The 61,412-nt window shown below is 33.8% G+C and overlaps 6 protein-coding genes, 1 long non-coding RNA gene and 1 other non-coding gene across 9 annotated transcripts; 4 read left to right on the forward strand and 4 right to left on the reverse strand.

Moving 5' to 3' along the window:
• Positions 1-770: 770 nt before the first annotated feature.
• LOC144851727 (N-acetylgalactosaminyltransferase 7-like) lies at positions 771-9,481 on the forward strand. Of its 2 annotated transcripts, none has more exons than XM_078709321.1 (13): positions 771-863; positions 1,911-2,236; positions 2,903-3,210; positions 5,029-5,312; positions 5,654-5,820; positions 6,072-6,285; positions 6,412-6,588; positions 6,797-6,914; positions 7,140-7,262; positions 7,468-7,692; positions 7,857-7,967; positions 8,389-8,514; positions 8,866-9,481. In XM_078709321.1, the coding sequence occupies exons 3-13, from the start codon at positions 3,088-3,090 to the stop codon at positions 9,001-9,003; spliced, it is 1,806 nt and encodes a 601-aa protein (XP_078565447.1). In that variant the 5' UTR covers positions 771-863; positions 1,911-2,236; positions 2,903-3,087; the 3' UTR covers positions 9,004-9,481. The 2 variants fall into 2 exon arrangements, with proteins under 2 accessions (XP_078565447.1, XP_078565448.1); XM_078709322.1 differs by lacking the exon at positions 771-863 and adding an exon at positions 1,792-1,811 and having other exon boundaries at positions 2,168-2,236.
• Positions 9,482-9,574: 93 nt separating this feature from the next.
• On the forward strand, positions 9,575-9,787 carry LOC144853045 (small nucleolar RNA U3). Its single transcript, XR_013614363.1, has one exon. It is a non-coding gene; the product is annotated as a small nucleolar RNA U3 (small nucleolar RNA).
• A 380-nt stretch (positions 9,788-10,167) lies between these two features.
• LOC144851917 (uncharacterized) lies at positions 10,168-13,985 on the reverse strand. Its single transcript, XM_078709578.1, has 4 exons — positions 13,755-13,985; positions 12,593-12,735; positions 11,535-12,211; positions 10,168-10,869 (listed from the first exon to the last, which is right to left on the reverse strand). Exons 3-4 carry the CDS (start codon positions 11,589-11,591, stop codon positions 10,465-10,467), a joined length of 462 nt encoding a protein of 153 aa, XP_078565704.1. The 5' UTR covers positions 11,592-12,211; positions 12,593-12,735; positions 13,755-13,985; the 3' UTR covers positions 10,168-10,464.
• Positions 13,986-14,576: 591 nt separating this feature from the next.
• Positions 14,577-15,625, reverse strand: LOC144852803 (uncharacterized). The gene is made up of 2 exons (XR_013614337.1): positions 15,384-15,625; positions 14,577-15,122 (listed from the first exon to the last, which is right to left on the reverse strand). It is a non-coding gene; the product is annotated as an uncharacterized LOC144852803 (long non-coding RNA).
• Positions 15,626-17,123: 1,498 nt separating this feature from the next.
• Positions 17,124-18,260, reverse strand: LOC144852804 (ubiquinol-cytochrome-c reductase complex assembly factor 3-like). The gene is made up of 2 exons (XM_078710784.1): positions 18,059-18,260; positions 17,124-17,754 (listed from the first exon to the last, which is right to left on the reverse strand). Exons 1-2 carry the CDS (start codon positions 18,167-18,169, stop codon positions 17,605-17,607), a joined length of 261 nt encoding a protein of 86 aa, XP_078566910.1. The 5' UTR covers positions 18,170-18,260; the 3' UTR covers positions 17,124-17,604.
• Positions 18,261-19,985: 1,725 nt separating this feature from the next.
• LOC144852802 (calcineurin subunit B type 1) lies at positions 19,986-28,284 on the forward strand. Its single transcript, XM_078710783.1, has 6 exons — positions 19,986-20,088; positions 20,725-20,764; positions 21,607-21,783; positions 23,151-23,210; positions 24,876-25,060; positions 25,760-28,284. Exons 1-6 carry the CDS (start codon positions 20,086-20,088, stop codon positions 25,805-25,807), a joined length of 513 nt encoding a protein of 170 aa, XP_078566909.1. The 5' UTR covers positions 19,986-20,085; the 3' UTR covers positions 25,808-28,284.
• Positions 28,285-31,913: 3,629 nt separating this feature from the next.
• On the reverse strand, positions 31,914-44,748 carry LOC144851529 (uncharacterized). The gene is made up of 7 exons (XM_078709042.1): positions 44,562-44,748; positions 35,584-35,799; positions 34,774-34,917; positions 34,301-34,549; positions 33,671-33,842; positions 32,598-33,265; positions 31,914-32,259 (listed from the first exon to the last, which is right to left on the reverse strand). The coding sequence occupies exons 2-7, from the start codon at positions 35,786-35,788 to the stop codon at positions 32,087-32,089; spliced, it is 1,611 nt and encodes a 536-aa protein (XP_078565168.1). The 5' UTR covers positions 35,789-35,799; positions 44,562-44,748; the 3' UTR covers positions 31,914-32,086.
• On the forward strand, positions 40,603-43,814 carry LOC144852317 (52 kDa repressor of the inhibitor of the protein kinase-like). The gene is made up of 6 exons (XM_078710096.1): positions 40,603-41,143; positions 41,338-41,504; positions 41,642-42,088; positions 42,262-42,534; positions 42,881-43,097; positions 43,339-43,814. Exons 1-6 carry the CDS (start codon positions 40,603-40,605, stop codon positions 43,812-43,814), a joined length of 2,121 nt encoding a protein of 706 aa, XP_078566222.1.
• Positions 44,749-61,412: the final 16,664 nt, after the last annotated feature.

The raw sequence follows: 61,412 nt of genomic DNA on the forward strand, positions 1-61,412 counted from the left end.
CTATTCTCCACCCCCGCCCGCGATATTTCTTTTCGTACATAAGTTACATGTTCGATTTCCATGAGAGAATTCTTTTTACTTTTTAGAGAGAGAGAGTTATTTAGAGGGTTGCGTTTCGTTATATTATATGGAAAAGAAAGGTGATATTTTAGGGGAGATATTTGCTACTAAAATAATGGCTTATGGTTGAATTTTAAGTAGAATCATCGTTTACTGATAACAATGTCTTGACATTGGCTATGGACTGGACGATACTCTAAATTTCTTCTGCGCTAAAAAAATGTCGAAGTCTCCTTGGGTATGTATCTCTAATATAGGACTATTGTCAATTCAATTTCTACTGAAGATAAGACTATCGATTTTTTGACAGTTTGTCAATTTTTAGATCTAAAGTTCTTAAATCTATTTAATTTTGCAATTTGTTGTATGTTTCATATTGTATTTTTCTATGTTTTATGTATATATATTTACTAAGTATTTTTAATGGCGATTTTTCGCTGTTGATGTGGTTAAAATAAAATATAAAAAAATTTAAAAAATCTATTTCTAACATAGGCATATTTTGTTCTCATAATTTATTCTTTGTTCTTTTTTATTTAAAAAAAGCTATTATATTGTAATTATTTCCATGCAGATTTATCTGGAATGTGAGCTCACCGCAATACCACAACAAAGACTGGTGCAATGCCTCAACGGTGACGATGGCTCGTGGTTCAGTTTACACAACTAAAACAATCAAGTTTAATGTTACTTGTATCGTCTCCTCGTGCGATATCTAACGATCTTGTATTACAACTCGTCATTAGTAAGGCCAGTAATGAAAGAAGTTGCAGTGACACCGTCGTCATCAAGCAGCTAACAAGGTAAGAACCAATAAGATAGAACTCGTGTCCCGATTTGTAGGCCTACTGGATTTACTTTCTTTTCTTTTAGACTTATTAAGACGGTTGTTTAGATATACACGAGATGAATTGTTTTAGACAAAATAATGAGATAGCTTGTATCATTGTGTGTTTGAAGAACAACTAAGATGACTAAACATGCATGTCATATTCAACCAGAAATATGCGTATATTTTCATTTCTACGTTTAGCTCGCAATAAATATGACTTTTCCGCAATGCGTGATGGTAACGTTTTGTCTTTCGTCAAAACAAACTATGTGATGTACGAAACTGTCCCCTCTTCCTACAGAAAATGTATACTGAACATGCCGCATAACCTTGATGCAAATCTGTGAGAGTGCTCTTTTCACACATTAAAATGTTAACTTTATTAGCTGGGCATTCTAAGTCAGGTTTTTCTACGGCGGTGTCTTTGGCTGTCCTGTGACGCATCTTGCGTTATTCGATCCGATGTGATGACGCGTTGGCAAGTTTGGTATGTAAGTGTTTGGATGGTAGTTATGGTAACATAAACTAGGAATTTATGTTGTCCGATTAATGTTCAATCATAGCACTCGGATGACCTTCTATTAATTATATTTGAGAGAAAGTCGACGAAGAGTGGCGGATACAAGAGCTATCAGAACGGCGTACCCCATATTTATTGGGAGTCATGGGATAACGACGAGGGCAATGAGAAGGTGTGGGTTTGGGAATATAATAATAACGATACCTCTTTACCGTATTGTTAATGTACACGTGTGCGCTGTGCGAACTGTCACTTCGTCGAAAACCTTTTGGGCACAAACTGTTTTAGTATTGAGTATTATAGTATGTTAATATTATTCTTATGATAATTTATCGTTCAGCACCTGTTTTGCAACAATTCTTCAGACAAACTATAACAAAGCCTAACGGTTCATTACACGTATCTAATAACCCGTACCATTCTTTCTATAGAGTCTTTAAGCAATGTGTTCTTTTCATCTCAATTATTTTTATAACCTTTTTTATCAATTGGTTTTAGGGTTGAAGGTGGTAATAGGCGATTATAGCATACAAAAGCTACGTGCCGTAAGCTGTTACCTTTTGTTACCGTACACGGTTGACAGACGGTTCAAGCCGTCTTAAGATGGGATTCAAGCACGCTATCGCTGATGAAGTTGTCACTTTAGGCCTAACCCTTATCCAGATCTAGCACCAAGCAAATAATCATTGTTTACTTATTAATAACGAGAAGGTAGTCATTCGATTTGTTGATTGAAATTCAGGTATTTATTTCAGGCGGAATTCAATTTCGATCGAACTCAGCTCACGTCTGTATATCTGCCGCGTCGATAATTAAGTTTGAAGGTAGGTGTTCGTACATTTAGAGGACCTAATATCATTATCTTATAAAAGCCGATTTATATAATAATAACTGAAAAGTGTAATGTGTGATATAACGATTTTCATTGGGGTTTCATTGTCAGATCACGCGCACGCGTCTTCCTTACCAACAACATCTGACAAAATATCTTCACGCAAATAGAGTGGCACAGTTGCATATACTTGCCTGCTACTCATGGAGTCGTGGTTCAATCCAGACTCTGTGAGACAGAAATACTATCGTGATAGCCTTTGCTGTACCAGGAATTTTGTTAACAATTAAACACCACATATGAAATGATAAAACCTGGATTGAATTTTCATCCTATAAAGCTATTTAATTTCCTGTTGAGAAAAAAAAGAGTAGGCCTATAGTAGTTTTTTTTTATCAGATTAAAGCTAGGCCTACTAATTTCCTTTTCAATTTGATCTACATTATAACGGTGACTGAAAACAGTTACTATCTGTAGGCCTACATTGTTTGTTGCTTTCTGTGTGTGCAGAGTTTATCACGTCCAGACGATTAAATATTACCCTGAACAAATAGCCAACTATCACCAATAGGCAATATACTTAACATACATTTGGAGTAGTATTATTGTTATTTATCTGAACTTTCGCAGTATTTAAATGTATCTTCTGTCTTTTCAGGCTGGAAGTAAAGTTCATCGTAGTAAATCACAGGGGAGTCGTTCGGCCAAACAAGAGTCAAGTACATGGATCATGATCATCTATACCTACAGTTATAGATCACCTTCGATAATTGCATTTTGATGACCATTTGTATCTTTTTTGGATAGTATCAACGTGATGGCATCAGAAGCGACGGAGAAACAATGAGGTTTCGATTTCTACGACGCGGACGAACGGCTTTCTGCTTCGTTACCATCTTCGTATTTTTGACGATACTTAACCGGTCCATCCCACGGAGGGGGAAGATTCGACACGCGTATCAACAGGTATGTAGGCCTACTTAAAACAATAGATTATTCACCATATCTGTGAGTATGTGAACCACCCTACGTATTTAACCATTTAATGGTTTTTAAACGAGTGTGTAGATTATCGGTGAACTGCAACAGGTTCGGAACCAGTATGGTGAATTTCTAAATGGTTCCCACCAGGACGCAACGCAAAAACGTACGTGCATCAAAAGTATTTATTGACCAATCACAATCGACAGGCCGGATCATTTATCGATTGTGATTGGTCAAATTACGTGCGTTGCGAGTACGTCATAACTATTTTTGTACATTGTTTATAGTATTAATAGTTAAAGTTGTGTAAAATATATTGAAGGAAATGGGTGCTGTTTCAAATTGATCATTCTGGTAACTTTTCATCGAGAAAGTTTGAGGAATATCATCAATTCGGTTGACTTAAGTTTAAGTCAAAAAGACTATGCATTATTAAATAAAATAAACATAAGGGCGTGTATGATTACTGCAATGACCATAGATGATATGACATCTACCTATGACAAACTGTGATCTCTATGGTAAAGCGTATCCTATCACAACCTTCTCATCCCCTCTTCAAAGAATATAATTTTCTTCCATCATTAATCCGATTTCAATCCCACCGTGTGCGAACAACCCGTTACTCCAAATAATTTATCCCTAAGTCAATTACAGTTTCAACAACACCGTTACTAGATAATTTGGTTCTGTTTAAGTAATTTATTGTGTATAACCTTTATGTGTAATTTGTATGGTGTGTATAATGTTCTCATATATTTATTCGTTCTTTAAATAGTGTACAAAAAACGAATTTCCGATATGTTTATTGGACCAAATGAATGCTGTGAGAGCAGCGCATTATTATTATTACAAACTATTATACAGTATTTATACATTATATATTAAACATTTATTAGAATTCCTCTTTAATTATTTTTTTTTCAAAATCAACAGGCCAAAACGTTCTGCTGTATTACAATACGGTGTACTGTAGGCCTATAACATTCTTGGTTCCCATGGCAACATATACAACATTAATTTACTGCACAGTCAAATTCTCATGGGAAATACGGTTCTACATCATAATATTTTAAGATAAATAGCAGCTGGGATTTGACGAAGGTCCTGTTCCCTCGGGAGTTTTACGTCACCAAATGTATGTTGCTTTATCATATGTAAATAGCATTTCGATTTCAAATTACTTCTTTTGTGATGAAAAGAAACTCGTTTCATTTTAATACCTTTATTTTATTCATTCATATATATGAAGTTTATATTTATATTGATTTAGCTTTTCGCTTTTTTATTTGTATCTCCATTGAGATCCAGCTACTGATACCCACAGCATTGTCATTTTTTTCAGTAATTTGCCTTTGGATTTATATATATATATATATATATATATATATATGTATATATAGTTGTGAATTCAATTCTTATAACCATAACACTGCCTACAGTTACCTACAGGTTTTAAGCTTGCTTCTCATTGGACGCAATGCAATGACGTAAGCGCGTAACCGCAAGGAATTTGACCAATCATGACGCGATGGATTTAATATCGGAATTCTGATTGCTCAACTCACTTACGTTGCGCGCCCAATGGAAACCAAGCTTAAAGCCTATAGCTTTATAAGTTATAAAGACTATTCAATTGCGTATTAAAACCCCTGTGAATATTATTTTTCATGATAAGCATTCCTATAGCCTACCACTCATGCTTTAAAAAACAAAATAATTTAACTACGGGGCGCCGTTTAGGACATCGTTAATTTCCTCGTATGGAAAGACTTAAACCCTCTATCCATTGCCTTGAAGGACTACAATACATACATTGGAATGGCTGTGTGGTTACTGCAATGGATCAGCGACACTGAGTACCATGTGTTAGGCGGAGCAGTGATCCGACCGATGTGGGGTAATTACGAACCAAGTCAATTCGGGCCTACTACGCAAGGACAAGGGGAAAATGGACGAGCAGTAAAACATGAACCATGGGAAAAGAATGAAATCGAAAAGAGTGTGATGAAGTACAGTATCAACCAATACAGTAGTGATAAAATTAGTTATAATAGAACGATCCCGGATTTACGAAAACAGGAGTAAGTGTGTACTTTTATTCCTTTTCTCTTCTATTCTATTTTTTTTATATTTTTATTGTCATCGTTATCATTATCGTCATCTTTATTGTCATCGTTATTGTCATCGTTATCGTCATCGTTATCGTCATCGTTATCGTCATCGTTATCGTCGTCGTTATCGTCGTCGTTATCGTCGTCGTTATCGTCGTCGTTATTGTCATCGTTATTGTCATCGTTATCGTCATCGTTATTAGTATCGACTCTTGCTTATCTTCTGTATTCGTCTATTTCTCTTTCTTCCACATCATTAGCATAGAATTTCGCATTATGGTATATTCTATTTCTTATTTACTAATTTTTAGGTGTAAACATTGGCACTACCCGTCTCAGTTGCCCAACGCAAGCGTTATCATTGCATTTCACAATGAAGGCTGGTCGACGTTATTACGGACAATCCACAGTGTCATCAACCGCACTCCTCCAGTGTTTCTCCGAGAAATAATTCTTATCGACGATGCGAGTACAATGGGTAAGCTACTTGATTTTAATGTAATGTAATTGTAATCAACTCCAAACCTGTTTTATGACGTTTTCTTTGTTTCCGCATCCTGAAGCACTGTTGTTTTGAACTATACAAAAAATATCAACTCGATTCTTCGAATTTAAGCAAATTTCATTCCAGATGAACTGAAGAAGCTCATAATTTAACATGATAACATCATGGTAAATTAACAGGTTTCAAATTAATTTGGTAAATAATATAGGCCTACTTTGTTACAGAGCACTTACATTCCTCGTTATTTACTGAAATCACTAAACCACAGTACCATCGTCTGGTTAAACTATTGAGAAACACCAAACGTAGAGGAATCATCGCTTCCCGCGTTCTAGGCGCTCAGATGGCAACTGGGCAGACGATAATCTTTCTTGATTCTCATTGCGAGGTCGGGCTGAACTGGCTCCCGCCGCTTATGACTATCATTAAGACAAACAGGTTTGTACATTTTGGTCCTAAAACGTCATATTTCAGCAAAACGCGTTTCTGAACAACCGTTTACTGTCTGTTCTTACTTCCAAGACTGGGATTAAGTTTACTCTATGTAATGTTTTTAATCCAAAGGACAACAGTCGCCGTACCAATACTTGACATCATTGACAGCCTCAATTTTACGATTTACCCACAATCCCAAGGAGCGCTGGCAAGAGGAATGTTCGACTGGAGTTTGGACTATAAACGAGTTGGTGGGCTACCAATGCGTGACATGGTTTCCAGACGTTATGCCACAGAACCATACAGGTATGTAAGACTGACTGGTGTATTGTACTGATTATTTCGAAAAACTTCTATTCTATATTTTTGTTTAAAACTGGTTTGCCTAATCGTACTATTTTGAATACAGATCGCACCAGAATATTACCGTTTCAGATTGATAACTAAGCTAATTTGAACGTTATTGAAATAGCTGAATTAATTATTAATCATGTTTTTTTTTCTGAATGCCTAGGTCACCGGTACTTGCTGGCGGTGTGTTTGCCATCGATAAGAAATACTTTTTTGAACTCGGCGCCTTCGATGATGGCTTGGAAATGTGGGGTGGAGAGAATTACGAACTATCATTTAAGGTATGCTGAAGTATCTGTGTTGTCCATGGTCTGCCTGGTCAACTCAAAACAAATCGAAAATGGAAAGATAAGGTTTTCAAACCTTGATTTTGGCAACAAGCTTGTCGTTGGTATGAAATATCGGCTACAACCAGCTCGGATTTTGAGGTGGAGAAGGAAACAATAGAATAGAGAATAACAACCATAACTTATTAATTTTACATTATGTATATTTTAATTACCCAGGTATGGATGTGTGGTGGTTCATTGGTATGGGTTCCATGTTCAAGAGTTGCGCATGCGTATCGAGTCGACGGACGCCCTCCGTACAGCTTTCCAAAAGGTACACTTCAGTTGATACAAGATAAGGTAGGCTTGATTTGATTATTAAGGTTTTTAAATTCTGTATATGGTTTTGACCGCCTGATACGTTGTCTGTGAACAGTTTATGTTTTTATTACGAACTATAACCTTTTTTTTTTTTTTTTTTTTTATTTGATCATATAATACATTACAAAGGAAAAACATAATCAAATAAAAAATTGAAATTAAAATTAAACCTGTTTTTGTTCAGAATTTTGCAAGAGTAGCTGAGGTATGGATGGATGGTTACAAACAGTACTTTTATTCAAGAAAATCGTATCTGTACAGTCCGAGTATAAAACTCGGAGATTTAACAAAACAATTACAGTTTCGCGCTTCGCATAAGTGTAACTCGTTTAGATGGTTTTTAGAAAACATTGCGAGTGATCTCGTAAAGCACTTCCCGTTGCCACCTCTACTTCTGCAAAGCGGAGAGGTAAGTAAATGCACATTTCTCATCATAAACTTTAAGATTCACGTACTGCTCTAGCTATTACATGGTAAGTCTTTATTGAGTGGGTTTGCTTAGTTGACGAAATATTTCACCAAAGCCCCTGTTAATATAAGATTGTCTGATGAATGAGTGATTTTGTCTGTTAGATTCGAACCTTTGATACAAATCATATATGTATGGACACGAGAGGAATTCAACCTGGTACAACTGGTGGGCAAGTGGGCGTGTACAAATGCCACGGGCAAGGAGGCAATCAAGTAAGTCCACCATCATCATCAGATGTTGTTCTTCTGTGTTTTTACTCATAGTTATGGAGAGATTTCCCGAATGATTGAAATCAAAACGGTACTGGGGGTCTACTAGCGTTTCTGCTCCCAAAAGTCATCCATTCATAGAAGCACTGATGAAGAAAGTCTATCCGTGGTGACTAATAGACATGACTATATACTTCGGCTTTAGTTAGAGATAGAGTATACGATGTTTGATTATATTAGTGTGAATAGTTTGGTAAATATTTGGATGTAATGATCTTGTACATTTCCGAATGGATGACTTTTGGGAGCAGGAACGGTAGTAGACCAAACCCAGTACCGTTTTGATTTCGATCATTCGGGAAATCTCCTCAGTTAAACAATGCTCTGGTATTTCAACAGATTACTTTCTTTTGACATTTCACAGTTGTTTCATCTTTCTACCAAAGGAGATATACGTGTGAACGGGGACTGTTTATGTGCAAATAGAGTATTTATAAAACTTTGCTCGTGTGAAAGTGATGACGTCATTCGTGATTGGGATATTGACCAGGTATGTATATCCATAGTCTGGGTTCCAGACGGAGTTTTGACTTTATATTAGTAAAAAGATAAATATTTTGACACATATGGCGTTTCATACGTATACTACTTGAGCTTGTAAACTCCTGTATTTTCAGACAAAAATCGAAACCTTGACTGGTGGACTAACATAAAAAAAATACAGACTTGGGGCAAGTCTAGTATATCCTATGAAATATGTATATATGTAAAATATTTTGTAGACATAAATGAACATTATTATTATTTGGACTTGCAGTCAGAACCTTGACTTAGTAATGTGCGCGCATACGGCTGTATTGTAGGCCTATATAAAGCATTTCTCCTTTTCTTTTATTTCCAGACAAATCATGTTATATCATACAGAAGATATGAGTTGTGTTTAGCAAGACACAATACAGATGTTATTATAGATAAATGTATCGCTGGCAAACAGCAGCAAATGTGGACTTTTGTAGAATATGCCAAAAAGAAAAGTTGACACCACCGATTGAATTTGTCTGTTAATACGGCTAAATGAGAGAGCGGTATAAAAATCTGTGACACGATACGGGGCGCCATCCGACACAAAAACCATGGTTTATAGAACAGAATAGTTAGTGTTGGACGTGTGAAGAACTTTTTATGACTCGAACATCGATAATATCACATAACAATTCAAGATTTTATAAATGGATGAAAATGTATTATTTCTATATTTTAAATAGGTCTAAGTTAAAATAACATATCAAAGATGAACAATCGTAATTTGTGTAACTGTACCTAAAACAATAGGTTTGTTACTGACTTTCACGAAATGTCCTATTGTTAGAGTACCTGTAAGTCACTCTAATTCCGTGAATAATTAAATTGAGTCTGATTTTTAAATTCTGGGTACAGAAATTAATATTAGTTTAATCATTTTTGAAATAAAAAATATACCTTTTATTTAAACTATGTAAGATTGTTTTTCAGCACACATACATGTATACAGTGTTAAGAAATCCATAATGACACTACTTTGGTGTAAAATGTATTGTAACATAAGAGTGATCAAAAGCGCAATTCCAACTAAGATCATACTTTTAGGGATCATTTCTATAGTTTGTTTCACGGAGAAACGAATAAAGTTGATGAAATCGCAAACCCACGAGGACGAGTGTAAGTATTCTCTTCTGAGCGCGAAGCGGGGCTTGAGAATTCCATCTGGAATGACCTTGCTCATTGATGAACGTTCCTCCAAGACTTCGGTCTTGGAAGGAGGGAGAGAATGCAATCTGAGTGGTTGCGATAATACTATTTGATAAATTGTCAAGACTAGTGTGGAGTCCTGATATCGATTGAGAAGAGACTGGCTTACAAAAGGTATGCTACAGACCGACTTACAAAAGGTATGCTACAGACCGACTTACAAAAGGTATGCTACAGACAATTTATTTCGTTCTCTCTGTAACTACAGTCTAAGTTCTACACCGAAATTAGTAAAAAAAAATTATATTTTGCCACATACGGCGTTCCATACGTATAATAAATGAGCTCGTATTTTCAGCCAAACATCGAAATGCCTACTGATGGACTAACATAAAAAAAGACAATACACGTTTACTCTTTAACCTGTAGTTTTTACATAGTGACTGAAAACATATACTTCAAACAAACTATAGGCAGACGTTTTTGTAGGTAGTAACAATGTATAGTTACTGCATTGGAATAATTTTGAAACAATCCTACTGTTTAACAGAAACGAAATCAATTATTCACTCTACAAACGAACCATTAAAAAGTCTTAGTTTTATTGCGGACCATGTAAAATGGAAATGCTAATTTTGAGTTGACACTTCAGGTAGTTCAGTTAAACCTAAAATGTCCTTCCATAGCAAACTCTATACAGCTGCGCGTCAAACGTTTTATGCATATTTTAAACTACGTATAGATGATAACCAGTATTGGTTTTCGGTTTAGTTTAGTCATGGATAGCTGTGCAGTCCATATACACTGGTAAACATGGATATTCACCGAACAATATCGACCACGACAGGTAGAAGTTTGTTCCAAATCGACTCGGCTCAAACGTTCCTTCGTCTAAAACACATTCCAAGACCAATTCAGGAAAAAGAACAACAACAACAATCCTGCAGGCGTGCAGCAGTAATATTACCAACCATAATACAAGTGTTGTGTTTTCAGCAAACGTACGCACATCTTGCCAATGTTTCGCCGCGGTTTTTAAGTTCAGTGATTTAATATCTTGAATCTTCTGTCGTAACCGGTCCGTTTCTTCTTCTAATTCTCGTTTCTTATCTTTGTATTCTGGTTCATTAGTTACTCTTTCGTAGATTTCTTGCTTCGTTTTTTCTTTCTTCTTTAACTTAAATCAACAATTTAAAAAAATGTAATATAGGCCTAATTGTTATATCAATTACCCCATCCCCTACTTGATTAGTTACTATACTAACATACTACATAGTCTTGGATTTTTTATGTGTTATAAAAGAACTTAATTGATTAAAAACGCACTTTGGCCTATATTTATGTCACTTTGTCGATAGACTATTATTATGTATTTGTTAATTTCCTGTCCAAACCATAATACAAATACCTATACTGTATGCTTACAGGAGCCAGGAGAGTAAAAGGTCAATTCAAGTTCTTATTAGAGACGTCACAAAGATTCCAATGTGACGTAATAGGTCAATGTTATGACGTGTTTTAACCATGGTTGTGCTAAAACGTTACCCAGAGCAAAATGTGATTTCCGGTTTGGAAAGAATAAGAAAGAAAGATTGCCCTATGATGATAATTCGCCGTAATAAATAAATATTAAAATTAGATTTTGCAACAAATTGCTTTTAATATCTATCGGACTAAAAACTCCCTAGGTGCAACTTCAAGGCAACAACGAGACAGACACTAGACACAGTAAAGACTAGATGTGATCTAAAAATATCAACCAATGTTTTATCAACTAAACTTTAATCATGCTTTAATCTAAACCTTTAATTACATGCAATGTAAATGTAATATCGAATTTACCTTTAGAATATCATGTACGAAGTCCGGTGAGCCTAGGTCAAGTCTATGCCAAGACATTATGTAGAAATTCACGGGTCGCACAGGCGTTCAGCTAAGCAGAAAACTTATGAACATTACACGCTTATGTGAGCGGTTGTTAAGCCAGAAATATGTGATATTTGATGCTAGTTTAGGCCCTGCCTGTGGGAGGTTTATTAGCATAAGGTGATCGTTAAAGAGGTCGAATATATTGATGACAATGTCGTCGAAACCAAATTCGTTATTTATTACTTCCACGGCGGGTAGACATAAAGTGAAATCTAAAGCATAATATGATTCTGTCCATTTTATTTTTCATATTCCAGTCCAGCTGAATGCATGAATATTTTGCTTAATTGATATCTTCAGAACAGTCGTAACATACATTTAGGCGGCGCGACTCATAGTTAAAAACATTTATGATGGTACTTTTACAGTTTTCATGTTTAAAAAGTCAATCAAAGCATCATTTATTCATTTGTATTATGTCGCCATGACAACATTGCCTGTATAATCCAGCAAACGAAAATAAAACCTATGGATATTTGTGTCACTATGTTACAATACCAATGAATCTTCTTCTCGTACTGTAGACTCTGTCGGCGCTTTTCTCGTTTTGTATAAATCTCCCGGCAATCATTAAACATCATATTCAACATCTGAAAAGAAATTAAATATTTTTACTAATATATAGATATTTTGTTCCTGGAATCATTTTGTAAATTTGACTTTGCTTTTTGCGAGATATTTTTAATTACATTTATAGGCTAAATATTTATGATAGGCCCAAGTTATGTGTGCATTAGATGAGGCAGACACAGAACCAGACTAAATCAGTGTCAAAAGATTTTATTTATCATTTTCATAGTTGAATAGTATTTTAATCGACAATGGTCTGTAAGATATACAACATAGCTATATGTATGAATGATCTGCATTGCATGTTAGCCTACCTTAAGCCTGTTGGCCTACCTTAAGCCTAGCCTACATTAAGCCTGTTGGCCTACCTTAAGTAAGCTACCTTAAGTCTGTTAGCCTACCTTAAGCCTGTCTTTCAATGCTACAATGGAATCTTTATTTTCACCTTCTGCCATGATTTTCTCAACGCATTCGTTTTGATTTGACTTTCGCAATTCCTTTTTACGGATGCCTTCCTGAGCCATTGTTCTAGTATAAGTAAGGCCTATTGAAAAATATTGATTTTAAAATAATTATAATATTATTATTACAATATTATTAGGCCTATATCGCATTTTAAATTAATTTAGTTGTTATCCCGTTATACATAGACAAATAGTACTTTCCTATTTACTTTCCACAATATCAATTGCGTAATCCGGTTTTATTTTCTATATCAAGGGGGAGGGTAAATATTAATAAAAATGGATTTGTTAATCGTCTGCCTAATTTATACCACTCACTGTGTAAAGTTGATGGTTCTGTTCTTTTTTTATTCGCTTGCTTGTTTCCGTCATAAGGTTTTGTCTAATGTCAGTAATATCTAAATGTTGTCTTGTTATTTGTTGATTTTTTGTACAGTATATTATATTTTATGTCTTTCAACCCTGTTAATGGTGACGTATGGTCACTTCAGGGTGATGATGAAATAGAATTAAAAAAAATATCTTTAAATTTGTATCCTTCAATCATGATGTTTTATCCGTAGACATACATTTTTGGTACAGCATATCTGTGTCTATGAGCCGTTTTTAGAGCATTACTGTAGTTATTTGTGACTCCTACAAAATGTCGTTTATGTGGTACAGTATAGGTCTGTGTTGAGGATGCGGTTAAGAAGTGCATGGGCCTATCGTACATGCAGTATCTGGTTTAGTTCTTGATAGTACTCCTACTCCATCTACGAAACATTATTATTATAGACGGCCCTAATGACCCCCTTCAATCTACGGCCTGCAGCCCCTTAAGTTTTGGAATTTCCCCTCAAATCGTAACTTCAATAAGGTGTTGAAGACTTGTTCTTCCTGGTGAACATGACGCAACCGCGGGTCTCCGGTATACACCACTGATGGAATCCAAGTTGGAAAGCGCTTTATAAATATCTAGGCCTACTAATATTCTAAACATCGGCCTGTGCCCATCCTTCAAAATGAATTATAACGCACATAAAACACTGATAAAACAGTAAACCTAAAATGTACAAAACACTAATTAACAAATACATTTCCACTAAGCCAAACTTACCCCTTTAGATGCAATCTTTTGGATTTAGCCTACAATGTGAATATAACATTCGCTTGATTTCGTATATTGAAAGAAGTGTGTTTACACGGGATTAAACTATTTAAAACAATTCAATAGAGTCTGCATGTGGTTCCTTATTGATATATGCATGTTACTATCGCTTCACCGCTTACAAATCAAAGACATATTTTATTATAAGTACTTCGAATTGTGCCGTTATATCATTCTGTTGAGACATGGAGGAAATGCGCAATTGAATGCAAACGAAAGCGAATTTATCGATAATGCGATGATTGTGTATTGTAGCACCTGCCGTTTCTCACACTAAAAGGCGCGCAAATCTGCAGCGTCAATAGCAAAGGTTGATTCGATGTCGAAATATTCAATCGTATATACGTTATACTTATAGTCCTATGGCCTATATTAGTATGTACATGCAGTATAAAGAAATTGGTCGTATATAGACCTAATGGGATCATATTTTAGTTTCTAGATTCGGTAAAGTTAGCGCGCCTACAACGTGAACAAGAAGTACTGTATGTGCTAAGAGGGGGCGTGTCAAAGAAGAACTTTTAAGGTGGGATCTTGTTTCGGAAAAAAAACTGTATGGTCTTTAAGAATCGTTTGAGGCTCGAACCCTTGTCGATATTATGGATATGTATTATGCGGTTCCCCTGTCTTGACCGCTCGGCCACTCACTCACTCACTCACTCACTCACTCAGGCTTATGCATGAGGGGTTATATTGGGAGATGGTCCGGTCCCATAGTGCACACTGATGTACGAGCAAAAACAAGTGAGTCACACGATGTTTAACGACGACTATCGTTTTAGGATAAGAATATAATTCATTTAAATATCATTATTCATTCAAAATAACCCACAATGGTGGTACGGTATGTATTTGTATTTGTTTCCATTTAAGCATACAACAATTAAAACAATATGCAATCATTCTAAAGGCGGTCGTGATGTTGTTAGTATCTTTATCACAAATTAACATATATGAACGTTCTATATTGTGCTTATTAAATTAGGGCTTAATGTAGGTCTACATTATAATTCATCATCTTGAATTAGTCACTGTCCTCCGTAGTTACGATAGCTAATATCACACGCTAGATGTATCGACGGTATTTATATTGCCAACTGCAGTATCAATTTTTATCCACCTGCATTATAAATTAATTTTTAAAAATCATGAATACAGGTACTATAACATTCAGTGATCTCGTCTCGCTTGTCGTATTATAATACAACAACACTTTGTTCCTATACTGCGCAGTCATCGATCGTTTTCATGTCTTTATCTTTTTCTGAGCTGGTTCCTGATTCTTTTCTTCCTCCTCGTCATCTTCCTCCATATCATCTGTAGTGAAATAAAATTATTTAAAAAAAATACATTAATAATAATACTGTATAATTAATAACAATATTATCATATAATGCCTATTATATTATGTTATGGCCTGGTTGGCCTACGCTAAGCCCTTTTCGCCCAAAATCTAATAATCGTAACAATTTTCACACACAGCCATCACGCCAGTCTAGGCTATATGGAGCTAGGCTTCATTTTGAGATTGCAAAGGCACTCTACGGGTGAGTGGTTAGCCATTTATCAACAACATACCGTCGGCATTAGCAGTCGATTGCGAAGTGAATGTTCCTTTCTCTTTTTCGACAAGTTCCGTCAAATATGCATTTGTTTTCTGTTGAATATCCTTTAAAGTCACACTTAATTCCTTTAAATTAACAGGTGCTCCAACAGTTTGAGAAGTAAAGCGTTTAATTTCACCCCGTTTATCCGCAACAACAACTTCTACCATGGGCGCAGCCATGTTGTTATGATAGGTCAAAGTTTAAATAAGTGTATTCGATTGGTCAGTTAGAGATAAGTTTGTGTTTAATTTCACTGTACTGGTTTGTGAGTATAGATTATTATTTTGGTATATATATTATATAGATAAAGTTTGGAACGGATATAAAAACGCCTTTTTCCTCAACAACAGGCCCACAACAATATATTTAATACAATAATAGCGCCCCAGCACCGCCCCATGACATTATAACAATATTGACCAATCGAATATATTATGTATTTACATTGGGAGCTCGAGTAGTGACGTGAATTAATGATTGGTGAGTGTTTTTCATTTTTACGGGTTGAAATGTGAATGATTTTTATAGACAATTATACGTATATTTAGTTTAGATTTATCAAACATATAAGTATCTTGTTTTCACTACCTGAGAAATATAAAACACTAATAATATGGTTAGGCTAGGCCCATATTTGTCCGACCTTGCCACACTCCCACAACAAGCAAGAAGGAATAGTTTGTTCAGCTAACTTGTATTTCACCTAAGTCGATTCGTCCTAGAAAATAACAATAATATGCCTGCCTCCCCGTGTTGTATAATACTGTAATATCTATACTACATTAAAAACTGCCTATATAATATATTATTTATTTAATACAGTACTATATACTTTTTTTTAAAGATGTTCCAAGATACTAGTCTATAACTGTTCTTTGAAATTATTTACATGATGTTGACACCAAAATTGTTATGAAAATGGCAGAACAATCAGTTGTAGAAAATGAACAAAGTACAATATACCATTGGTTCTCGTCATGGAGTAAACTCCACAAGGAAGACTTTCTTAAAGACTTGATCAACAAAGCTGTGCCACCAGACGTAACCACTTTGTTCGACGCGATGGAATCTTTTAAAGTTGAAGACAAACCTCCGAGTATATTTATGTGTCAAATGCGACTTTTTACAAATTGGTTTGAAGAATGGAACCAATTGGAACGTGATCGGTTTTTACGTCGACTTGGCGAAATTGATAAGAATTTTATAGCTGAATTTGAAGTGGCCGTCCAGAAAAGACTTGAAGAAAGCATGAAATAATATAGTTTTATTTTTCTTAAATATTTATGTAATTTCAAAACTTATAACATTTTCACAAAGGACAAATTTATGGAGATCAAATTCAAATTTGAAAGATCAAATTCAAATTTGAAAGAAAAAAATCTTAAGCTCTGCCTGCACTATCAAAATTTATATAAAAAAATGTGATGTGCCCATGGACATAATGTTATAACATATTTGGGCATATCACTACCATATTTGAAACTAGAGCTTTAGAATTGTAATAATTTAAATATGTATGTTCTGTTTGGTATTATAAACTCATTTTTGATTTGTTAAAGGCATGGAAAATGTAACTTGGGAATATATAAATGAAACATTTTTTTAGTTTACATGAAGTACTACACAAACCAAAGTGAATGTTTCTAGAAACTCGCCATTCAGAAAAATAATGACAAAAACTCAAAAGCATATATTCAAGCTGGTATCAGTCAGTAGTAAAAAATACTCATTGTTTATCATAAGGTTATTTAATAAAGCAAGCAAAAATCACATTGTGTTTATCAAACAGAGTTTGTCTTATATCCATGATATTAGCATACCACAGTAGTATAGTGCCTCATTATAAACTAAAACTACTATTGCTAAATACAACTAATTGTTCATTTATTAGCATCTAATTGATGCCATGATAGAATAGTTCTGCTGTCAATTTATATTGTTCTTGCACTGATATCTTCTCCTTGGTCAATCTTGCCTAATATAATATGCATAATAAAAGTCTATTTAGCATAAAAATGCATGGACTTCTACACAGTTAATTAGAATGACTTTTGTACTCAACAGCTTAGCTACGACACATGGTTGAGTGACGTGTCATGAAAAACACTAAAACAGCTCCCTATCGTCATTAGAATAACACAGTCCTTCAGACAATGACACAATTGCTGTGCATAAAAATTCTGAGTATTTTGTCAATCTTTTTTTATGTGGGAGGAAATAACCCCAATACCCTCTCTGTAAACCGGTTGGTCTGTTTCGGCTGCTAGTTTGATTACATCCAGAAACTCCTGCGATCGCTTTCTCGATGCCGCCATATACTGTGGATTTTTTTCTGGCAACACCTAAATAAATAATAATAAATAAAAAATGATTAATATAGACATAGTCATAATAATACTATTATTAATAATATACAATATTATGTCTTCAAATTTAATAAATAATATTGAAATTGTGTCACTTTCCTATTGAACTTTCTACCAATCAATTATGAACAACACCTCATTTCAATTGGCTCTGCGGCTGCTGTGGTCAGTGGTCTAATGTGCATGGAGTTGGACCCAGACCGGCCGGAAGGAGTTTTGGGTGCGCTTCTATCTAGTAAAGTAAAGCTAGGCCTAGGCCTAGATGGGTTTTTAGGCCTACCTCTAGCATCTGTTCTCTAGTAGGGGTTATTGCTTGCATTAGTCCCCACGCAAGAAAACCACTTCCACCAATCGTAACTCCAACAGTCAATACTTTGTATAATTTCGACATCTTGTGAATGTTCCTCTTTTTTTTAGAAAGGTTTGTTTTATATTACGTAAGATAAACACGAAGTACACAAAGCGTGCTGGTGGCACCACATAATAATTATAGAGAGTACGTCCTTTAAAAAACTTAGTGAGCGCCCTCTAGACTTATATTTTTCCTTTCTCTGGGCTGCTGCATGCAATTCCTCCTCCATCAATTAATTAAAAACGTATTGTCCCCCAAAAACATGAAAAATGAAGATTAATAAAATCAGACTTTAAATAGGCCATTTTGAAGTTTTAATAAAGTTATTCACTTCTGTAAAAAAAAGCAAAAAAATATTATTTCACTTATAAAAAGACAAAAGAAACGTTTAATTTTAACCAAAACCCATTGTCTGACGGAAATTGCATAATTTTGTCAGGTAAATACTGTACATTTTTTTTCGATCCAGATTTTGGTCAAAGTGAATAATTATTATGTGACATTAATAGCATATTCAAATCTAATTTGAAATATAATTATATATATGTTATGCGCGATTTGAACGATTTGCGCAATTTGAAATTGCGCAAAAAATTCCTTGCGCAATTTGAAATTGCGCAAAGAATTCTTGCGCAATTTCAAATTGCGCAAAGATTTTCTTGCGCAATATTAAATTGCGCAATCAACTTGCGCAATTTCAAATTGCGCAAGAAAATCCTTGCGCAATTTAAAATTGCGCTGCACAATTTGTAAAATTGTCAAATTGCGCAACAGAATTCTACCAGAATGCGTGCTAACGTCGACGATTGGTTAACAATAATAATTTATTGGAAACTAATAACTCAAAATGAAACATAATAAATGCGAAGATAACATGTGTATAATACACAACATAAATGGCATACACAATTAAATAATATTATCACTCATTGTAACTCTTGAAATAAATCAAAATAAATGTAAAAATAACAAAAATTAAGGCAGTAATACACAACATAGTCTACCGCCACCACCATTTAGACTTGCTATCAAAACATAGCCAGTAGTAGGCTAGAGTAGTATAGCCGCCCGCCCCGGCGGAACACCACCGCTTCGTTTTCCTTTGTCGGGTCTTCGTTGGTATGCTAACAATAACAACATTTTCACTATTAAAATAAGGAAATGCGATATTATCTTTAATTTTTAATCATTCTTAGAAATTACTATAAAAATATAGGTGTGCATGATTTCACAATCTGTCGAAAAACCTTGCGCAATTTGCAGATTACTTGCGCAATTTAATACGTTGCTTGCGCAATTTGAAACAGATGTTTCAATTCAAATTGCGCAAGGAATTCTTTGCGCAATTTTAAATTGCGCAAATCGTTCAAATCGCGCATAACATATATATATATTTAGCAGCCATTTCACATTAATTGAAATGACTCGGATGCTAGATATTTGATTGATATGCTAATACGAAGATCAATACAGTATATATTGCGATTTCACGATCATATTTTATTATTTTCTATATAAATCTGATCTCTGGGCCGGGTGGGTGTGTCTAGGCGTTAGGATTTATAATTTTGGATTGAAGCCAGAGAATAATAATCACAGTAGATAGAGGGCGTGAACATATAAACCGCAATCTAAATATCAACAGGGTTACCTGTAGTTTATTTGTGATTCTTAGTTTTAAGTAGTACAATAAAATGTATTACGAGCAGCTGTATTTATTAGAATATATTTTCAGTTATTTTATTATTAGACAAATTTTGAAAATATAATAAGGGTTTAATCACAATAAATAAGTTTTACATTTATTCATCCCTACTATTTAATGGACTAATCGTATATGATTAAATTGCCCGGATTGTGTATCTATCATATCAGTGGAGTAGTATTTTTCTGAGTTTTTTCGGATCTTGTGTAGATTTTTAAACCGTAATTTTAACCTATTTGAAATCACAATAATGGTAAGATTAATGATTATATGAATCTTTTGTATTTCAGAATACAAACGTTGTTGTGTTTTCCGTTTACTTGCTTGACTTAATAGCTAATTAAGCTAATATCCAAATTTGACTTTTTGCTCCTGGTGGTAGCCTAGCCTACTAGGTAGAGTAGCAATAGTACCGTAGTAGGCCTAGTAGTAGTACCGTAGTAGTCTCTCTCTAGTAGGCTAGGCCTCGTTCCTACACAGAGAGACAGTGGCTACATTCGGGAACATTCATAGCTGGAGAGGAATGCGTTTGTTTCTAATCTTGCCAATCTTTATCAAGAGGCTTGATAAAGATGTTCATATTAATTAAGAAAAATTGAAATATGAATAAATATATATAATTAATATAGTCTAGGCCCTAGTACAGTAGTAGGCCCTAGCCTAGCCAGTAGGCCTAGCCTATGCCTAACTAATAATATATTATTATATAGGCCTAGCCCTAGCTAGCTAGGCTGCCCTCTATATATATACAGTAGGTAGGTTAGTTAGTAACTAACTTAAATTGAATAGCGAAAGCTGATTTATTTTGGTCTTTTTTGTCATATGTGTTAATGAATGAATGTTTGTTATTTTATTGTTATTATTATATTATGAATGTTTTTATTTGCAGGGAAATGAGGGGTCATTGCCGATGGAGATGTGCTCCAATTGTAAGTTTATTGACTATATTAAACTGCACGATTATTACTTCCCGGCTATGGTTTTGAAATAAAAGCAAATTATCGTTTTTTTATCCACTTGCCAATGAAAGATAATGAATGTACTGTATGTTCAAATACATGGAACACCTTTTATTTTATTAGGTATAATTTATTGCAATGTTTACAAATAATTTACAATATTGTCTGTTAAATTAAAATTATTCAAATTATCTGGTTTTATAGTTAAATTACTAAATGTTGAAAACTCATTATGTATAGTAAATATTACTTTTAAAAGCTGTCTTGCTGGGACACACCATGTGAGAATTCCATAATCCAATATCAGATTATAGTATTTGAAATACCATATTCAGATTTACATAATAACAAAAATTGTATTATAAAACAGTCTATTCTTCCAAAACCGGAAACCCTTGGACTGCTCAAACATATGACCAATTTCCAGAAATTCTGGTATTGTATTGAAAATTAATTTAGGATCTTGTGAACCTCAACTGAAAGTGTGGTTTTGGCAGAGTTTCCACTACTAAACATGAGTCAACTACAGTACATGAGTTGAATTGTAGTTACCATATTGTTTAAAGCGAAGGCAAACATTTGTAAACTAACAGTATTGTACAGTAGGCTTGCGGTACATCATGTGCTTTCTAAAAGAAATTAAAGTATGTTTAAAAATTCTCCTTATCCTAATAATATACCACATTTATTTATATAGCGCCCTTTTCATAAAAAAAAAATACATAGATATATATATAAAAAAGTATGGATACATTTTTAAATCCTACAACCGTTTTCTTGAATTTTAATTTATGTGATTTTTATTCCAACAGTTGATGCCGATGAAATCAAGAGATTAGGAAAACGCTTTAAGAAGTTGGATCTTGATAACTCTGGTTCTCTTAGCATCGATGAGTTCATGTCTTTACCAGAGTTACAGCAAAATCCTCTAGTACAAAGGGTCATAGACATATTTGACGAAGATGGCAATGGAGAAGTTGATTTTAAAGGTGAATTCTCATAGATTAAATTTATTTTTTAATTTAATTTGTGTTAATAAAGTGTATATTAATACGTTTAAAAGCGTATGATGGCCAAAATTAATTAACTGTTAGTGTCCAAGTGCTGTACTTCACACATCAGTGCCTCCCAAACAATGTACAATTTAAGCCATCAAATTGTAGATATACCAGTTACAGTATATGGTAAATTTAAGTCAATCTAATTGTATTCAAACTATTTATACAGCAAGAACCCTTTGAAAGAAAGTAGTTGTATTGTTTCTTTCCAAAACATGAACAACAAAGATACACAGTAACTAAAATTTTCAAAGAAAATTTTTTAGATTTAATTAAGTTACTGATACAGTATTCACTTCCATTTAAAACAAAAATGATTTTGATCTCTTTGAAATAATTACTATTTTCTGTATTGTGTAAGAATTGTGGGAATTTTTATAGCCAGTAAAAATATTATTATGTCTTACTATCAACCATATTTAAAAGATACAATGTACTGTAAGATTAACAAAAAGCTAAATCAAAATGATAAAGTAAAACACACATAGATAAGACATAGATAAATTGTAGAACTTTCGAGAAACACTAGCCATTCCTCAGTAAAAAATATGTTGTTTAAATATTTGGTTTAATGTACGGTTATAGTATATTACACATTATTCCTCAGATATTAAAGTAGTTTTTTTAGTAGTTTATTTGAGTATTGTAGTATGTTTATATCATCAACACTGATAGTGGATGGATGAGCCAACAATGTCAATTGACTGACAGCTTGATCTAACATAATGCATTGCATGCTATTTCATACTTAAATCATATTACAATTGATTCTGCATTTATTCCGCTAGTTGGAGCAACAATTTGATATTGTTGTACTGTATGTGCTGCTTCTAGGTTCTAGCTGCATTAGTGTCCGTCTCTTTTGTCTATTTCTGAACTCAATTATTCATCGGTTATAAATTGAAATTGTTATCAAATCAATATTTATTTTTTATTTGACTTAGTAATATGTAAAATAGAAATGAGCCAATATCTGTAAAAATTAAAATTATTTTGTTATGGTTTATAGGTTGATGTACAAGTTATATAAATAGGTGATTAAATTGATTTTAAAATTCAGTGTAGACTTGTCAGTGTCAAATGTTCCATCAAAATGTTTATAATTGTGTTATGCAAGTATTATATATTAAGCAAATAAGAATCCATTTTGAAACTGCATTAGCTGTGATGTTTACACATATATTACAGGATATTATCTGTAAGTAAAATAGAACCCAGACATGTAGGCGGTAGACAGAAGTCTCACCCAACCATTAGGGTCAAAGGTCATAACTGCAGTTATATTTCTTTTTTTTCAGAATTCATACAAGGTGTATCCCAATTCAGTGTAAAAGGCGACAAAGAATCAAAATTGAAATGTAAGTAGAAATGGAGTGTGAAAAGGAAAGAAAAAAGGAATAGACAGAAATAGGGAAGGGTGAATAAAATTAAAAGGGCGTGTAGATGAAAATAAGAGGGTGTGTGGATGAAAATAGAGTGGGTTATAAAAAAATTAAATATAGAGGAAAATGGAAGAAGCGCCGAGTGGTATAGGAAAATAAGGGAAAGGAAAGTAAGGTCTAGAGGAAACTGGACAATTGAAAATGTGGATAGGGTGGAGAATGTTGGTTAAATCTTTTGCCAACAACTTATTTTAAAAAATGTCTACCATCCTTGCAGTGCTTACAGTAGTGTTGCTCTACCTTGAGCTATTGTATTTCATTCACTGAATACATTGAATATATTGAAATTTCTTTAATTATGACACATATTCTAGGCCTCTGGGATCACTAAAATGTAATGGAATATTTTGAATTGAACGGTACGCTTGACTGAATAAAAACTAATGAGATATTTTAATATGTTTGCAATTGAACAAAAAGAAAAAAACATTTTGAACTTCCTCGTTGAAATTCATCATTTCCCCAGAACATAAAAACATACTAAAATCAAACTTTGAATAGGCGGGTTTGTAGTTTTTTTAAAGGTTATTCACCTCTGCAGAACAAAAATAGTTGTTTCACTTATAATAAAACGGCAAATAAAAGGTTAAAACCCCAAGTAAGATGTGACATTGTATTGGCATTTTCAACAAAAATGGTTAAAAAGCAATTTTTTTGGGCAATCAGTTAAAACTATTATATACATCAGGGCGGCGGTACTGTGTAAAAATAATTAATTTTTATACCGCCCTACATACATTGCAGTACAGGTAATTACAACTGCAAACTGTGTTTTAAAGTGTTGTTAGCAGAGAAATAGTTTGTGCAGTAAACTTTACAATCACAAGGAAGTTGAATGAAGGAAGACTATTTATCACATTTAACCAAATGTTTTGTATTAGAAGTGGTACCAAGACTGCTCACATCATTCTCTCTTGTGAATACTGCCATTAAAACGTTTTATACATTTATATGTACAGTATGTATGCTGTATTCAATTTCATTCACTTTTTTATCCTTTATTTTCATTGAAATGCAAAGCTAATAGATTGAAATACTGATACCGCAACTTATCTTTATCAAAACAATTTTGTTCTGTCCAGAACAACAAAACAATCCATTTATAGATGTAATAAAAGGGATTTTGTGTCAGTATCTGTCTGGCATGGTGTGATTTAGGAGTAAGCTGGCATATAAATCTAAGGTTCTGTCTCTGTGTGTGCTTTTCCTGTTCTAGTCCTGCATGATTTACTGTAGGACTAAGTCGACATTATAATAAATCTAATGTTGTTGATGTATTGTAGATAGGACAGAGTGAGCATAGAAATTATCTATTTTGGCTACAAAAATGTTGTATATTTTATTTTTATTTTATTCAGTTGACAACCAACAGCGATGAAACCGCCACTAACAGGTTGAATCTAAACAATAATAAATAATTCAAATAAGCAACAATAACATAAACAAAGATTGGAACATTATAGAGATTTTACAATTTTATCCTTAAATACATTTAAACTATCACAAAATAAATCAATATCCAAACCCTCGAAGCAGAATTTAGATCGAATGCTGTTTGATTGTCTCCTTTGTTTTATGTAGTTGCTTTTAGAATTTATGATATGGATAAAGACGGGTACATTTCAAATGGGGAGCTCTTCGCTGTTCTTAAGATGATGGTGGGAAACAACTTGAAAGAGACCCAGCTTCAACAGATCGTAGATAAAACAATAATCAATGCTGATAAGGACAACGATGGAAAGATTTCATACGAAGAATTTTGCGGAGTAAGTCACAAAGAAAACAATATTTAGTTATTTCTTTTAATTTGTCTCTATATTCAATATGACCTTTCTTTATGACCCTTTTCTACATACAAGGTACAGTACGGTAATCTCTTCTTCCTCGGTCACATTTGCCTAGACAGAAGAAGAGATTACCTTCCTAAATGTACTTAACCTAACCCTCTACATAATCTCTCTCAACTATTAAAAAAACACGCTATTGATAGACCTCGAACCCAGGGTTCCAGTGTCATAGAGTAAACCCTTTACCACTCGACCAAACATTTCGGTTGGGATAGTCACGTCAATTGACTATGATGGCATGGTTAGGCAAATGTGACCGACGAAGAATAACTTACCGTACAGTACATTATTATATTGGTAATTTTTATGAGGTCACATACATTTATATAGTGAGGTTGCATATATTTATGAGGTCAAATAAATTTAAAATGAGGTTGCATATATTTATGAGGTCAAATACATTTATAATGAGGTCACATGCATTTTTAATAAGGTCAAATACATTTTTAATGAGGTCACACATAATAGGGTTGCATACATTTATAATGAGGTTACATACATTTGTAATGAGGTCACATGCATTTATAATGAGGTCACATGCATTTATAATGAGGTCAAATACATTTTTAATGAGGTCACATACATTTATAATCTAATATTTTAATTTTTTTATCTCAGATTGTTGGTACTATGGACATACACAAGAAAATGGTAGTGGACGTATGACAAGTTTAAACTGAACCAGCAAACTTGTATTAGTCAACAAACCAGAATCGGTCGTCAATGGCAACATTCGCACTGCTGACAACACTGCATGTTGACACTATTTTGTAACTAAGTGTTTCTTGTGTCGCCATGACTACGACATAAAGCTAGTATGTGTGATTTGAATGTTTTAATTTGCATCACTGTTGCTATTAGTACCATACAACTGTACTGCTTTTTTTTTATATTTCTGTTGTGTTGCAAACTCTTTTGATTAAAGTAGTTGTTGTATTTTCTATATAACATACAACATAGTTATTTAAAAATAAGATATTATCAGGAAATGTTTCCTTTATATCGTGATTCAATAATAGTATAAAACAATTACTTCTAAATAGTGTAGCTTCCGTACAAGTGTACGAACTTCAGTATATAATACGAAAAATTCAATGTTTAATACTGTACTTATTGAATATTAAACTTAAACTATATAGTAAAGATTGTGTACGATGTATTGCTTAGCAAATTAGGTTTTATAGTTTTATGTTTAAAATAAACTATATTAAACATTGAGTGTATAAGTACCTTTTCTCTACCTCTATTGGCCTCTAAATTTTGTTTAAAGTTTTTTTTTTGGTTGTTGTTTGACCACCAAAAATGAATTTAAAATTGTTGATATTCTGACATTTTATATACCAGCCCATTCAACAAGTCTGGGCTAGCCAGTCGTCCTTTTTGCCTAGTGGGCTAGTGCCCTTTTTGCCACTCATTTTACAAAGATTGTTGTTTTGGGCCAGTCAAATGGGATGTAGCTAGTAAATCTAGCCCTGTTGTCCACTCAGTTTTCTTTTTATTTTTCCTTACTTATTTTGTATCTGTACTGACAGCCAGTAATGTAACCACAGCATTGTTTTTCAGTACTTTGCCTTTGGATTTATATTAATATTATATACAATAACAAATAGAAAGTTTGTATATGAAAAATGCAATATTCTTCATGAAATGAAAGTGGTAAAAAAAAGGAATGAAACATTCTATAGGAAATGGTACATAAAAAATACCCTGCTTTTGAAGAAAGAAATACAAAACTAAGAAAACTTATAGAATGTGAATTTTTTAATGCAAACCGTAGTAAATAGAAATTACAATAGAAAATCATTACAATAATAGTGTTTATTAGACTTTCACAAAGATGGACTGTCACTCCATAAAATCTAAAATTGATTGCTCATGGAAAAAATAAAAACATTTGATTTTCAAACATTTTGTCAACATTCTGAATTGGCTTATTCATAATTTCTATGTTTTCAACTTGTGTGTTTCTGTTTAATTATAAACAAACAGCATTGTCGCTCCTTAAATAACCGCAATGGAGCTTTAGTTTGGTTGTTAACATGTTTGCCTTTCAATCCCAAGGTCTAGGGTTCAATCCTGATCTATTGCCTCAACACTGTAAATAATTCCACTCCCTAAGCCTCACATGAGACTTGGTATAGTTCATCCATCCTGTAATTGGTAAGAGGACGTGCTGTGGGATGCGATGACTATGTGGTCTTTGACAAGTAGCCAGTTAAACAGAGAAGCTAAACAGCCGATAACAACCAGTTAAATGGTGTTGTTTGATGAAACAGAAACACGCCAAAACAACAATTTGTTATATTGTAACTTCTATGTATAATTATACTACATAATCATCTATAATCAATATGAATCAATATCTGTATAATAATCAATTTGTTATCCTTTTTTTCACTAAAGAAGTGACAGTACATCTTTGAATAAATTTGGTGTGTGAGAAATAAAGATTATTAACTCTAGATAAGGATTGTTTCTTGGTTGTATATTTAACTTAATATTTCGATCATGTATCTGTGAAAAATATATTATAAATGGTATAAATGTTGTAAAAAGTGTTCATTTTATTTGTTTATGTTAAACAATGATAAATAATGAGTCAATTATACTTTCTATATTTTAGTATTTGAGAAATATTAGATATTATTACTATACTTATTTTAATATACAATTTAACTGATGGAAACTTAGCATCACCCAGCGATATTAATGATAAAATAAATGTTAAGTTCAGTTTAATGTCAAGTCATTCATATATTGAATTAACAATGTATTGTTTTAAAAAAAACCATGAAAAAAAAAGATTAATAATCCACATTTTTCTATTTTATAGAGATAAAATATGTAATTGTTACTATTTACATGACGGTAATAATTTACTTTACCCCAACATACCGTTTATTTTTAAAACCTAAACTAAATTTGTTATCAATTGATGTGTATTCCTATGGCGCATGCGTAAATCACAGAAAATCTCGCTATTTTATTCTCCTCAAACGTGAATGGTCGCAGGTTCAAATCCAGATAATTGATTTTTTAAATATTATATACATTTTGTTGTTTATTTATTTGTATGAATATATAGGCTGCATTAGCATGGGTTGTTTGATACCAATAAAGTGAACAACTATACAAATGTCAAATTAGTAGTGTAGTATATTGAGGTAACATGCGCAGAACACATTATGTGCGTCTGAGCATGCAAATATATACGATATAGTAACCATTTATGTCGAAAAATAAAAGGGTCGAAAAATGGCAATTTTTTGATAAAATCCCTGTAGTATAGTAAGGGATTTTTTCGAAAAATGGCCAAAATATCAAGTTTTTAAAATTCAATTTTTATGCGATAATATTGCTGTATATGATCATACAATATCTTATAGTGCCATAGAAATCAATTAAGTCGAAAAATAAAAGGGTCGAAAATTGGCCATTTTTTGAAAAAATCCCTGTACTATAGTAAGGGATTTTTTCGAAAAATTGCCAAAATATCAAGTTTTTAAAATTCAATTTTTATGCGATAATATTGCTGTATATGATTATACAATATCTTATAGTTCGATAGAAACCATTTATGTCAAAAAATAAAAGGGTCGAAAAATGGCAATTTTTTGATAAAATCCCTGTAGTATAGTAAGGGATTTTTTCGAAAAATGGTCAAAATATCAAGTTTTTAAAATTCAATTTTTATGCGATAATATTGCTGTATATGATCATACAATATCTTATATTGCCATAGAAACCATTCATGTCGAAAAATAAAAGGGTCGAAAATTGGCCATTTTTTGAAAAAATCCCTGTACTATAGTAAGGGATTTTGTCGAAAAATGGCCAAAATATCAAGTTTTTAAAATTCAATTTTTATGCGATAATATTGCTGTATATGATCATACAATATCTTATAGTGCTATAGAAACCATTTATGTCGAAAAATAAAAGGGTCGAAAATTGGCCATTTTTTGAAAAAATCCCTGTACTATAGTAAGGGATTTTTTTCGAAAAATGGCCAAAATATCAAGTTTTTGAAATTCAATTTTTATGCGGTAATATTGCTGTATATGATTATACAATATAGTATAGTGCCATAGAAACCATTTATGTCGAAAAATAAAAGGGTCGAAAATTGGCCATTTTTTGAAAAAATCCCTGTACTATAGAGTAAGGGATTTTTTCGAAAAATGGCCAAAATATCAAGTTTTTGAAATTCAATTTTTATGCGGTAATATTGCTGTATATGATCATACAACATCTTATAGTGCCATAGAAACCATTTAAGTCGAAAAATAAAAGGGTCGAAAATTGGCCATTTTTTGAAAAAATCCCTGTACTATAGTAAGGGATTTTTTCGAAAAATGGCCAAAATATCAAGTTTTTAACATTCAATTTTTATGCGATAATACTGCTGTATATGATCATACAATATCTTATAGTGCCATAGAAACATTTATGTCCAAAAATAAAAGGGTCGAAAATTGGCCATTTTTAGAAAAAATCCCTGTACTATAGTAAGGGATTTTTTCGAAAAATGGCCAAAATATCAAGTTTTTGAAATTCAATTTTTATGCGGTAATATTGCTGTATATGATTATACAATATAGTATAGTGCCATAGAAACCATTTATGTCGAAAAATAAAAGGGTCGAAAATTGGCCATTTTTTGAAAAAATCCCTGTACTATAGTAAGGGATTTTTTCGAAAAATGGCCAAAATATCAAGTTTTTGAAATTCAATTTTTATGCGGTAATATTGCTGTATATGATCATACAACATCTTATAGTGCCATAGAAACCATTTAAGTCGAAAAATAAAAGGGTCGAAAATTGGCCATTTTTTGAAAAAATCCCTGTACTATAGTAAGGGATTTTTATGCGATAATATTGCTGTATATGATCATACAATATCTTATAGTGCCATAGAAACATTTATGTCCAAAAATAAAAGGGTCGAAAATTGGCCATTTTTAGAAAAAATCCCTGTACTATAGTAAGGGATTTTTTCGAAAAATGGCCAAAATATCAAGTTTTTAAAATTCAATTATTACGCGTTTATATTGCTGTATATGATCATATACTGCTTTATGATCATCTTATAGTACCATAGAACCCAGTTATGTCGACAAATAAAAAGTTCGAAAATTGGCCATTTTTCGAAAAAATCCCTGTACTATAGTAAGGGATTTTTTCGAAAAATGGCCAAAATATCAAGTTTTTACAATTCAATTATTATGCGTTTATATTGCCGTATATGATCATATATTGCTTTATGATCATCTTATAGTACCATAGAACCCAGTTATGTCGAAAAATAAAAGGGTCGAAAATTTGCCATTTTTTGAAAAAATCCCTGTACTATAGTAAGGGATTTTTTCGAAAAATGGCCAAAATATCAAGTTTTTGAAATTCAATTTTTATGCGGTAATATTGCTGTATATGATTATACAATATAGTATAGTGCCATAGAAACCATTTATGTCGAAAAATAAAAGGGTCGAAAATTGGCCATTTTTTGAAAAAATCCCTGTACAGTAAGGGATTTTTTCGAAAAATGGCCAAAATATCAAGTTTTTGAAATTCAATTTTTATGCGGTAATATTGCTGTATATGATCATACAACATCTTATAGTGCCATAGAAACCATTTAAGTCGAAAAATAAAAGGGTCGAAAATTGGCCATTTTTTGAAAAAATCCCTGTACTATAGTAAGGGATTTTTTCGAAAAATGGCCAAAATATCAAGTTTTTAAAATTCAATTTTTATGCGATAATATTGCTGTATATGATCATACAATATCTTATAGTGCCATAGAAACATTTATGTCGAAAAATAAAAGGGTCGAAAATTGGCCATTTTTTGAAAAATTGCCAAAATATCAAGTTTTTAAAATTCAATTTGTTTGCGTCTATATTGCTGTATATGATCATATATTGCTTTATGATCATCTTATAGTACCATAGAACTCAGTTATGTCGAAAAATAAAAAGGTAGAAAATTGGCCATTTTTCGAAAAATTGCCAAAATATCAAGTTTTTAAAATTCAATTATTTTGCGTTTAAATTGCTGTATATGATAATATATTGCTTTATGATCATCTTATAGTACCATAGAACCCAGTTATGTCGAAAAATAAAAAGGTCGAAAAATGGCCAAAATATCAAGTTTTTAAAATTCAATTAATACGCGTTTATATTGCTGTATATGATCATATATTGCTTTATGATCATCTTATAGTACCATAGAACTTAGTTATGTCAAAAAATAAAAAGGTCGAAAATTGGCAATTTTTCGAAAAAATCCCTGTACTATAGTAAGGGATTTTTTCGAAAAATGGCCAAAATATCAAGTTTTTAAAATTCAATTATTACGCGTTTATATTGCTGTATATGATCATATATTGCTTTATGATCATCTTATAGTACCATAGAACTCAGTTATGTCGAAAAATAAAAAGGTCGAAAAATGACCAAAATATCAAGTTTCCTTTTTTGGTATGTGCAGAATCACTCTATGTGTTCTGTTTTTTGATATGTTCAAAATAACCACATTTGAAAAACAAAAATTTCTAAAAAAGGACAAAATATGACTTCCTAAAAAATGTAATTATTATGCAATAATATTGTATATATATTGCATTATGGTGTTCCAGTCATAGTGAGTACAAATTATGTAAAACAAAAAGTTTTCAATTACTAGATAGAGGCGATAATCATCTCATGCGTTTATAATATGTCATGTTTATAGTTATGTGGCTCACCAAAATCCAATACAGTAAAACTGTTCTCATTTTTATTTATTTAACACAACTCTAGTTACTGTAACGTCATTATGTTAAAAAAGGTTAACTTCACTCTTTCATTCTCTTCCCTGGTACAACAAAAACATTGCTTAATATAAAAACCAATAACTTCTTCATAAATTCTCTTCCATAATACAAAATATGTTTAGTTTATATCTTGTTTGTGATCACATTTGTTAAGTCATCTTCATACAAAAGGTAATGTTTCATAACATTTGTAATGTCCATTTTATCTACAAATTCTTTAATATGTTGGAGACCTTTGGGTCGAAGAATTTCCCGGATTGCAAGGCGACACAGATGCTGCAGACGGCCAGGAACTTCTGCACAATAAAACAAATGTAAAACAAGTTTAGGAACACAACAAAAAAATATGGTGCGTGCTTGTAAAATTTGTAGGTATATAATCTATAACAGCATACTGTAATTCTTAAGATAGATTGAAAATTAATTCCTTGTGCCTGGTATGGTTCAAATTCAAAATTCAAAAGCTAAATCAAAACGATGAAGTAAAACAGCCTAAAGGACTATATGTAAACAGGTTCAATATCTATATCCGATATATTTCTTATCCTACAGGTATAAATATGTTATATGTATATAATATAATAAATTACAGATAGATTAAGTAAAAAGATACAGTATACTATAAATAAAATACCTAGGAATTGTTTGATATGTGGCCAGTAGGGCAAGCAGTTTATGAGCAGCACTGAGCATGGGCACACTTTATTCACTCTATGAGCATAGCAAACCGCTAGGCTGATACTCCTCTGCAAGTAACTTGTATCGTATCCACGCAAATCAAACATACACACGCAAGATGAAAAACAGTTTAATTGCGGTTTCAATCCGCAGTCCAACAGATACTTGTACATGTGCAGGCTGGCAAAATCAGCAACTTTTTGGTAAAAACGAATTACTTTTGTGCATTTACAATTCATTTTTAAACCATAGCTGAATAATCTGTTCATCTCCGATATATCATCACATCCTTTACGAGTCCCTGTGGCAAAAAATACATCTTTTAAATAGCACCCTCCAAACCCATCTTCTTCGCAATGAAGACGGGCTCCTTTCGAGAGGAGAAAAGTAAACAGTTTTCTGGATTTTGAGTCGTACGAAAAGCGCAAAGGTGACTTAACGTCAAACTTCTTTGGTAATTTTTTATGTGTGTGGATAAAGCCTGTATTGACATCCACCCCGTAACTTAGAATGAGTTCTGCTGCTTCTACGTTGTCATTAACTGTGGTGCAATGTAAAGGAGTCCATCCATTCACTCCACATTTATATTCCAGTTGAGTGACGGGCAGTAACAGCTTCAGTGATCTAAAAAAGGAAATAACTTAACAGATTAATTTGTAAATACAGTAAAACATCCTTAAGGGTCTTTTACACCTATCTCGGTACGGTTCTGGTCTGGCGAATAGAACGTCAATGTTTTGTTTTCACAACGCTCCACGCAGCTGTGCGCCAATCAATATGCGTCAAATGATATGCGCGTAGCCATGTATAATTGAAACATTGACGCTCAATTGATCTGCAGACGGCGGACCGGAACCAGACCGGAAAAGGTGTGAAAGACCCTTCAGGATGCTATACTGTATTGACTAGGGATCAGGATTATCTTTTTCAACCTCAGGGTTGTTAAAATGCAGGGCATAGATAAACATTTAAGCTTGGTTGCAGAGTGCAGTGTGTCAGATAATTTAGAGTAACATTTTATTTTCATACTCAAGTCGATTTTTTTCAGCAGCAAAATGAATTGCTTTATAGGCATCTTCAGTTAAAAGGTTGGGATCGGCACCGGAGTCAAGTAAGTATTTTATACAGTCTGTGTGTCCCTCTTGAGCTGCTATGTGTAAAGCTGTTGCACCATCAAATATCTGGGTATTGACACTACCACCTAGGACACAAAAAACACGTCAACAACCAACATATGAAGCATCAATGGTGAATATAGCTATAATTATGGACATACTGTAGGTTAACTTGCACAGTATTAGGGAGTCTTTGATGGCAGTTTCAGTTCCAGTTTTATTTCACACAACATATTACACTATATATACATTTGTACTTATAAATAATAATAAAATATTTAATTGTGTGTGGAGATTACAATAAGCCATTGAGTGAGGAAGCTCAAAAATTGAAATCCTCGGAATATCTACACTGCGTACACAAATCACTGCTGCGCCATTAAGATAAGCACATGTGTGTGTGGGGGGGGGGGGGGGAAGTGATGTTAACTAGTGCACTTGTTGGCACAAATAAGTAATGTATTGATGAGTTATTCTCCTTAGTTGCTTTAAAAACTAAAAGAAAAAATCTGTTTTAAAGTTTTATATTCAAATAATTTCATACCAGCTTCAACAAGCATTTTCAGACACTGAGTATTGCCATACTGGGCTGCGACAAAAGTAGGTGTCATGCCGTCAACATCTTCTGAATCAACTTGACCCCCAGCCTTCAAGAGTTTGACAAGAATAGCTTGGTTGCCTCCCCATGCTGCAGCATGCAGTGGGGACTGTTCACTCATGTCCACAGCGTTAACATCAGTTGTCTTACATTCAAGCAACAGGTCAACACACTTCTCATGATTTTGATCACAAGCTGAAAAGATCAAACACATTCATTTGGCGTGTCATACATCAGTAAATAATGAGATGAATTTCCTCTAGCAGTTGCTTAATTTGCTTAATGGTAACAAATCAGACTGGCATGTGAGAAGGCACAGACACCTGCAGCTCTTGTCATTCCATTTCTCACCAAGACACTCGGTTTCCTCCTTCTCTGCACTAGGTACTGGTTTTGGTTACCATTAAATGGCTACTGACCTTCAAATAGGGGAGTAGCATGTTCATTATTTGGTAGGGTTGAATTAGCACCAGCCTTTAGTAGCACTTCTAATGTCTCTGCATGGCCTGCATGGACTGCTAAAAATACACTAGTTTCTCCTTCAAAAGTTTGCCCATCAATTTCTGTAAATAAAAATGTTTTATACAATCATTTCATACCATACACAACACACAAAAAACAGTAGGCCTATAGAGCATACATATTGCTGTACAATCAAGGCTGTAGTGAGAGGTTAAAAACAGACAAGCAATTATGCACTTGTCAATTGTATGACCCACTATACGACCCCCGGGAGTCATTTGTCCGATGTGCATCATTCCTTATTCCTTACCTGTAGGTGACCATGATGCACCCATTTTGACCATGTTGTTTATGATATGGTGGGTGGTAAGTGACGGAAATTGACACACCTTGTTCATTGATGTGACGTACCATCTAGGCTTTTTTACGCACCCCTGCGTCAGTAATTATTTGTAAATGACACACCTGTGACACATCTCTCCCGGGGGTCATATAGTGGGTCATACAATTGACAAGTGCATTAAGATTCTTTAAATATAACTATTAATATAAAATATGACATAATGTGCTGGGGAATTTTTAAATTTAAAAAAAATATTTGTTTAAAAAGCCTGCTGGCTACAGCCTTTTGCAATGGATTTTGATATAGTGGAGGTCGAGAATTGTAACAACATTGTAAAATAAAGTGCTAAACTTAAGTTATATGCAAAACATTGCAACTTTCAAAACTTAAGGGGAGGCTGGTGAACACTACAAATGATTATCACCTGTACTGTCATGATTTAGCAACAACTTCAAACAGTTAACATTGCCAGCCGCAGCTGCTTCATGTACAGGAAACCAGCCTCGATTGTCAGCTATGTTTACACGACAACCCTTATCTATTAGTTTACTCAGTGTGTCCGCATCACCTGCCTTGACTGCTGAGCCTACAGTGGAGCAGCGATCTGGATATGCCTCCTTGAAATCCATGGCACCAAAAACTGGTTTAAAATAACACAAAAAAAAAGAGAAATTAAATTGTACTCACTAATTATTAACTCGCTGAATGAAGGAAGGCCAATGAAAACAAACTTGCACATTTAATATTTGCAATAAGTAGAAGGGGACGGAAAAATATAGCTAATTTTTTTGTAAATTGTATATAAAAGCACTCAGATAATGTACAGAGGGCAGTATAATGATATAAGCAGTGAGTTAGGCAGATCATAAGTCAGCTCTCCTTAATTGCCTAAGTCACACAGCTGACTTAGGCAGAAACACAAAAAATATAGTATATTGATATAAGCAGTGAGTTAGGCAGATCATAAGTCAGCTCTCCTTAATTGCCTAAGTCACACAGCTGACTTGGTCAGAAACACAAGAAATATAGTATATTAATATAAGCAGTGAGTTAGGCAGAAAACAAAATTATGACTTAGACACTTTTGTTATGAGGCTGTCGATATCATCTATATACAAAAAATGCTACCTTTAAGTAACAAAATTTAATAGCATCAGCTCTTCAGATTAAAATTAACACTGATGAATTTAGAAAAGGAAAGTAGAAATAAAAGAGAAAGAATTTGTAACAAATGGGTTAAAAAATACTACTATTAAATACTATAAAAATGTATTTCTTATTTTATTTTAAAAATCATCAGTCTTCTGTTCTTAATTGCCTAAGTCTAATTTAATTTATTGTGATGTTCAGATAATATTTATTTAGATAATGAATGAATATATACAAAATAGAAAAAAGATATTAAAGTGAACATAGATAAAGCAGTAATTGGTAGTCATTATTATCATGGATCCCTTCTAGAAGTTAAAAACTTGTCTCGTAGGGACCCATAACAAAACACATTACTAAAAAAATAAAAATAACCTAGAATATATAATTATATAATTTAGGATAAAAAATTACAGTATAATAACATAACTAACATCTTCTTTATAAAAATTATTTAAATTATATTTCAATAGTTTCATGATAATTATAAATGAAATAACTACCGATATTGGTAAATGAAAAAAAAAAATATGTATACATAAATTATAATTCCAGTATATACTATATATACATTATATATAGTATAGATTAAAGATTGCAATAATAAACAACAACTAATATTTTGTGTAAGACATAAATAGTATATGAGTATAAATAATGATAATAAGCATATTAACTAAGCAGTATAATATTTAGATATATAATGATTCTTTAACTTTTTTCGGAAAGTAAATAATGATATTGACGTTTTGATATTTGGTGGGATATGATTCCACAAATTAGGACCTGATATAGTTATAAAAAATTTAGTTTTTGTAAGTCTAGCAAAAGGAATGTTAAAATGAGAAGTTCTTAAATTGTAATTGTGAAATTTGGTACGTTTACAGAGCATATCAATCATAGAAATAGGAAGTTGGTTTTTAAAATAATTAAACATAAAACTGGCAACTTGAACATTGTGGATATCCGTTAATTTTAATATACCAAGACGTTTAAAAAGGGGTTCAGATGAGGTTCTATATGGTGAAAAAGTAAAAATTCTAGCTGCACGTTTTTGTAATTTAGTTAATCTAGCAATATTAGAAGAGTAATCTGCAGCCCAAATAATGTTACAATACTGGAAATAAGGAAGTACAAGTGTGTTATAAAGAGAAATTAAAATATTTAGAGGGAAGAAGTGCTTAAGTCTGTTAATAATACTAATAGATCTTGATATTTTTTTCGAAACATAATTTTGATGACTGGTCCATTTGAGGTTTTCATGAATATATACACCTAAAAAAAGTATTTCAGTTTTGCGTTCAATTTGAATTCCGCCAAGAAGTATATTTAGGTCATCAACTTTTAGTTTACGTTGAGAATTGTGAAAAATTAAATAATTTGTTTTAAGAGTATTAATAAGTAATTTGTTTGAAATAAACCAGTCACAAAATGTTGTTAATTCATCATTGAATGTAGTAAATAATAAATCAATATTGGAATTAGAGTAAAATAAGGTGGTGTCGTCGGCGAAGGATATTACTTGCAATTTGTTACTGACATTAGCCAGATCATTAACATAAATAAGGAAGAGCAATGGCCCAAGCACAGATCCCTGTGGCACTCCGCAAGTAATATCCATCGTCGACGATGTACAAGATCCTAATGCAACATATTGTTTTCTATCTTTCAAATAACTATTAAACCAATTCAATGAAATACCTCTAATTCCATAGCACTCAAGTTTTTTAATTAAATTATCGTGATTAATAACATCGAAGGCCTTTGAAAGATCAATAAATAAACTTAATAAATTTTCTTTTGATTCAAATGAATTTGTAATATTATTAATAAGATCTAAAACGGCATGAGATGTAGAGTGATTTTTTCGAAAACCATATTGGCGTTTATTAAGTATATCAAATTTTGTGAGATAATCAGAAAGTTTAGTTTTTCAATAATTTTGGAAAACACTGAAAGTAGTGATATTGGCCGGTAATTAGATAATTGACTTCGTTCACCTTTCTTGAAAATGGGCACAACTTTAGCTAGTTTTAAGTGTGTTGGAAAAGTGCCAGATAAAAAAGATGAATTTATACAATGGGTAAGTTGGTGGATGATTAAGGGAGATACAGATTTTAAGACACGAGCAGTAATACCGTCAGATCCAGACCCTTTATTAGAATTTAGATTGTATATAGTTAGGTTAACATCATCAATTGAAACTGGGCTAATATAAAATGAGTTGGCAAACGCAGAATGAAGATAAGATAATGGATCAGTTATATTAGTTGGCATACTATTAATAAGATTAGGACCAATTGTAGAAAAATAGTTGTTAAACGATTCACATATCTCTTTTTGAGTTTTGTAAATATTATCACCGTCTTTAATTAGATTCGGGTGCTTGTTATTATAAGCAATAATTTGATTATTGCATCTATTGCTTGCAAAGAAGGAGTAGTTATTAATGAAAGGTATAGGGGAGTTTTCATTAAGCCATGTTTCACTGATACCGATTATGGAAAATTTGTTATTAATTGAATTCAAAAGGCATTCGAGATCGTTAACTTTGTGCGTAATGCTTCTAATATTAAGATGCAGGAGAGATAGTTTAGTATTAAAGGATGTATTAAACTTAGAATTAAATTGTGAATAATCATAAAAGCTGCATTCATCTAGGGTAACTGACTGTGAATTGAGATTATTAATTAGTTGATCAAAAGATTCATCATATTTGTAATTTTCATTGTAATTAACTGGATTAAAGGTTATGTTAGAAATATCATTGTTGTTAGTAAGTTCAGAGTTCACATTAAAGTCATAAAAAGGAAGTAAGTGAAGATAATTAACATTCATTAACAATAGCTGCGTATAGCGTTATCTAAAAAAGAAATACAGCAATAAGCATGCATGAGACTGTATACATTAATACATAATTAATGAGAAGCCAAATAAACAATTCTTGAAATATAAATATATTATAGGTAATATTTCGGTTGACGGTAAGTAGAGTCAAAGTAAAGTTAAATTATTGCGACGACTAGAATTACTCAGTAGCTTCGGGTGCATGTGCTTCCTTGAGGTTCGGGTAGTATTTAGCAAGATGATCCATGTCGATGAATGTGCGAACATAACCATTTGCATCTAAGTAACGCAACTTGTCAAGGTGGAGCCAGGCCTTTACTTTGTTGGAATGCAGGTATTTCATCGATGAGTATAATGCCTTTCTTCTACTTATCACTCTGCTGGTAAAATCATTATTTACGTAGATGTTATTATCTTTAAATTTAGGTCTCACTTTTGGAGATGCCTTGCGTACTCTTTCTTTAGTGGAATATCTGAGAAAGTATGCAACAAGTGGTCTCGGTTTATCCCTGGTGGTATTACGTGGTCCAACTCGATGGGCTCGTTGTATATCATCATTAGCGATTTTGATGCCGGTGGTATTGGAAATAAATGAGGAAAGGAAATTAACAGTACCTTCACTATCCTCCGCTTGTTCGGGTATGCCAGTAAACCTCAGATTGTTACGGCGTTGACGTCCTTCTAGGTTGTCGATTTTGTCGCGTATCTCTTCTATGCATTCCGTAGTGGATTGCTGCGTATCCTCGGCAATATCCTTCAGCTTAACATCCATGAAATCAGAATTTTCCTGCATATCGGCGTGCAAATTCCTCAGTTCTTTTTGTAAACCGGTGATTTCAAGATTGAGGATGGTAATGTCTTTTTCCAAGGAGACAATCTTGGTGACTGCGTCGCATAATGTTGATTTAATATCAGCAATGGTTTTGCAGCCCATGATTGACTTGATGAGAGTCGACAGCCAGGTGTTCGGTTCAGCGGCGCTAATATTTAAATTAGAAATATTTGGCTCTTTGTTTTCCATATTACAGTAGGCTACAGTAGGCCTAGCCTCTCTTTCTAGTAGGCCTAGGCCTGGTCCTCCAGCTAGCCCAAGCCTTACTTTTACTTTTTATTTTTTTGACCTCACCAAAAAAAAGTTTGCCTAGCCTAAAGGCTTTCTTAGGGTCCCTTAATTAAACGTAGGCTTAAATCAGAAGGCCTATCTATGAGACAATACTCAATAGGCCTAGATAAAGATTTGACATTTTAATTATAACATAATTTTTCAGTATAAACATTATTCTTAAGCAACAAACAAGTTATATAATATAAATAATTGGACTTTTTTAGTGACATTTTTGATGATGAGGCACCTGCTGAATTACCTGTACCACCACTTACTGATGATGATCAAAATGTTCCTGTACCAAATTTGATCAGTGATATTGGACTCATCATTAATTCCACAATGACTCCTGACCAAGTTTGGACAAAAATTTATGAGATGAGTGAAGCCCAGAAGATTCACCTAGCAACATCACATTACAAGCCGCCTCCAAATTTCAGATTCCCAACCGTTCAAATGAACGGCTATTCAAGAGCATTTCAAGCACAGTGGCTAAAACAGTATTCTTGGTTAGTATACAGTCAAGAATTAGATGGAGTATTTTGTCTCCCATGTGCACTATTCTGTAGTGACCGGTACACAAAAGGATCTCTTGTCAATTCACCTTTTACTAAATGGGTAAAACTGTCTGACACTCTACATGGAAAGAATGGGCATATCCATAAATCGTATCATGATGATTCAGTTATGGCAATGACCACCTTCATTAAGAGCTGCAAAAATCCAACTGCTACAATACCCTGTCACTTTAGCAATAGCTTGCAAATAGCAATTCAAGAAAACCGGCAAATCCTAAAGAGAATCATACAAGCTGTGCTGTTCTGCGGTCGTCAGTGTATTGGTTTCAGGGGTGATGGTGAGCATCAAGATTTTGGGAATCCAGGTTAGTTTCAAAACTATTGTGTAACTAAACAATTCAGAAAAGTTGTGCAGTTACTGTTGACATCATCTTGACAAAGTCTATTGGATATTTTGATCAGTTTTTCTTTAGTTCAATCAACAAACAAACTTTAATTTTTCATTTTTGGTTGTTTACTGTTTGTTACAAATATTAATTGGCATTATTTTATTTTTCAGGAAACTTTATAGCATTTCTCCGTCAACTAGCAAAAGCAGATCCGTTGTTGGAAAAGCATCTTTCGGTGCCTCAGAGGAGAAATTCGACATACATGTCTCCTATGTCCCAAAACGAGATTATTAACATAATAGGATTTAAACAAATCAGAGAAGGCATTCTGCAAGAGGTATGTTTAGAAAAACATGAATAATGAAACTCATAGCTAATTACAATTAATTCTCCTCAACAATTGTTTAATAATATATAACAATACTTTTTTTGGCGCCATTTAATTTGTGAGATATATACTTTTATTACTGCTAGATACGAGAAAGTTCTATGTACACCGTATTAGCTGATGAGGTATCATCTCACAACGTGGAACAACTAGCATTTTGCGTACGCTTTGTCGATACAGATTTGAACATCAGGGAAGAGTTTCTGGACTTCCATCGAATGGAAAATACAAGTGGAGCAGCTATCGCAGATGCTATACGTTCCATGTTGCGCAAGTTCAATGTACCACTTGAGAACATGAGAGGCCAGGGATATGACAGGGCTGCTGCCATGTCAAGCTGTAGAGTGGGTGTACAAGCTCGATTAAAGGAAGATTCACCACTTGCAACCTTTACGCACTGCGCTGGACATTGCTTGAACTTGGTGATAGCAAAAGCCTGTTCATTGCCAGCAATTAGGAACATGGTGGACACGTTAAAGGAAGCTTGCCTCTTCTTTAACTGGAGCCCGAAAAGAGAAGGCCTACTGAAAGAGGTATAGGCCAATTTTTCAATATTTCTTTTTAGAAATTGTTGCTTAATAATAATTATGCTGGCATTCTAATCATGGTATCAAATTTGTTAGGTGGATATGGTAACTATTTAATTAGCTCCATTTTGCAAAATTTTTCAATTGGTAAAATTTAACATTTAAAAATTTGTTTTAAGGTTATTAACAAAGATGAGCATAACGCCAAAAAAAAAAAGCCATTGCTCAACTTGTGCAAGACCAGATGGGCGGAGAGACACGAAGCCTACCAGCATTTTAATGATGCATTCCCACACCTGGTCACAACACTAGAAATAATTGCACATGGTCTGCATCTGGATGGCAAATATGATGCACAACATACAGGGCCCTGGAGTTCAGACACAAAGAAGCGTGGAAGTTCCCTTCTAAGGGCGTTGTTAGACTTTCAGTTTATAGTCGCCTTTAAATTGGTCTATCATAGCCTCTCGCACCTCCATGGTGTAACCATAAAATTGCAAAAGAGGGCACGGACATAATTGAAGCACATCAAATGGTTAGTCTACTTTTAATGTCTTTAAACCAGCATAAGAATGATGATCACTTGATGATTATAAAATAGAATTAAACAAATGCAGAAATTATAATTGCTTTATAAAATTTCAAATGATGTTAACTAGAATATATACTAAACCTTGAACAGCAAAAAAGTTAACATTTATTTTTAAATGTGATAATGTTTGACAATGATTGATAAGCTTTGCAAAAAAAACACACATTTATTAAACAAATTCCCAGTACACATTTGTTTTGTTACAGATAAATAATGTACAAGACACATACACAAATATAAGAAGAGGAGAAGTATTCGAAGGATACTATGATTTAGCCTGTTTGATGGCGAGAAAGGTGGATGTGCAACCGAGCATGCCCAGAGCTGTCGTAAGACAGGTGCACAGGGCCAATGCCCCAGCAACTACACCAGAGCAATACTACCAACGAAACCTTGCTTTTCCATTCATAGATCACATACTTAGTGAACTAAATGCAAAGTTTTCTTGTGAGTTTTTAGTCAATGCATACACTCTTATTTTTAATAAAATAATATAAATCATCATTATATTAAACTGTTGTTTTTCAGTTTTCAGATTTAATTTTTATAAAACTTGATTTATGGTTTAAGAAAAATAATTTACTAAGTACCATATTTTAATATTGAAAACATTTTAATTCTCATTCAATTACTGTATATATGGTTTTTATTCAATATTTTTTAGAGCTAGAGGTAACCAGTTCAAAGCTCTTAGCACTAGTACCATCTCTAATAATCGAGAAAAATATTGATATTTCTGAAGCAGTCAACCTGTATCACAATGACTTACCATCACCAGAGCTTGTCAGCAGTGAGATCATGCGGTGGCGGAGGCAGTTTGCAGACAAGGCCATTGCAGATGTGCCTAGCTCTTGTGCTGCAGCTATTAAAATGTGTGATGAGGAAATGTTTCCTAATGTTTTCACGCTATTGAAGTTAGCTTGTACATTACCAGTTACTTCTTGCGAGTGTGAAAGAAGTGCAAGCGTTCTAAGGCGATTAAACACCTATGCCCGATGTACAATGCATCAAGAAAGACTTGCATCTCTTGCACTAATTCATATCCATTATGATACATACATTGATATGGATGAGACGATCAACATCTATGCTGATATGTATCCTCGAAGAATGCAACTTAAAAACTTGATCTATAACTAAATGTAATGAATGCATTGAGGATTGACACTCTCCCAGTGTTATAAACAAAGGCCCAATTGTACTTTTATCATGTTGTATTTTATACAATAACATATTGGTGCTGTAATGAATGCATTGAGGATTGACACTCTCCCAATGTTATAAACAAAGGCCCAATTGTACTTTTATCATGTTGTATTTTATACAATAACATATTGGTGCTGTAATGTATGCATTGTAACAACATAATTTATGTATTTATACATTTTTCCTGGAAATATTTTTCATTAAACCAAAGAATTTCACTGTGTAAACTTGAATAAAAATGGTGCCGAGTTAAATTGGTACGTGTACGTAGGCCTACATGTTTGTTTTTTAATGTTTATAGGAAAAGAAATTATTTAAGGGCCTAATATAATATCCTTTTTTTGCAACAATAAAGCTGTATTTCAGTACTAACTTCCATAATACTGTATTGTACTATATAATTTCTCTGCATAACTCAGATTTTAGTAGGTAAAAAATGTCTCTGTAAGCTGATTAAAACAATCGAAATTGCTCTGAGAGCCAAAGCTTCCAGGGGCCTTTCGGCCCCTGGACCCCGACCGGGGGCCCTTGGCGGCCCCCTGGCCCCCAGCCTACGGTTGCTCGCTGCGCTCGCTAAATACTTGGTGTCAAGAGAACCCCCCCCCCTGATGCATTCTGGCTACGGGCCTGTCCACGTTGGCCATTGTAGATGTTTAGTTAGAATAAATAACAAAAGTGTACCTATATTTAATGCAACCGATACGTTCACTATCCAGGTAGGTATACAGGTCTCATGCAGTTAGTAGCTTATCCTTGCAACATGCTATCACAGGTAAGCGAGTACTGTATCTAAAAACGTATACGTGTGAGAGCTCCGCTCAAACACGTCTGCACTCGACGAAGGACAATGTACACACAGCTGACTTAGGCAGAAACACAAAAAACGATCTGAGCATGTGCAAATGTATATAAAAGCACTCAGATAATGTACAGAGGGCAGTATAATGATATAAGCAGCAGAGCCATATATATAAAGAGTTACGACATTGAAAATTAGAAGCCATTTTTGTGTCAAAGAATTCGCACGCTGACGGCGCGCGCGTCTCTTTTGTATAGCGTTTTCCTATAGTTCATGCATTATTTTTAGATTTTTTTGTCTATGAAATAACGTTTATATTCTGTTTTTATTTTATTAATTAATTTTATTAATGGTATTAATTTGGTAACATATATATATTGTGTCTATAATAACAAAAGAATAAATGCTAGGGCCTACATGCAAGTCAGGATACATCAAAGCATGAACCAATACAAAAAACACACAAATTCACCCCTCTTTTTATACAGTATATGGCTCTCTGTGTGTTTTTGACACAAACTTTCAGAGACTCGTTCATCATTTCATTTGTAATAATTTGCCTTTATTATTTTAATATTGTCCATACCCTATTCAATATATTAACAAATATATCCACGACACTTTATTATTTTATTTAGTCATCAAAGCATGCATTATGAATTGAAAATATTACATAATTGTTATTAATAGGACGTAGTTATGGGATGTTTCGTTCCAAAATCAATCAATCGAACTTTATAATGTACTAGCGCAAGCGCGCGCAATATTCTTTGCCGCAAGTACTTCTGTACGCTGTGCACATCGATATTTCACCGTAAAATGTGCAACTACAATTTTTTAAATATAAGAAAAAGTTTAAAGTATTTTCTTGCTCCTATACTTTACATGCATTAACGGAGACAAGTTTGACACAAATTGATCTGCATATCACGTGACTATAATCCAATGTCGTAACTCTTTATATATATGGCTCTGATAAGCAGTGAGTTAGGCAGATCATAAGTAAGCTCTCCTTAATTGCCTAAGTCACACGGCTGACTTAGGCAGAAACACACAAAAAAATAATATATTGATATAAGCAGTGAGTTAGGCAGATCATAAGTCAGCTCTGCTTAATTGCCTAAGTCACACAGCTGACTTAGGCAGAAACACAAAAAATATAGTATATTGATATAAGCAGTGAGTTAGGCAGAAAAAAAATTATGACTTACACACTTTTGTTATGAGGCTGTCGATATCATCTATATACAAAAAATACTACCTTTAAGTAACAAAATTTAATAGCATCAGCTCTTCAGATTAAATTTAACACTGATGGTTTTAGAAAGGAAAGTAGCAATAAAAGTGAAAGAATTTGTAACAAATGGGTTAAAAAATATACTATAAAAATGTATTTCTTATTTTTTTAAAAAAATCATCAGTCTTCTCTTCTTAATTGCCTAAGTCACAGAGCTGACTTAGGCAGAAACACAAAAAACGATCTGAGCATGTGCAAATGTATATAAAAGCACTCAGATAATTTACAGAGGGCAGTATAATGATATAACAAGGGAGTTACGCAGATAATTAGTCAGCTCTCCTTAATTCTCCAGAAACACAAAAAAACGACCTGAGCATGTGCAAATGTATATAACAGCACACAGATAATGTACAGAGGGCAATATAATGATATAAGCAGTGAGTTAGGCAGATCATAAGTCAGCTCTCCTTAATTCCCTAAGTCACACAGCTGACTTAGGCAGAAACACAAAAAAATATAGTATATTGATGTAAGCAGTCAGTTAGGCAGATCATAAGTCAGCTCTCCTTAATTGCCTAAGTCACACAGCTGACTTGGGCAGAAACACAAAAAATATAGTATATTGATATAAGCAGTGAGTTAGGCAGTATGTATTTCTTATTTTGTTTAAAAAATCATGAGTCTCCTCTCCTTATTTGCCTAAGTCACACAGCTGACTTAGGCAGAAACACAAAAAAACGATCTGAGCATGTGCAAAATGTATATAAAAGCACTCAGATAATGTACAGAGGGCAGTATAATGATATAAGTAGTGAGTTAGGCAGATCATAAGTCAGCTTTCTTTAATTGCCTAAGTCACACAGCTGACTTAGGCAGAAACACAAAAAATATAGTATATTGCTATAAGCAGTGAGTTAGGCCAAAAAACAAAACAAAATTATTACTTAGACAGTTTTGTTATGAGGCTGTCGATATCATCTATATACAAAAAATGCTACCTTAAAGTAACAAAATTTAATAGCATCAGCTCTTCAGATTAAAATTAACACTGATGAATTTAGAAAAGGAAAGTAGCAATAAAAGAGAAAGAATTTGTAACAAATGAGTTAAAAAATATACTATAAAAATGTATTTATTATTTTATTTTAAAAATCATGAGTCTCCTCTCCTTAATTGCCTAAGTCACACAGCTGACTTGTGCAGAAACACTAAAAACGATCTGAGCAAGTGCAAATGTATATAAAAGCACTCCGATAATTTACAGAGGGAAGTATAATGTTATAAGCAGTGAGTTAGGCAGATCATAAGTCAGCTCTCCTTAATTGCCGAAGTCACACAGCTGACTTAGGCAGAAACACAAAAAATATAGTATATTGATATAAGCAGTGAGTTAGGCAGAAAAAAAAATATGACTTACACACTTTTGTTATGAGGCTGTCGATATCATCTATATACAAAAAATGCTACCTTAAAGTAACAAAATTTAATAGCATCAGCTCTTCAGGTTAAATTTAACACTGATGGTTTTAGAAAAGGAAAGTAGCAATAAAAGTATTAAACAAATTTCCAACACATCTAAATTTAAAACTGAATTGAAACAATATTACAAAATTAAACATAGATAAATTATTATTGTGCCATTTTATCAGATGTTTTGCTTATATGCTTATATATTTATGAACCCCGTCTTATAATGTTTGTTTTGTTAAAATTATAATTACTATCTTTTTAGGGACCACATTGGAATTAAGTTGTTTTACTTTAAACGACTTTATGTGTTTTCCCGTGCATAGTCAGACTTCATTAATCCCGCCATTTTTATTTGCTTTTTTGATGTATTTTAATATTTAAGGTGATTATATATATTATTGATGTATTTTTAATGTTATGTATTGAGATGCCAAATAAATGAATGAATGAAAAAAAGTGAAAGAATTTGTAACAAATGGGTTAAAAAATATACTATAAAAATGTATTTCTTATTTTATTTTAAAAATCATCAGCCTTCTCTTCTTAATTGCCTAAGTCACAAAGCTGACTTAGGCAGAAACACAAAAAACGATCTGAGCATGTGCAAATGTATATAAAAGCACTCAGATAATTTACAGAGGGCAGTATAATGATATAACAAGGTAGTTACGCATATCATAAGTCAGCTCTCCTTAATTGCCTAAGTCACACAGCTGACTTAGGCAGAAACACAAAAAATATAGTATATTGATATAAGCAGTGAGTTAGGCAGATCATAATTTAGCTCTCCTTAATTGCCTAAGTCACACAGCTGACTTGGGCATAAACACAAAAAATATAGTATATTGATATAAGCAGTGAGTTAGGCAGAAAAACAAAACAAAAATTATGACTTAGTCACACAGCTGACTTAGGCAGAAACACAAAAAACGATCTGAGCATGTGCAAATGTATATAAAAGCACTGAGATAATGTACAGAGGGCAGTATAATGATATAACAAGGGAGTTACGCAGATCATAAGTCAGCTCTCCTTAATTGCCTAAGTCACACAGCTGACTTAGGCAGAAACACAAAAAATATAGTATATTGATATAAGCAGTGAGTTAGGCAGATCATAATTCAGCTCTCCTTAATTGCCTAAGTCACACAACTGACTTAGGCAGAAACACAAAAAATATAGTATATTGATATAAGCAGTGAGTTAGGCAGATCATAATTCAGCTCTCCTTAATTGCCTAAGTCACACAGCTGACTTGGGCAGAAACACAAAAAATATAGTATATTGATATAAGCAGTGAGTTAGGCAGAAAAACAAAACAAAAATTATGACTTAGACACTTTTGTTATGAGGCTGTCGATATCATCTATTTACAAAAAATGCTACTTTTAAGTAACAAAATTTAATAGCATCAGCTCTTCAGATTAAAATTAACACTGATGAATTTAGAAAAGGAAAGTAGCAATAAAAGAGAAAGAATTTGTAACAAATGGGTTAAAAAATATACTATAAAAATGTATTTATTATTTTACTTTAAAAATCATGAGTCTCCTCTCCTTAATTGCCTAAGTCACACAGCTGACTTAGGCAGAAACACTAAAAACGATCTGAGCAAGTGCAAATGTATATAAAAGCACTCAGATAATTTACAGAGGGCAGTATAATGATATAACAAGGGAGTTACGCAGATCATTAGTCAGCTCTCCTTAATTGCCTAAGTCACACAGCTCACTTGGGCAGAAACACAAAAAAATATAGTATATTGATATAAGCAGTGAGTTAGGCAGAAAAACAAAACAAAAATTATGACTCAGACACTTTTGTTATGAGGCTGTCGATATTGACGGGAGGTGAAGGGCGCCCCCGTGGATTTGAGATGTTTTGTGCGGATGAGGAGAACGCACGAGAGGAGAGATGAACACGACGAATGGAGTTGAGTGAACGTTTCCGAGTAATAATTGATGTTTATATTACTTGTTAGTTACTAATTTGATGTTTAAGAGGTATAATACGACGTTGGAAATAGAATTCGAGTGTGAAGATGTTTATTGTAGTTCGAAATATACATCGGTTGTAAAAGATTTCATAGATTTGAAGTAGATTATTGGATGGAAAGTTTCAATGTTTTCAATGTTATAACAGACCAAGGTCGTTGGAGTTTTACCGACATTGGGATTGTTTTAGTTTCAAGACAAAGAATTGTTGATACTGTTGAGTACTTACTTATTAAACTGTTGTAAAATTGTATACTTATCGTATTCACTTTATTTGGATTCTTTACGATCTGAAGGGGATATACATATTAATAACCCCACACCCCACATTACGACAAATGGCGACGAGGATGGGATGTAGCAGTTTGTAAGTACTGTACAACTACCATATTTGTAAACTTCTAGCATAGGCTAGGCCTAGATCCCGATTACGGTTAATGACATTTCCGAAAGTAAACTAGGAAGCGGTTTAGCGATTTATTTATAAAAGAAAGGATTGTACGACGTGGCGTACGTGTGATATAAACAGATTGTTGTGTTTTACCGTTGCAGTGTTTTACCGTTGTAGTGTTTTTGTTTAATGACAGTTCGGCGATTGTGAAGTGCGCCACCTAGTTACGATTGGACTATAGTATTAATTCTAATTTGGAATAAGAGATCGAGTTACGTGTGGATATACTTTTGTGCAGATATTTTGATTGTGAAGGACGCCACCTATCAAGATTTGGACTATAGTATTATAATTTGGAATAAGAGATCGAGTTACGTGTGGATATACTTTTGTGCAGATATTTTGATTGTGAAGGACGCCACCTATCAAGATTTGGACTATAGTATTATAATTTGGAATAAGAGATCGAGTTACATGTGGATATACTTTTGTGCAGATATTTTGATTGTGAAGGACGCCACCTATCAAGATTTGGACTATAGTATTATAATTTGGAATAAGAGATCGAGTTACGTCTGGATATACTTCTGTGCAGGTTATTTTGATTGTGAAGGACGCCACCTATCAAGATTTGGACTAGTAATACTGTATTGTTGAAGCTAGAACTATTTTGACTTTTAAGCACTATATTTATGAAGCATTTTTATTTGTTGATTGATTGGAATTATTTTTATTGATTGATGGTATAAGTGTAATATTTATGGTAGAATAAGGGTAAAAACAAAAATTATATACATTACCCGATAGATGTTTCTTAAGATTTTGGTGCATTAAGGTACATGTTAGAGATAAGCTCAGTAGTATATAATATTGTGTAATAAGAATTTATTTGTACTGTAAGAGCTCAGTCTGCAATTATGGCCGAAGAACCAGCTGAAGATCAAGCATCCATGCAGGGGATGATGCAGGCTTTGACTGATGTCCTACAAGGGTTAAGAGTTCAGCAAGCTCCACCTCCGGTGAAAATAGCCAAGTATAGAGGGTCTACAAAAGCAGATGGAGATTTGTCACTAAAAGAATGGTTAGATGACTTTCAGAGTTATGCCAACCACTATAACCTGACAGGAAAAGCAAAAGCGCAGTCATTATTGGATCATCTAGCAGGTTCAGCGAAAGAAGAGATTCTTTGCAGAGAAGGAAACGTGAGAGAAGACTATGACCAAATAGTGACAGTGTTAAAGTCTTTGTTCGGACCAATAGAAACAGTACCTTCTCTAACTCGAGAATTCCACAACCGGAACCAAAAAGATGTTGAGTCGCTAGCAGATTTTAGTCGTGTTCTAATGAGATTATATACAAAGATGGTAAAGGCAGCTGCAGTAGAAGAAGATAAGGATGCTTTGAAGAGGCTGAGGGATTATACATTGAAGGAAAGATTTGTTCATGGTGCCAAAGAAGGTTGGGTTAGGAGAGAACTAAGGAGAATAGAAATGCAGTGTAAAGATAAGACATTTTTGGAAATGCGGGAGGAAGTGTTAGAATTTTTTAAGGATGAAGAGCCAAGGCATCAGGCCAGAGTTTGTGAGGTGTCTATGGAACATTCAGTAGAAGCAAGAAGGGTAGAAGAACCAGCACTAAAAGAAGAACTTGCTGCATTAAAAAATGACGTAGCGATGCTAACGAGGAGTGTCCAGAGCTTGATAAATATTCAGAGTGCTGACATGGAACGAGCTAAAGAGTTAAAGTGTTACAATTGTGGCAAAAAGGGACATGCAAAGACAGACTGTACAGAGGAGACGTTGTGTTTTAATTGTAAAGGAAGAGGGCATTACAGTAGAAACTGTCCGGAGAAACTTAAAGAGAAGGAAGCTAAAGGACCGGGAACAAAGCGGATGTCAACCACACCAATGGAAAATACAGAGTTGGTAGATCGACTGGTCGCAAAAAGTCCTTGTGGTGATGTGGAAATCGGAGGCATCATGCTGGGTTGCATTTTCGACACGGGTGCAGAAGCATCGATTATACCATCGTCACTGTATCACGATAAACTAAAAAAGAATCTTGGTGAATTACAGCCTGCATCTGGAATATTCCTAAATGTTATTGGAGTAGGCGGGATTGAAATTCCAATCGAAGGCTACATCGAGGTACCGATTGAAGTGAATGGTGAGAACTTGATGGGAAGTTTTCTAGTAGTATCAGATCAGTCTTGTACACAGAAGAACACCAGGTATCCACTTCTAATAGGCTGCAACACTCTTAGACATTTGGTAAATTCGCCAATACAGAGCAGTAAGGATACGGTACCAGCTACGCGGAAGCATGAAGTCATGCTTGACGTAGAGGAGAATAACCTTTTAGTGGCTCTGTGTGAAGTGATGGAGGAGCAGGAGAGTAGTAATGTTAATAACGAATGTGCAACGCCTACGTTGTCGACGGACAGTGACAAATTGTTGGCAACAGGAGTGAAACTGAATGGCCTTTCACAACAAGAGGAGGCAGGACTGCGGAAATTATTACAAAAGCATGAAGACGTTTTCTCGAAGGGAATCTTCGACGTTGGTAGATGTACTGTGATTCCTCACCAAATCAAAGTTACAGAAGGACCACCAATTCGATTGCCTTATAGACGAATTAATCCATCGGTAATCCCAGAGGTTAAACGAATGCTCCAAGAGATGCTAGATGCTAAAATAATTCAACCTTCTAAGAGTAGTTTCGCGAGTCCTATAGTGTTGGTCCGTAAGAAAGACGGATCGCTTCGACTCTGCATTGATTATCGTCGTTTAAATGATCGAGTGATAAAAGATTCGTTCCCTCTCCCGAGGATTGAGGAGACATTAGAGGCGTTTTCTGGGTCGAAATACTTTTCTACAATTGATTTAGCACATGGGTATTTTCAAGTAGTTTTAGAGGAAGGATCCATAGACAAAACAGCGTTTAGAGTGCCGTGGGGCCTCTACGAGTTTGTACGGATGCCTCAAGGCCTAAGCAATAGCCCGTCCACATTCCAGCGCATTATGGAGTATATTCTTGGAGATATGAACCTATCAGAACTGGTACTATATCTTGACGATATACTGATTTTTTCTAGTACGTATGAAGAACATTTGGTTCGCCTGGACAAAGTGTTAACCAGACTCCAGCAATATGGACTGAAAGTAAAAGGAAAAAAATGTGATTTATTAAGACGAGAAGTCAGTTATTTAGGCCATGTGATATCCGATCAAGGCATCTCTGTCAACCAAGATAAGATAGAACGAGTGACGTTGTGGCCTACACCGAAAACCTGTTCAGAAGTGCGCTCGTTCTTAGGATTAGCCTCATATTATCGACGTTTTATAAGCAACTTTGCAACAATGGCAGCACCTTTACACGCGGTAACTGCAGGGATGGCTAACAAACAAACAGGGAAGGCGACTTCTTTCAAGTGGAGTGATGAACAAGAGGAAGCTTTTTCTAAGTTAAAGAATGCATTGACTACAGCACCAGTATTGAAATATCCGCAGTTTGATAAGGATTTCATTATCGAAGTAGATGCGTCACTTCTTGGCTTGGGTGCCTGTCTTTTGCAAGAAGACGAACGAGGAAAGATTCATCCAGTCGCATATGCGAGTAGGGGACTGCGAGGGTCAGAGAGAAATTACCCTGATTTATCGAGCTTTAAGCTGGAGCTACTAGGATTAAAATGGGCGGTTGCCGATAAGTTTGGTCCGTACATTCAGGGCAAGCATACCATTGTATGGACAGATAACAACCCATTAGCACATTTGAAGAATGCAAATCTAGGAGCTACCGAAATGAGGTGGATCGCTCAGTTGGCGTTGTATGATCTTGAAGTCAAATATCGGCCCGGGAAGACAAACAAATGTGCAGATGCACTGAGTCGTTGTCCAAGTAATACCTGTGTTAATTCCTCGGAGTTAAAAAGTGACCTGAACGTGATCGCATCCTGTTTGATGACAAAAGTTCAAGGTGGTTCCATAGAAGTAAATTCTGTTGTACCAACAGTGTTGCCGTCATTTTCACATGAAGAATTGTCAGATATGCAAAAGAATGATGAAGTACTACAAGAGGTGTGGAAAATGTGGAATGCGAATTGGAAAACGGGGCAAGACTATGATCGAGCTGTACCTGGTCTTAAGGGATGGATAAGAGAATGGTCAAAGTTTCGTCCAAGTAATGGTGTGCTGTATCGCATTATTCCTGATTCAATTTTTGGGGAGTTCCAACAATTATTAGTGCCTTTGAAGTTGCAATCAACCTTGCTAGGAATAGTACATGACAAATGGGCTCACCAAGGAGTTAATAGGACCTATGAATTGCTAAGGAGACGATGTTTTTGGCCTGGTATGCATCATGATGTGAAGAGATATATTAACCGTTGCCTGAGATGTGTTACAACAAAGACGCCTACACCCACTGTACGTCCTCCTATGCGGCATTTGTTGGCATTTCGTCCGCAGGAGATAGTTGCGGTTGATTTTATGAAATTAGACAAAGGAAAAATGGGATTTGAGGACGTGCTAACCTTGACAGACGCATTTAGTAAATTTTCACAGGCTATTCCATGTCGGGATCAGACAGCGTTAACAGTGGCGAAAGCACTTCGGGATAATTGGTTTGTACACTACGGTGTTCCATCAAGAATACATTCCGATCAGGGTGGTTCGTTTGAAAATGCTGTGATTAAGGAACTTTGTCAGATGTACGGGATAAGTAAATCACGCACTACTGCATATCATCCGTCTGGCAATGGACAATGTGAGAGATTCAATAAAACATTGTGTGGCCTGATAAGATCACTAGATGTACAGGAGCGACGAAAATGGCCAGAATTATTAAAGCATCTGTTGTATATGTATAACACAACTCCACATAAGGTAACGGGAGTCAGTCCTTATTTTTTGATGTTTGGTAGACCGCCATCATTACCTATTGATCACCTACTTGATCGACTAGATGACAGTTGGAATGAGGACCATATCCAAACCCAACAGAAGTTGATAAAGAGAGCTCATGAGATAGTGACGAGCAGGCTTAAAGAGGCAGCAAACCGAGAAGCCGCACGACATGATGGTCGCACTACAGACTTTAAATTGGAGGTTGGGAATAGAGTGTTGTTGAAACGAAATGCGTTTACTGGACGTCATAAGTTATCAGATAAATTTCAAGAAGTAACTCATGTGATTATAGACATGAATGAAGAACAGGATATTTATGAAGTTAGACCAGCAATGGGTGGAATTTCCAAATGGGTAAATCGACGTCAATTGCACCTTGATCCACGTGGCCAGGAATCAGATGCCTTGGAAGATCATCTTCCTATATTTGTATCAGATGAGAATAGTGAGGGTAGTGAAGAAGGAGATGACGAGGGTGATGCTTTGTTACAATTAGTGTTTACTCCTTCTGTAGAAAACGAAGAGATAGACAATATGATTATTTCTGTAGAAAACAAAGAGATAGACAATATGATTACTTCTGTAGAGAACAAGGAGATAGAAAATCAAGTTAAGAATATTGAAGATAGGGATAAAGGGTTGAGACGATCAAGTAGATTGAATAAAGGGAAACATGGAAATCCATGTCATTTGCCGACATCGGCAGTAGGGGTTCATGATTAAAATTGTATGCTACTCTGTTAGAAGATCACTTGAGTATTAGGGATTAGCTTGAATTATCTTTAATAGTTGTTATGTTGATATTGCAGATAATTTATGAGGTTTACGTTACATAGATGACAAGTAATTTGACATTTTTTTAACTTTGTTTTTTGTTAAGTTTTTTCAGAGAAACATTTTTTTTATTTGTATTGTACATTCGGGGACGAATGTTTTTCAAACAGGGAAATTGACGGGAGGTGAAGGGCGCCCCCGTGGATTTGAGATGTTTTGTGCGGATGAGGAGAACGCACGAGAGGAGAGATGAACACGACGAATGGAGTTGAGTGAACGTTTCCGAGTAATAATTGATGTTTATATTACTTGTTAGTTACTAATTTGATGTTTAAGAGGTATAATACGACGTTGGAAATAGAATTCGAGTGTGAAGATGTTTATTGTAGTTCGAAATATACATCGGTTGTAAAAGATTTCATAGATTTGAAGTAGATTATTGGATGGAAAGTTTCAATGTTTTCAATGTTATAACAGACCAAGGTCGTTGGAGTTTTACCGACATTGGGATTGTTTTAGTTTCAAGACAAAGAATTGTTGATACTGTTGAGTACTTACTTATTAAACTGTTGTAAAATTGTATACTTATCGTATTCACTTTATTTGGATTCTTTACGATCTGAAGGGGATATACATATTAATAACCCCACACCCCACATTACGACAATATCATCTATTTACAAAAAATGCTACTTTTAAGTAACAAAATTTAATAGCATCAGCTCTTCAGATTAAATTTAACACTGATGGTTTTAGAAAGGAAAGTAGCAATAAAAGTGAAAGAATTTGTAACAAATGGGTTAGAAAATATACTATAAAAATGTATTTCTTATTTTATTTTAAAAATCATCAGTCTTCTCTCCTTAATTGCCTAAGTCACACAGCTGACTTAGGCAGAAACACAAAAAAACGATCTGAGCATGTGCAAATGTATATAAAAGCACTCAGATAATTTACAGAGGGCAGTATAATGATATAAGCAGTGAGTTTGGCAGATCATAAGTCAGCTCTCCTTAATTGCCTAAGTCACACAGCTGACTTAGGCAGAAACACAAAAAAATATAGTATATTGATATAAGCAGTGAGTTGGGCAGATCATAAGTCAGCTCTCCTTAATTGCCTAAGTCACACAGCTGAATTGGGCAGAAACACAAAAAATATAGTATATTGATATAAGCAGTGAGTTAGGCAGATCATAAGTCAGCTCTCCTTAATTGCCTAAGTCACACAGCTGACTTGGGCAGAAACACAAAAAAATATAGTATATTGATATAAGCAGTGAGTTAGGCAGATCATTAGTCAGCTCCCCTTAATTGCCTAAGTCAAACAGCTGACTTAGGCAGAAACACAAAAAATATAGTATATTGATATAAGTAGTGAGTTAGGCAGAAATGTATTTCTTATTTTATTTAAAAAATCATGAGTCTCCTCTCCTTAATTGCCTAAGTCACACAGCTGACTTAGGCAGAAACACAAAAAAACGATCTCAGCATGTGCAAATGTATATAAAAGCACTCAGATAATGTACAGAGGGCAATATAATGATATAAGCAGTGAGTTAGGCAGATCGGAAGTCAGCTCTCCTTAATTGCCTAAGTCACACAGCTGACTTGGGCAGAAACACACAAAATATAGTATATTGATATAAGCAGTGAGTTAGGCCGAAAAACAAAACAAAATTATTACTTAAACAGTTTTGTTATGAGGCTGTCGATATCATCTATATACAAAAAATGCTACCTTTAAGTAACAAAATTTAATAGCATCAGCTCTTCAGATTAAATTTAACACTGATGGTTTTAGAAAGGAAAGTAGCAATAAAAGTGCAAGAATTTGTAACAAATGGGTTAAAAAATATACTATAAAAATGTATTTCTTATTTTATTTTAAAAATTATCAGTCTTCTCTTCTTAATTGCCTAAGTCACACAGATGACTTAGGCAGAAACACAAAAAACGATCTGAGCATGTGCAAATGTATATAAAAGCACTCAGATAATTTACAGAGGGCAGTATAATGATATAACAAGGTAGTTACGCAGATCATAAGTCAGCTCTCCTTAATTGCCTAAGTCAAACAGCTGACTTAGGCAGAAACTCAAAAAATATAGTATATTGATATAAGTAGTGACTTAGGCAGAAATGTATTTCTTATTTTATTTAAAAAATCATGAGTCTCCTCTCCTTAATTGCCTAAGTTACACAGCTGACTTAGGCAGAAACACAAAAAAACGATCTGAGCATGTGCAAATGTATATAAAAGCACGCAGATAATGTACAGAGGGCAGTATAATGATATAAGCAGTGAGGTAGGCAGATCAAAAGTCAGCTCTGCTTAATTGCCTAAGTCACACGGCTGACTTAGGCAGAAACACAAAAAATATAGTATATTGCTATAAGCAGTGAGTTAGGCCAAAAAACAAAACAAAATTATTACTTAGACAGTTTTGTTATGAGGCTGTCGATATCATCTATATACAAAAAATGCTACCTTAAAGTAACAAAATTTAATAGCATCAGCTCTTCAGATTAAAATTAACACTGATGAATTTAGAAAAGGAAAGTAGCAATAAAAGAGAAAGAATTTGTAACAAGTGAGTTAAAAAATATACTATAAAAATGTATTTATTATTTTATTTTAAAAATCATGAGTCTCCTCTCCTTAATTGCCTAAGTCACACAGCTGACTTGTGCAGAAACACTAAAAACGATCTGAGCAAGTGCAAATGTATATAAAAGCACTCCGATAATTTACAGAGGGAAGTATAATGTTATAAGCAGTGAGTTAGGCAGATCATAAGTCAGCTCTCCTTAATTGCCGAAGTCACACAGCTGACTTAGGCAGAAACACAAAAAATATAGTATATTGATATAAGCAGTGAGTTAGGCAGAAAAAAAAATATGACTTACACACTTTTGTTATGAGGCTGTCGATATCATCTATATACAAAAAATGCTACCTTAAAGTAACAAAATTTAATAGCATCAGCTCTTCAGGTTAAATTTAACACTGATGGTTTTAGAAAAGGAAAGTAGCAATAAAAGTATTAAACAAATTTCCAACACATCTAAATTTAAAACTGAATTGAAACAATATTACAAAATTAAACATAGATAAATTATTATTGTGCCATTTTATCAGATGTTTTGCTTATATGCTTATATATTTATGAACCCCGTCTTATAATGTTTGTTTTGTTAAAATTATAATTACTATCTTTTTAGGGACCACATTGGAATTAAGTTGTTTTACTTTAAACGACTTTATGTGTTTTCCCGTGCATAGTCAGACTTCATTAATCCCGCCATTTTTATTTGCTTTTTTGATGTATTTTAATATTTAAGGTGATTATATATATTATTGATGTATTTTTAATGTTATGTATTGAGATGCCAAATAAATGAATGAATGAATGAAAAAAAGTGAAAGAATTTGTAACAAATGGGTTAAAAAATATACTATAAAAATGTATTTCTTATTTTATTTTAAAAATCATCAGCCTTCTCTTCTTAATTGCCTAAGTCACAAAGTTGACTTAGGCAGAAACACAAAAAACGATCTGAGCATGTGCAAATGTATATAAAAGCACTCAGATAATTTACAGAGGGCAGTATAATGATATAACAAGGTAGTTACGCATATCATAAGTCAGCTCTCCTTAATTGCCTAAGTCACACAGCTGACTTAGGCAGAAACACAAAAAATATAGTATATTGATATAAGCAGTGAGTTAGGCAGATCATAATTTAGCTCTCCTTAATTGCCTAAGTCACACAGCTGACTTGGGCATAAACACAAAAAATATAGTATATTGATATAAGCAGTGAGTTAGGCAGAAAAACAAAACAAAAATTATGACTTAGTCACACAGCTGACTTAGGCAGAAACACAAAAAACGATCTGAGCATGTGCAAATGTATATAAAAGCACTGAGATAATGTACAGAGGGCAGTATAATGATATAACAAGGGAGTTACGCAGATCATAAGTCAGCTCTCCTTAATTGCCTAAGTCACACAGCTGACTTAGGCAGAAACACAAAAAATATAGTATATTGATATAAGCAGTGAGTTAGGCAGATCATAATTCAGCTCTCCTTAATTGCCTAAGTCACACAACTGACTTAGGCAGAAACACAAAAAATATAGTATATTGATATAAGCAGTGAGTTAGGCAGATCATAATTCAGCTCTCCTTAATTGCCTAAGTCACACAGCTGACTTGGGCAGAAACACAAAAAATATAGTATATTGATATAAGCAGTGAGTTAGGCAGAAAAACAAAACAAAAATTATGACTTAGACACTTTTGTTATGAGGCTGTCGATATCATCTATTTACAAAAAATGCTACTTTTAAGTAACAAAATTTAATAGCATCAGCTCTTCAGATTAAAATTAACACTGATGAATTTAGAAAAGGAAAGTAGCAATAAAAGAGAAAGAATTTGTAACAAATGGGTTAAAAAATATACTATAAAAATGTATTTATTATTTTACTTTAAAAATCATGAGTCTCCTCTCCTTAATTGCCTAAGTCACACAGCTGACTTAGGCAGAAACACTAAAAACGATCTGAGCAAGTGCAAATGTATATAAAAGCACTCAGATAATTTACAGAGGGCAGTATAATGATATAACAAGGGAGTTACGCAGATCATTAGTCAGCTCTCCTTAATTGCCTAAGTCACACAGCTGACTTGGGCAGAAACACAAAAAAATATAGTATATTGATATAAGCAGTGAGTTAGGCAGAAAAACAAAACAAAAATTATGACTCAGACACTTTTGTTATGAGGCTGTCGATATCATCTATTTACAAAAAATGCTACTTTTAAGTAACAAAATTTAATAGCATCAGCTCTTCAGATTAAATTTAACACTGATGGTTTTAGAAAGGAAAGTAGCAATAAAAGTGAAAGAATTTGTAACAAATGGGTTAGAAAATATACTATAAAAATGTATTTCTTATTTTATTTTAAAAATCATCAGTCTTCTCTCCTTAATTGCCTAAGTCACACAGCTGACTTAGGCAGAAACACAAAAAAACGATCTGAGCATGTGCAAATGTATATAAAAGCACTCAGATAATTTACAGAGGGCAGTATAATAATATAAGCAGTGAGTTTGGCAGATCATAAGTCAGCTCTCCTTAATTGCCTAAGTCACACAGCTGACTTAGGCAGAAACACAAAAAAATATAGTATATTGATATAAGCAGTGAGTTGGGCAGATCATAAGTCAGCTCTCCTTAATTGCCTAAGTCACACAGCTGAATTGGGCAGAAACACAAAAAATATAGTATATTGATATAAGCAGTGAGTTAGGCAGATCATAAGTCAGCTCTCCTTAATTGCCTAAGTCACACAGCTGACTTGGGCAGAAACACAAAAAAATATAGTATATTGATATAAGCAGTGAGTTAGGCAGATCATTAGTCAGCTCCCCTTAATTGCCTAAGTCAAACAGCTGACTTAGGCAGAAACACAAAAAATATAGTATATTGATATAAGTAGTGAGTTAGGCAGAAATGTATTTCTTATTTTATTTAAAAAATCATGAGTCTCCTCTCCTTAATTGCCTAAGTCACACAGCTGACTTAGGCAGAAACACAAAAAAACGATCTCAGCATGTGCAAATGTATATAAAAGCACTCAGATAATGTACAGAGGGCAATATAATGATATAAGCAGTGAGTTAGGCAGATCGGAAGTCAGCTCTCCTTAATTGCCTAAGTCACACAGCTGACTTGGGCAGAAACACACAAAATATAGTATTTTGATATAAGCAGTGAGTTAGGCAGAAAAACAAAACAAAAATTATGACTTAGACACTTTTGTTATGAGGCTGTCGATATCATCTATATACAAAAAATGCTACCTTTAAGTAACAAAATTTAATAGCATCAGCTCTTCAGATTAAAATTAACACTGATGAATTTAGAAAAGGAAAGTAGAAATAA

The sequence above is a fragment of the Antedon bifida genome, chromosome 9 (genome assembly GCF_963402885.1).
Source record: "Antedon bifida chromosome 9, ecAntBifi1.1, whole genome shotgun sequence".
Lineage (NCBI taxonomy): Eukaryota > Metazoa > Echinodermata > Crinoidea > Comatulida > Antedonidae > Antedon > Antedon bifida.

Bases quoted from the DNA above. Each gene is read 5' to 3' on its own strand.
- LOC144851529 (XM_078709042.1), bottom strand. From the start codon at position 35,788: ATGGATTTCAAGGAGGCATATCCAGATCGCTGCTCCACTGTAGGCTCA. The intron at 34,550-34,773 runs GTCAGTAGCCAT...TGATCTTTTCAG, and splicing joins TGCTACTCCCCTATTTGAAG to CTTGTGATCAAAATCATGAG. The intron at 32,260-32,597 runs GTATTTTATTTA...TTTATTGTGCAG, and splicing joins ACATATCAAACAATTCCTAG to AAGTTCCTGGCCGTCTGCAG.
- LOC144852317 (XM_078710096.1), top strand. From the start codon at position 40,603: ATGACTCCTGACCAAGTTTGGACAAAAATTTATGAGATGAGTGAAGCC. The intron at 42,089-42,261 runs GTATAGGCCAAT...ATTTGTTTTAAG, and splicing joins GAGAAGGCCTACTGAAAGAG to GTTATTAACAAAGATGAGCA. The intron at 42,535-42,880 runs GTCTATCATAGC...GTTTTGTTACAG, and splicing joins TTATAGTCGCCTTTAAATTG to ATAAATAATGTACAAGACAC.
- LOC144852804 (XM_078710784.1), bottom strand. From the start codon at position 18,169: ATGTCGAAATTATACAAAGTATTGACTGTTGGAGTTACGATTGGTGGA. The intron at 17,755-18,058 runs GTAGGCCTAAAA...TTATTTATTTAG, and splicing joins CTAGAGAACAGATGCTAGAG to GTGTTGCCAGAAAAAAATCC.
- LOC144851727 (XM_078709321.1), top strand. From the start codon at position 3,088: ATGAGGTTTCGATTTCTACGACGCGGACGAACGGCTTTCTGCTTCGTT. The intron at 3,211-5,028 runs GTATGTAGGCCT...ATTGCCTTGAAG, and splicing joins TTCGACACGCGTATCAACAG to GACTACAATACATACATTGG. The intron at 7,968-8,388 runs GTAAGTCCACCA...GACATTTCACAG, and splicing joins ACGGGCAAGGAGGCAATCAA to TTGTTTCATCTTTCTACCAA.
- LOC144852802 (XM_078710783.1), top strand. The intron at 23,211-24,875 runs GTAAGTAGAAAT...TGTTTTATGTAG, and splicing joins CAAAGAATCAAAATTGAAAT to TTGCTTTTAGAATTTATGAT. The intron at 25,061-25,759 runs GTAAGTCACAAA...TTTTTATCTCAG, and splicing joins CATACGAAGAATTTTGCGGA to ATTGTTGGTACTATGGACAT.
- LOC144851917 (XM_078709578.1), bottom strand. From the start codon at position 11,591: ATGTCTTGGCATAGACTTGACCTAGGCTCACCGGACTTCGTACATGAT. The intron at 10,870-11,534 runs GTAAATTCGATA...TGTTGATTTAAG, and splicing joins TCGTACATGATATTCTAAAG to TTAAAGAAGAAAGAAAAAAC.